Source organism: Macaca nemestrina, chromosome 11 (assembly GCF_043159975.1).
Source record: "Macaca nemestrina isolate mMacNem1 chromosome 11, mMacNem.hap1, whole genome shotgun sequence".
In the NCBI taxonomy this organism is placed as follows: Eukaryota; Metazoa; Chordata; class Mammalia; order Primates; family Cercopithecidae; genus Macaca; species Macaca nemestrina.
Window position 1 is genome coordinate 117770902 of NC_092135.1, and position 72089 is coordinate 117842990.

Consider the following 72089-nt stretch of genomic DNA (forward strand, 5'->3'; position numbering starts at 1 on the left):
ACACGGTGAAACCCCGTCTCTACTAAAAAATACAAAAAACTAGCCGGGCGAGGTGGTGGGCGCCTGTAGTCCCGGCTACTCGGGAGGCTGAGGCAGGAGAATGGCGTAAAAACCCGGGAGGCGGAGCTTGCAGTGAGCTGAGATCCGGCCACTGCACTCCACCCTGGGCGACATAGCGAGACTCCGTCTCAAAAAAAAAAAAAAAAAAAAAAAAAAAGAAAAGAATACCTAACCTCTCGGGAATGCAGCCCAGCAGGTCTCAGCCTCATTTCACCCAGCCACTGTTCAAGATGGAGTAGCTCTGGTTCGAGTGCCTCCGATGTGTACCAATCTATTGTGCTCATTGAAGCTTGCCTTTTTATACACTTCCTGGCTCAGATAAATACTTTTTTTTTGGAGGCAGCAAATGTAGCAGAAAGAACAGGCAATTTTGAAGCAAGAAGAGTGATACAGTTAGGCTTTGTGTCCCCACCCAAATCTCATCTTGAATTGTAATCCCCGTCACCCTCACACGTCAAGAGAGAGACCAGGTGGAGGTAATTGAACCATGGAGTGGTTTTCCCCATGCTGTTCTCGTGACAGTGAGTGAGTTCTCACGAGATCTGGTGGTTTCATCAGGGGCTCTTCCTCCTTCATTTGGCACTTCTCCTTCTTGCCACCTTGTGAAGAAGGTGTCTTGCTTCCCCTTCGCCTTCTGCGATGATTGTAAATTTCCAGAGGCCTCCCCAGCCATGCTGCACGGTGAGTCAATTAAACCTCTTTCCTTTGTAAATTACTCATTCTCTGGAAGTTCTTTATAGCAGTATGAAAAGGACTAATACAAAGAGTTTTCTGTTTTAAGTCCCGGCACCGTCACGTCACTCACTATTGTGAGCTCGGGCAAGTTGCTTAAGCTCTCAGTGTCTGTTTCTTCATCTGTACAGTGGGTATGATATTAATACCTATCTCATAGGTCTTTTTTTTTTGGTCTTAAATGAAATGTTTCATGGGAAAAGTATGATGTATGCTGAGAAGCAGCACAAAGACATTTCATGTGTGCAGATCTCATGTATGTGGATCATGCAGAAGCCAGCTTTAGTCCTGACTGCAGAAAAGGGATGTTCACATGAATGTTGGGAACTGGCCTGTGCACCCAGATTCCCAGATCCAGGAAAGCCCTTCATTTCCAGTGCTTTCCATCCTTGCTCCAGAGGCAGATGTTAGAAGCGGACTGAGATGTTTTGTGGATTAATTGCCCCCAAACATTCAGGGTTTTATGTTTCAGAATGTCTGAACAGGTTGGAATTTGAATCTCCCTTCTGCCACTCCTTGTCTTATTTTGGAAATGAACTTAAAGTCACATTTTTGAGATTCTGACTATGTGACTCGCTGAGCTATTTGGAGTGCTGGTTTGAGGCTGTTTCTAAGCCTGGACTCTTGACCCGGCTTTGCCTGCAGCTCTGGACTCTCCCTCAGGCTCCAGGGCTCCCTGTGTCCTTGCGGTGCTCTGGCCTCTTGGTTTTGTTGTCCCTTGGTCTCTTGGCTTCTGAGTTAGATTGGGCATCTCTGAGATTCCTTGGCTACTGAGTCTGTACATCCCGTGACTCCCGTCCTCCCTCTCCTTCCACAAGCTGGTCAGTGACCATGCAGCCTTCTAGGTGATCCGTACCTTCTGGAACTTTCTGCTGGGAAGACCTTGGTAGGCCTAATCCCTTCTTTAACATCAAATACAGCTGCCCTCATTCTTTTAATAGAAGCAGGTGAACTCTGACTGGATTTTTTTGTGCTCCAGTGAGGCTTGCTGTGTTTACTGGTGTATAGGATACATTCCCCACTTTTCCCAAATGATGTATTATATATGCAAAATAAAATTTTATACTTTATATATGAATAATGTATATGTTACAACATGAGATATATTGCATATTGTATAATACTATACACATAACATATCCATCAAATATATGGCATTATACAATGTCTAATTGCTTATTATATACACGAGTTTTCCTGTCAGTCTTAAACACGTTGCTATTAGGGACAGCTGGAAGGCTGAGACAGAGGTAAAATAATGGGGCATGCTGCCCCCTAGTGGCAGAGGATGGCAACATACATTTCTGCAAAGGCGAGCGCTTTTCATCCTCTTACCAAAAAACAAAACAAAAACGAAAACCAGAGACCACACAGATGAATATAGAATTTGAATAATTCCACTATGTTATGAATTTAAGTGTTTTTTCACTGCAACTCATATTCATAAATACCAAGATATTTCTTTTTAGCTTAATGATTTTATTCTTGTTTTTAGGGATAATAGACTTTTTTTTTTTTTTTAAACCCCACATATATATTTTTAGCCGAGTCACAATGCAGTGTACTATATTTATAGGAATAAAATAAAATATTTCCCTTATAGCTTAGTTTTTATTTTTTCCAAAAAACTTTCTGAAAAATTGAGACGTATCTGATATCCCTGGGCATTTCACATGCTGGCAAACATGGCATTTTACTGGCTCTGGTGCACAAAAAGCCCTTGAGCACTCACCAAATGCTTCTGTGAAGTCAAAGGTTCCGAGCAGGCTGACTCCAGGTTGCTAGGGAGCCTCTCTAGGAGGCCAGCAGGCTTCTGGACGACCCCGACGGGGATCTGCTGTGGTATGTGGCCCTCTTTGCTGGTGCAGCAGCTTCCTCCGGTTGCTTTACTGGCATTCCTTTGAGCATCTCCACCCTGGGGCCCAGGCGGGGGACCCTAGCCATAGGTTTACACGGTCCCCTGATACCAGGCATGGGAACGGTAGCACTTGCTGATTGCGTGGGGCCCTGGCCACCGTGGAAATATTTAACACACAACACCTTAGAGTGGAGGTGGGCAGATTTTTTCTCTGAAAAGGACCAGAAAGTAAATATTTGATTAAATTAATTAATCAATTTATTTAGAGACAGAGTCTGGTTTTGTTGCCCAGGCTTGAGTGCAGTGGTGCAATCTCGGCTCACTGTAACCTCTACCTCCCAAGCAATCCTTCTGCCTCAACCTCCCAAGTAGTTGGGACTACAGGCGTGCACCAGCACTCCTGGCCAATCTTTGTATTTTTAACAGAGACAGGGTTTCTCTATGTTGGCCAGGCTGGTCTCGAACTCCTGACCTCAGGTGATCCGCCCACCTCAACCTCCCAAAGTGCTGGGATTAGAGGCGTGACTCACCGTGCCCTGCCTAGAAAGTAAATATTTTAGACTTGTGGCTCAATATAGTCTCTGTCGCAGCTCCTCAGTTCTGCTGTCATGGTGTGAAAGCGAAACGGTGTGACTGTGTTCCAAAAAATTTTCATGAACATGAATATAATTTTAATGTGTCATGAAATAGTACTCTCCTTTTGAGTTTTTTCAACCACTTTAAAATGAAAAATCATTCTTAACTTGCTGACAGTATAAAAACAGACAACAGGCTGGAAGTGGCCTGAGGGCCGTAGTTTGCTGACCCTTGTCTGAGTATCCTGTCATTTCTTTGTAGCTATGGCAGTCTTTTCCAACAATCACAAACAACCGAATTCACGACTCTATTCTATCCAGTTTCCTGGATAAGACACAGTTCATAACTGGTTAAAGTGTCTGGTCAATTCCAAACAGGCACATATTTATTTAGATATTTAGAACTGCTCTGTGGAGCCCAGCCCTTTATTTCCTCCAAAGAATTTGTTGATCCACTGAAAATTTTCTTTCAAAAGCAACCTCATGGATGTGTTTTGTGAAAGTCTCATTTAGAACCTTTGGGGCCTCATTTAGTCACCCACGAATCCTCATCTTTTCATGTACACATCTCTGTCCATTTTCTCCTTTCTTCTTCCTAATTAGCTGCCTGCATAATTAAACCTTTCCTCATTGAGAGATTCTGAGCCCTCACCGGTGCGCTAATCACCCTGTGGCCCTCCTGTGGCCTCGTCTATTTCCTTTTGAGATGGAGTGCCCAGCACTGAACGGCAGTCAAGGTCGGGCCGCCCGCATTTGTATTACACACTAGTTTGCCATTACCGCGGTGTTCGCTCCTTAATACAGACTAATAGCTCATTCTCCTTCCTGACCTCCAGTGAGCATTGTGTGGCCATATTCAGTGCTGGCTTTGTGATAATTTCAAGATTTTTTTCTTTAGGAAGTTATAACTAATTCAGGGCCCATCAACGATCATAAATAGTTTACATTGCTCTTTCGAGTATGAACTGCCTCCCATGGGCCATTTAATTTACTGAATATCCCCTGGCTGTGCTTGTTCTGTGACCAGCCCCTGTCCCTGCCCTTATTAACTCTGTTTCTGTATCTCACTTTGGTCCAGTCGGGAGAGGTGGCACCTATATTTGGGAATGAGCTTGTGCTTGGCTATTGACCTACCTAGCAATGCATTAAAGATGGATTTGATCTGATTTAAAGTTTTATAAGCCCAAGGGGGTTGCCTCTGGAGGATTTTTAGAGGCCAGATTGATCCTGGAATTGTGCTTAGAGGTGGTTTGCATTTGCTCAGAGAAAATCTAGGAATTTTACTTTACCTGAAACTTTCCTGGTTTTGGGGTTTTACTGGGTTTTAATAATTTGCCACCTCTGGAAAACTGCAGAGACAAGGTTTCGCCTAGTTGGCCAGACTAAGTTTTTTAGCTGTCTCCAATTGATAACTGTTTAAGAGGTTTAAATACACAAATTAAGTTGGTAAAATTTGAATGTGTGAATCTGGGTGAAGGATATATGGTGGTTTGGTTACATTATTTTTGCAGCTTTTCTGTTGGTTTGAAGTTCTTTGAAAATGAAAAGGTCCATTAATTAAGAAGGTGGGTCAACATTCGGTCACAGCAGCACCTGCCGTTTGCACACTGCTGGCCCGCCTTCCCCCATGGGCCCTTTGGTGTGTACTTGGATTTACATCAGCCCTGTCCCAGCGAATGCTCCTGCTCTTTTGGTCCCTGTCCCCACTTGCCTGCCCCATCTCAGTCAAGAAGTAATCAAACATGGGCTAAGCATCAGTATGACAGGGGAGTGGGGAGTAAGCAGACGTTGTCCTTATCCTCAGGACGCTACAGTCTAACAGGGAAGACAGAAACTAAGCAGAGAAGCACAAAAGACTGTAAAGGAGAAGTACAGGTTGTGGAAGGGTCTAACCCACTCGGGGCTCAGGGAACCCTTCTTGGGAGAAGTGGTATATTAGTCTGTTCTCACATTGCTAATAAAGACAAACCCGAGACTGGCTAATTTTTTTTTTTTGAGATGGAGTTTTGCTCTTGTTGCCCAGGCTGGAGTACTGGAGTACAATCACGTGATCTCAGCTCATGGCAACCTCCGCCTCCTGGGTTCAAGCGATTCTCCTGCCTCAGCCTCCCGAGTAGCTGGGATTACAGGCATGTGCCACCACGCCTGGCTAATTTTGTGTTTTTAGTAGAGACAGGGTTTCTCCAGGTTGGTCAGGCTGGTCTCGAACTCCCGCCCTCAGGTGATCTGCCCTCCTTGGCCTCCCAAAGTGCTGGGATTACAGGCGTGAGCCTGTGAGACTCACACCTGGTGAGACTGGCTAATTAATAAAGAAAAATAGGTTTAATGAACTCACAGTTCCACGTGACTGGAGAGCCCTCACAATCGTGGTGGAAGGCAAATGAGGAGCAAAGTCACATCTTACATGGCAGCAGGCAAGAGAGAGAGTATGTGCGGGGGAACTCCCCTTTATAAAACTATCAGATCTCATGAGACTTATTCACTATCATGAGAACAACACAAGAAAGACCCGCCCCCATGATTCAAATACCTCCAACCGGGTCCCTTTCATGACACATGGGCATTATGGGAGCTACAATTTGAGATTTGAATGAGGACACAGCCAAATCATATCAAGTGGTGTTTGAGCCCGGAGCTATCAGATGGTGGGGATTAGCTTGGCAAAGAGAGGGTGCAGGTGTGCTGTAGGTCGGGAGACTAGCATGTGTGTGGGACTCTGGGGGCGTGTCAGAGGTGTTGAGAGAAACCCAGCCTGGCTGGAACAGAGAGTGCAGGGGCCTGGACAGATGAGTTAGGAGAGGCAAGCAGGGTCTTGCAGACGGCTTTGATAGCTTATTTTTCTTTATTCTGAGAGCTAGGGGAAGGAGTGGGCAGTAATGTTATAATAAGATTTGCATTTTTGAAAACAAGCCCTCTTGCTGCAATGTAGAAAATGAATTGGAAAAAGCGGCAGTGGTGACAGCAAGAGAAGCAAGGAGTCCATCGCAGCATCCAGCAAGCAGTGATGCTCTCTTGGTCCTGATGGTGGCTGGGCCAATAGAGAAAATTGGGTAGATTTCAGAGTTGTGTAGGAGGTGGACTCACAGACTTGGTAATTAATTGGACTATGTCATTCTGATATTTTTTAATTGAAAAATTTCTCCATTTTTCCTTTTGCTTTATAGATATGGTTGGAAAATACTTTTCCCCAAAAGCATTTGCAAATATACCCATTTACATGGCACTGTCTTGCTTGTGTAGGCCCAAGATGAATATGTCTCATGCAAAGATGATGGCTTATCTCATTCAATAAGATTGTGCTAATTAGAAATTAGGACCTATCCATCTCGCATGTTCTGGGAATTTAAGCTGTAGGAGATGGAAATTAATGCGGTTTTTAAGCAATCTATTGAATTTATTAAATTGCAATGAAATGATAGAGTTTGTATTGGAAGATGTGAATTTCGACAGGAAAGAGGCCCTGCATGATACAATCACAATACTGACAATAAATGCCGTTGTACTTTTCCATGACAAGGATGATTTACAATTATAGTAGTACATGGTTCTCTTTGATTTATGGCATCCTGTTAGCCATGGAATTACTTAGCAAAATCAGTTTGGCTTGATATAAGATTTTTTTCTTGTCTAGAAAAAAGTTTAGCCTGAGGAAAAGATGACATTAATTTAGGAATAGTGGAGTTATCATTGAGTTATCAAAATAAATCTGAGGACATAAATCAATTCTACTGCATGCAGAATGCTAAATCGATAAGTCCAGAAAGACTTTATTGATTCTACGGCCATCACTCAAGCCTTCTTCATTAGATTCCTCAAGCATATGTTTAATTGAAATGATAAAGTAGATAACTTTGGGTAAATCCACACATCCTGACTTTGATATGGGGTTGTTCAAGGTAATGAAAATGATTTGGCTGAGCTGGCTCTCTCCTTTAGAGTCAGGAGGGTACACATGGGAAAACTTCACATCTTCTTTCTGTCTCCTGTAACTTCCACTCCAGGCAGACGCTAGCTTAACAGTCTTAGGTCACTTCTTTTAATTCAGTTTAAAAACTGTAAGAACAAACTGATCATACTATTAAGAGAACGTTTAAAAAATTAATACCACCCTGAACCCATTGGCAAGTACTGTGCTGAACTGTATTATCTCTTTCTATGTCTTGTCTCTCTCACTTAAATGATTGTGAGCAGTTGAGGGCAAGAGGCTTTTAGCTCAGTATCCCTTAAATCTTGTTTCAATGCGTAAGTATCTTTATATAGCTGCAGTCAGAACTGTATCCGTTAGCTGTTGCTGCAAAACAAACAACCCTCAAATTTAGTGGCTTATAACAAGAACCATTTTATTTGTTCATGATTCTTGGAGTCAACTAGGTGGTTCTTCTGTTCTGGTCAGCTAAGCTGATACTGGATAGTTTAGGATGACCTCACTCACATGTGTGGCAGCTGATGTGGTGACAACTGGGGTGATGACCACCTGCTTCCCATTATCCAACGGGCTGGTCACATGACAGCAAAAGCATTCCCATCAGCAAGAAGGGAAGTAATTCTCAAGAACTCGTGCAAGTACTTATCAAGTCTTTGCTTGTGTCACATTTGCTAATATTCCACTGGCCAAAGCCAGTTACATGCCAAGTCCATATGTGAGGATTGGATAAATGGATTTTGCCACTTGATGAGAGAAGCTGCAAGAATACTGTGGCCATTTTTCCTGATATACTACAGAATTGAAAATAAATTTGTATTTTTCTGCTTTTAAAAACAACTATAGGTGCTTCCTCTTTTTATATTTTTTAAAGCTAATATATTATATATTTACTATTTGCTAGAGGCTTTAAATGTAATCTGCAGATGACTCTAAAATGCAAGTAAAATGATTATTCCCATGTTACCATTAAGGAAGCTAACTGAAGGTCACACAGCTAGTAAGTGGGGAAGCAGAGATTTTAACCCTGATCTCTCTGGCTCTGCTTACTCTTAGCAGACTTTTCATCATGATTCTTCTTTCCCTCTTGTTGGGTGTTCAAATGTCCATCATTCTTTGAAGTTGTAGGAAATATCAGGAGGATTTCTCCAAGTTGTGTGTGCAACTAGCCCTCTACTTCAACGCTTTTCTGACCCAAGGGTGATTGGACCTTACAGGAGAACCATGTCAACCTTCAAGTGCACCAAATAAGATACCTCTGACTTTAGGTGATTTTGATGTTTGAATTTCCCCTAAGCAATAGGGGCAAAGGAGTGGTAGCAAGATTTCACCAAACCCTAAATTAAGGGTCTGGGTACCAACCCATGTGACTGCTCACTGTCTCCTCCCTCTTCTTACCAGGCATACTATTGCATTCAAACATGGTCCAGCAATCTTTCTTTTCCTGCCTCCTCTTCCTAGATCAGGTATCTTCCAGATGATTATCATGAAATTATTCAGGTATCCTTCAGCCTTCCCCTGGCCAGTCATCTTCCTGTGATTTATCAGCTGACGGTTGGTTCATGGCGGAGCCAAGCTTATCAGACTTCAGGCACAGGATGTGCTTTGGAGAAGGCTAGGTTTGGTAAACCTACTTGTCAAATGGGTGATATTCAGAACAAAACAAAATAGGTATAATTAGTTGGACTAGAAAGATCATACATGAAGATTAACAATGACATCTAGGAGGAGCCTTCAAAGCTTGGCCAGGAGCTTGGCCAGGAGCTCAGATGGGCTTCTCCACATCCTAACCACCACTTCAAGAACTTAGGCTCATAATTAGGCAACTTCCCTAAAATCTAAAATCCAGGTGTATGAATGCCTCAAATGCTCAGCCTCTCAAAAATTCCCAGCCCACACAGGTGTGTTTTGGGCATTTTCCTGTGGTGTCCTGGAGTGGCTCATACCAGCTCATGAGAGCTGATTGTCAAATTTTCAGGAAATTTGCAAGCCAATTGTTAAACACAGCCATTCTTAAAAATTAAATTGTGTAAACTTACAATAAAGTAAATTACATGAAAAAGGCAATAAATTCTCAAAACTCATTACTTCCTATTTATTCTACTACCTTTTTACTATTCTCTATGATCATGAGGTTATTTCTACCCATTTTATCAGTATGGTGGAAACAGTATATCACGGTGTGCTATTGCACATTTCTTCCCAATTCTGCAGTCCATGACATCAAAATGGTAGCTTGGAATCAACCTTGGTAGGAACATTTACACGTTGGAAATCTGCAAATGGTACAAATCAGGGCTTGATTGATTGTCTCATTGATTACCTAGACTTAAGAAAGTGATGGAGAAGATGTGAATAATGCATATTAAACGTAAAATTGTGTCATGTCCATAACTGTTACATTGTGAATAGTAAAAAAAGCTTTGGAAATTCTCCTGGTATTTGAAATTATCATCTGATTCAGCAAGCAATCACTCATGTCATTGAAGAGCAAGTGAAAATACTGATATACATCTTTATTATCTCACTTTCTTTTCTCTTATTAATGTAAAGGAAAATATCAACCAACATTCATGTTGTAACCACACTCATTTATCTATTCCAACCATCGATTGAGTACAGATACAAGAATTTTGCAAAAATTAACAAAGCCTTGTGTGAGAATCTATTGGCTCTATGGAGTTTATAATAAAGAGTATAATTTGTTATTATCTGTAAATTGGCTGCTATAGATCCTTTATATTGGTAAGATTTATATCAAACATCTACATGCTGTATGTCTATGTATGCATTCATTTTTTCCCAGAGAGCAATTGTTAAATATTTACCAATGCTCTTTCTGAAGATGTTGAAGTGTGAGGATGTGGTAGGTCCTCCTATGTGAAGTTCTGGATTTCCCTGGGTCTTCTTGTGGGAAATGTGATCAAGTGTGCAGACCACACAGAAGTGAAAAATCTGTATGTCATCTCTGTGAACGAGACCAAGGGACAGTGGAACTTTCTGCTGGTGTGGGTAACATGGTGATGGCCATGGTCAGTAAGGCAAGCCAGAGCTCAGAAGGAAGGTGCAGCCAGCAGTGGTCATGTGACAACAGAAGTCATGCCAGAGAAAAGATGGCTTGTTTCTTTATTTTGAAGATAACGCCAGGGTTGTAGTAAACAATAAAGGTGCGATGAAAGGTTCTGCCATCACAGGGGCAGTTGCAAAGGAGTATGCAGCCATGTGGCCCAGGCTGACGTCCACTGCTGGCAGCACTGCATGAATCTTTAGCGTATTTATAAAATGTTAAAAAAAATCCATTAAACTCTGCCCCCGCCTCCCAAAACACCCACCAAAAACCATTTACCACCATGCTATTGGCATATTCCCACTGCTGTCTTACTGGTCACATAGAAGTTGGTGGACTTTCCTTCTCGATCTGTGTCCTTGATAATACCATTTTTCCTTTTATCCTTGGCTCCCCTCAGTCACAGAGTGCCCTATAAATGAGCACATTCAGGCAGCTGGGGATGTCCAAAGAGGGGGGAAAAAAACCTCCCTGCAAACTGAGGCTTTCATGGGAAGAACTGAAACCTGAGCAGGTAGAGGACAGCGTTAGCAGTTCCTGGGTCTCATTTTAGGTCTCCTGTGAGTGAACGTCTTGTTCATCACTAAGGGTATTTGAGAATTTTTGCATTTACATTTACCAAAGTAACAGGGGCGACAAACATTTATCTGCTTTATCATTTACAAAGCACATCTACATTTCTTAGCTTATTTCGTACTTCTAAAGATGACTCTGTTTCTAGCAATTCACCCGCAGCTGGAGAGGGGGCTAGTTACCATAGACTCTGGCTCGCTCTCCACAGTGTAGCGGCCTCTCAGACATGGTATTAAAGGAGTTTACTTGCCCCTTCCTATCCTCTTTATTATACCCAATCTGCAGTGAATTCAGGGCAGGAAACAAAACCCCAGAAAGGGGTTGTTATTAACGGTTCCAGTAGAGAGTAATCCCACTTGCCAAAAGTAAGTAGGATGTGGTTACCTTCGAATTTGTTTCTCTCCCCAGGGGTCATGGGTGTGGAAGGAGAGCCCTCGTACATTGAGGGCAGAAACCAGTTGCTTCAAGCGTTATAGAGCAAGTTGCTTAGCATTTCCTAAATACTGTACCTGCCGTAGCTTTCTTCATACGGTAAATTAAAAAGCACATTGATATTCAAGAAAGGAAAATACCACCCGACCTGGTTATTTTGTTTGGTTGTTGTGATCCCCATCATAGCATGTAAAGTTTGCCTTGGAAAACTCTTCATAGAGTAAGGTATGAATTAAGACAAAAGTCCGTGGTAATAGTTCAAGCCTGTTAACAACAACTAGGAGAGGTCTTTACCATACCCAGGGCTTTGGGAGTTTGCCTATTATCCAGTTAACATGACTGATTTTTCAGAGCTATGTGGGATGCCCTCAGACCCACAAGTGGTCATTTGCGACTAAAAGAACTGATTTGATGGCCTCGAATGATCAAACTAAACCAGATGGTTATCAAATCTTAACTCTATGCTGCACGAGCTTGGATTGTCTACAGTGGCATCCTCAGTGCACTTTAGAATGAAAAAAATTCAATTTCAAAAGTAAACACAGAGAACAAAAGTAGTTCAGAGGACAGCTTACACAGATAACAAAGCCAGCAACTACAACTGAAGGTTGCCGCACTGAAGCAGTATTTTACATAGCCAAGGATTGCCAAATATGTTTTTTCGCCAATATCTGCTTTTTTTTTTCTCCCTAGTTATTGATTACCTTTGCGAAGGAGAGAATATTGACATGTGCAGAAGAGCGTAACACGTTGAAATAGTTTTAGATAGAGTATCTGCGACAGGTCTTCGTGTTTAGATTTAAGTGGGAACCACTGTGGGTTCTGAAATAGCTTCTATAACCAGTTTCATCACAGACCTAATCATCCAAGACATTATTCCCTGTAATTTGACTGAAAAGCAGCGAGACAGCAAAAGCTTCAATTCTTGAAAAGGATTTAGCGGCCAGCCATCTTATGGTTATTAAAGATGTTCTTGTGCCGTCTCCTCCCCTCTCTTTTTACTCCAGCCATGACTAAATAAATCCAGAGGCTTGAATCAAACATGGAAAAGGGGAGCGACAAGCAAAGGACCAGAACAGATTCCTGGGGAAACAGTTTGGTTAAAAAAACATTAAACAAGGCTTTACTGTCCTACAGAAGTTCTAATCTCAAATGATTGAGAACCTCAAAAATGAAATATTAATTTTTTTTTTCTTCAGAAGACAAGGAAGGACACTCTCAGGCCAGACTATAGTGGAAAGAACCTAGCATTAATTAAATGAAGACGTGGCTCTGGGAGCTTCATCTCCACTGTGTGACCTTGAATGAGACTCTTAACCTCTCTGAGTCTTGATCCCTGATTTGAGGCTATGTTTGCCTTCAGCCCCTTTCACTCCCCCGATTCTAAAGCTTTCCCTTTTTAAGGTTAAGATTCTTTGAATACTTTGCTCTCACATCATGTTGTCTTAATTCTTATGCTATGGATTTTTAGCAAACATTATGGTATTTAGAAACTATATAGGCGATATTTGGGCAGGTCAGACATTTTTGGAATGTATAAACCAAAATGTAAGGACAGTACCACCCTTCAGGTAAGCCTACATCAAAACTAGCCTTCATTTCAATTATGTACATTATGGCATTAATTTTTTTATACTTAAATCTGACTTCTTTTTAAAAATTATTTTATATTCGGCTGGGTGTGGTGACTCATGCCTGTAATCCCAGCACTTTGGGAGGCTGAGGTGGGGAGATCACGAAGTCAGGAGATCGAGACAATCCTGGCTAACACGGTGACACCCCATCTCTACTAAAAGTACAAAAAAATATTAGCCAGGCGTGGTGGTGGGCCCCTGTAGTCCCAGCTACTCAGGAGGCTGAGGCAGGAGAATGGCGTGAACATGGAAGGTGGAGCTTGCAGTGAGTCAAAATCACGCCCCTGCACTCCAGCCTGGGCGAGAGCAAGACTCTGTCTCAAAAAAAAAAACAAAACAAAAAACAAACAAACAAATCATTTTATATTCAAGAGGTAGATGTGCAGGTTTCTTACATGGGTATATTGTGTGATGCTGAGGTTTGAGCTTCTGTTGATTCTGTCACCCAAATAGTGAACATGGTATCCAGTAGTTTTCAACCCTTGTCTCCCTCTATCCCTCCCTACCCCTTTTTGGAGTCCCCAGTGTCTATTGTTCCCATCTTTACATCCATGTGTACCTAACATTTAGCTCCCACTTTTAAGTAAGAACATGTGGTATTTGGTTTTTGGTTCCTGCATTCATTCATTTTGGATAATGGCCTCAAGCTGCAGCCATGTTGCTGCAAAGGACAGGATTTTGTTCTTTTTTATGGCTGTGTAGTATTCCATGGTGTCTGTGTATCACATTTTCTTTATCCAGGCCATGTCGATGGGCACCTACATTGATTCCATGTCTTTTATGGCAATAAATTTTTAAAAAGCAGAAACAAAGCTAGGTGTATACATGTTACCCAAGTGTCTGCCTTCTCCTTTTGAGGGTCATCTTCCTCTAGGATATTGTTCTTCTGCTGTGCCTGTGTTGACCTGTGTCCCTGCCTTTGTCTTCATTGTTGTTCTCTCCTCACCTTCATGCCGTCTCCTGGGACCGCCTTCCCTTCTTACTTTCCTGCTTCACTCTCTGTTAGAAACCACCAGTCCTCATTCTTCCAATACAGTAATGACAAGGCCCAGGCAGAGCAGGTCTGCACTAAAAGCCTGGAGATATTAGAGGGTGCTTATGGTGCAGGACAGGGGACAAATGCAATTCAAACATTACCGTTAGAAATGTATCAGCCAACCCCACTGTAGCGGGCTTGTGGTAATGCAGGAAATAGAATAACTAAATGGAACACTGAACAGTTTCTCTTTCTCTCTCTCTCTCTTAGGTCTGGAACAGGATCTTTAGGACAGAGAGGGAAAGAGCATTTCAGGACAAGCAAAGGGAAAGGTGGGAGCTGTAGAGAGTGAGTTGCCACTTCACAGTTTGCTTGCAGCTGGCTCTGCTAGCAACAATCCCCCACCTAGATGGATGTCTTTAAACACTCCTTTGGCTCCCAGCCTCTGGGTAAGCCGACTACACTGCAACGCAAAGTCTGCTTGCCGAGACTGGCCGAGTTCCGCATTATTCTCTGTTAGCTCTCTCACAGGTCTGTCTTTGTGAATGCTCTTTGGGGGTGTTTAACTTCCCTAGTGACAGGTATGGAGTCTTAACAGTTTTTAGGTCCCTTGATTTTCTTGGTGGGATAAAGAGACTTCTGTCAACTCCTCCGATCCAACTTGTCTGCAGATCGTGTTGAAACTCCTTTTTGTCACATCCTCCAGATCACAACGAAAAGGCAGATTAACGTGATTACTGAGGTCCATCAACTCACGATTCCTGGTTAAATGATACCCACCATGAACCACAGGGCAGAGCTCTGCAGAGTTAGCTGGCTGCCTCATTACAATGACTTCATTTAATAAACTCGCCGTCAGCAGCTTAATCCTCAGTCATGTAGAAGTATGAGAATCCTTGTTAGCCACGATTAGGCAACATTGAGGGTTAACAAAATTTTCTCATGCCCCAGCATTCATTTTCATTAAAAGTCTAAATGAATTTTTAAAAAAATTTCACCAAGAGCACCTGATTGGCAGCGACTTTACGTGTTTCCACCATGAAGTCCTGTTGCAAGTAAGGCATTTTAATCGCTTGATTTCACATTTGGGTTTTTGCTGGGAAGTGTTTCCTATATGGTTTCTAATCCTTCAGGCTCCTCTTCTGCCTTACCTGTACTTGGGTCCTGTCAATCAAGCTGGCTAGGTGTTCTTCACAACTGTCATTCTATTAGGGGTGTGAAAAATTTCCCAGAGAGGGCAGTGTAAGGAAGGGTTTTCTTTCTGTCTTTCCTTCTGTTAGAGTCTGAGATGGAGCCATGCTGAGTTCTTGGTAGTGTCCAGGGTGCTGTTCAGACTGGTAGATTCTGATCTGACTTTGAGCTCCTATCCCCAACCTGCCTCTTCCTGGAAGCGCCACCTTAGTGCTGCTCTCCCACCCCCCACCCCAGTGCTGGGAGTTCCTTAAGCTCTCCACGAATGTTTCAGAAATGAAAGAATAAGGGGCTAGAGGGTCCCAGTTCCAAATGCACAACTGTTGTCTCTCTTTTCTGGACAGCTGTGTTTATCTGGGTCCTTGGAGAAGCAGAGGTCAAGACAGGATTAGACACGCAAGGATTTTATTAGAGGAAACTCCTATGTGAGGGAAAATGGGGAGAGAGCTGGGAAAAGGTCTGGGAGATATCAGGGTATGATGCAAGAGTGACCACCCCACCCCAATGCAGGAGGGAGTGGGGAGGGAAGGCTGGGTGGTAGCATCTTAGACTGCTTTGCAAATAAAGCAAGGTTAAGCAAGGCTGCTGGGGAGTCTCAGAGCCAAAGTCATCCACCAGCCTCAGACTGACCTGCCTTGGCATCTGGGCTTTGCGCAGTCATTGACCTCAGTGCGAAGGTAACATAGTTCTCAGAGTGCAGGCTCTGGGGCCCTTGGGAATGATTCACATAGATTTGGAGGCATGTGAGGTGAGGTGTCTTCCCATGGCTGCCGCATAGTAAGTGGTGAGAGCTGAGCCAGATGCACTGCAAAAAGCAGCACAGCAAAAGGGATATGATTATAGTTAAAATGAAGAACAAAACAATGCAAGGAGCACGTTCACCCTGACCCCTCACCCTAACCCTACCAGTGAGGAAGCACGAAGGAGTATCTGTGTGGACTGGGCCTGTGAGCTTCACTTCAACAAGGAACTCCCAGCAGTTGGAACTCCCAGTTCCAACTCTTGTCTCTGGAGGTTTGCTGTCCTTTTGGGGGACTGTTTCCTGATGTCCTTACTCACTAGCTCTGAACTCAGTTCTCTGATTATTGCTCTGACCAAGGGAAGACATAGATCTTTCCTTAGAGCACAGCTGAGACCGGGCTGGTGTGTGGTTCTGACGTTTCCGTAGGCTTGTTGGGGAAACAGCAAAGGGGTCTTCAGGAGCATTAGTTGGAGGCGTTGTTTTCTTCCCAAAGGCCCTTGCCTTCCCAGGGACCAAAGAAAGGTATAAATAACCACAGCTGAACAGAGTTGGTTTTAAACAAAATAATCATTCTAAGTAGTTTAGCTGGTGCCGGGGGAGGAGAGGGAGATAGGAGTTAATAGGGTTCTGGCCAGTCCTAGGTGGGGCTGTCCAGACAGTATCTCCTAGGAGGGGTGTCCTGGGCAGAAGGGACAAGGATGAGGGCCTGATGGTGTGTCTGGAAGTGACAGATGGAGAAAATGATGCAGGTGCTCCCTTTTACTCATCATCCGAACCCAATGACTGCAGTGTCTTCCTAACCCATCCCTCTGCTTCCTTCTCCCCTCCACACTGCCCTCCCCCAGGCAATCCATTCTGCCTGCTACAGTTATTTTTCTTGTACACAAATCTTATCATAATGCTGTTTTTGCTAAAAACTCTTCAAAGGCCTCCCAGGCCTTCTGGACTCCTAGCATAGCATTCAAGGCCCTCCTCAGTCTTCCCCCAATGCCGCAGCCCTCTCCCCACTACTTGACTCTCACCAGCAGAACTCCTGGTTCCAACTCTTTTCTCTGGAAGTTTGTCATCCTCCTGGGGGACTGTTTACTGCTGTCCTCACTCACTAGCTCTAACTCTGTTCTCTGATTACAGCTCTGGCCAAGGGAAGACATAGATCTTTCCGTAGAGCACAGCTGAGACCAGGCTGGTGTGTGGTTCTGATGTTTCTGCAGGCTTGTTGGGGGAACGGCAAAGGGAGCTCCCCACAGACAGCTAGTGAGTATGGGCAGCCAGCTGTGGCTGCAATGGGAACAGCTCTGTCCCTGGGGCCTCTCTTGGCAGCCCCCAGCTTGTGGCCCTCATCAAAGACAATTTTTCCATCTCATTGCCCAGGGGCACCCTGAGAATCTCTATATACTTAGAGTCCAGTCTAGGAGAACTATGTCCAGAAAGAGGAAGTCCCCGCCTCTTATCTCAAGCCCGCCCACCATGTTTTAATGTCCTGATCTAGGACAACTGGCTTTGGGAAGAATCTGCCCTTTAGGTAGGCCACACACACTGTCACTCACAGTATTGTAGCCTCGCACTGTGGCTAATAATCCAATAACCTCCTGCATGGACATTTGCAGGATACCTTTTGTCTACAGCATCATCATCTCCTTTTGTGTCCCTCGTGTGCTCATGCTTCAGCCTGAGCCTGTTTAAATGCTCATTGCTGGGTTTTGCTCCTAGCAATTCTGATTCAGTGAGTCTGAGGGGTCTATGGCTGATTCTAATGCAGCTTCCACCTCCAATGCAGCTTCTCTAAGCTTGTGTGTCCAACTCTGTGCTTGTATTAATATTTAGAAGAATGGAATGGGCTCAACAGTGCACTGAGCTCAGCTTCCAAAGAGAAATGTAGATGCCAAGGTCAGGTGCAAAGGACAATTGCAGATAGGAAAGTGAGACTGCGGAGTGACATCCACATTCAGGGAACTTGGGCAGATCTTGTTACCCACTTATAGCTACCACTAGGGTATCATTTTTCCCATTTGAAATCTAAGTCTGTCAAATACATTTTTAGTGGAGAGAAAAAGGAGATGGAGTAATTTGGGGAATCAAAAGTCAAATCTAGTTTTTTGGGTTTTGCACCAAATTTGATATTCCCTGCACTGGAAAGAACCCCTCTTCTTGGATTAGATTGAATTTATTTGGTGCAAACACACATTCTGTAAATACCAGTATGTTTTTACTTTTTAATACCCTGCATGAAAGAGCAACGATGATCAGAAACAGCAGCTATTAACCTTGTAATCTCTTTAATGCAATTAATTAATTAGTAAATTGCTACCAATTTGAACTGAGACATGCATCCACAGTCAGTGTAAATATAAAGCTGCTGAAATAAAAAAATTACTGTTTTCACATTGGCATTTAACAATGAAGTTTTTAATAAAAGGCCAATTGCTTTATGTAGAACATTCACTTAATTGTATTTGCTCTAGTGGGATTTTATCTGAATTATCTGGCATGTGAAGGAAATGAACTAAGTTCTAACTGAAGAAAAACGAATCATAGGGAGATTTACTACAATAATTTTCAAGGACTGCATGGAGAGGACTCATCAATTTTATTCTGTATTCACTATAGAGGGAATTAAAAAACTGAAAATAAATGTACACTGTAAATGTAGCAGTGTGCTCTATTGGAGATTAAACCTGTATTTTCCCTGTTCTAGCAAGAAAGGTTTGGAAAGATATCTTCTTTCCCCTGGTTTTACTTTTTTTTTTTTGAGACAGGGTCTCACTCCTGTCACCCAGGCTGGAGGGCAGTGGCAATCTAAGCTCACAGCAGCCTTGACCTCCCAGACTCAAGTGACCCTCCCACCTCTGCCTCCTGAGTAGCTGCAACTACAGGCACATGCTGCCAGCCTGGCTAATTTTTAAATTTTTTGTAGTTATAGGGTCTCACTGTGTTGCCCAGGCTGGTCTTGAACTCCTGGGTTCAAGCGACTCTCCTGCCTCAGCCTCCCAATGTGCTGAGATTACAGGTATGAGTCACCATGCCTGATGATATCTTGTTTCTTAGGGAGAATAAATCTTTGAATGACTGAAAGTACCCTGTCTCCTGCTCCTATATGGAGGTCTGGGACTCCTGGAGACATGGAGAAAGATGACGGGTAGTTTTATTTTTCAGAAAAAGAGGTGTGAGCAGACATTTTGGGACCAGGGTCTGGGAGGAGAGACTAATAATTCTCCAGAGGATGCTTGGAGCAGAGATGGTGCCTGGGGCCCTGGGGCCATGAGGCAGTGAAAGCTGAGCCCACCTGGATCCTGCATTCTAGGGCTGGCTTGCAGTCCACAAAGTGGGGGAGGAAGGGAGCACAGAGAAATAGCTGTGATGACTGGCATCCTGCCAGCACCTGAGGCAAGAGTGGGGCGGAGGACCCACCTAGCCTGGCCTGGTGTGTCCCTGTGTCCCTCATTCTTGGCTTGTCCCTCCTACCCACTGAGGCTCTGCTCCAGGGTTCTCTTGGGGGCTGTGCAGGCAATGACACCCACTAACTCAGTCAGGGAGAGGGGCTCCAGTGCCCATACTTTGGAGGGAGTCTGAAGCATGCAAGTGCGCCCTGGGGAAATGTGGGGGAGTCAGAAGGGGCTGGACATCTCAGTAACATAGGGCTTAGTTGTGAGGCAGAGGTTTCTGATAATGAGGTGTGTTAGTCACTGGGATGAAGACCAAGTGGGCTTTCTTTAGGGACCTGTGAAATAGGCAAGTCTCATCCATTTGGGGGTGGATTTTGGATTTTGTGTGGTCTTGCCTGGTAGGGAATGGGGGATAGGGGATGGAGGAGGAAAGGCACTCAAGGATAACAAAACACGTTTACTTCTCACACTGGGGCTATCTGCTTACTCAGTTGCTGAAATCCGGATGGGTCCCATCATTGTTCCTGCTTCTCCTGCTTTGTTAGAACTTCCCCAGGGTACATTAAAACAAATACAGAAATCAGGTGCATTATCTTTTATGCTTGGTTTCATAAAAATTAATTGCAGAAAAAATATATGCTGTGACATATGCTTTCTATCCCACCAAGAGAAGAATCACTGTAGCACTTTCTCTTGTGAATAGAACTCAATAGTTCTCCTTTGTGTTGTAAAATGGTATTATAGTCATGCCAGATAGTGGCATTGCATGTAATTACAAGCCTGTTGAGTTCTGCGTTTAAGCCCAGTTTGAGGGAATGTGGCGCTCAGTGTTTTTAATCACACAGGGTTAAACTTGGCTTTCAAGTTTTGTATAAAGCTAGCGCTAGCTGGTAAGTGTGCATTCCGACTACCAGTGTGAAGAAAAATTAATTCAATTCAAGCAACTCTGCCTATATGCACTGGTGCTGTTGGATCCGTTTTGTGGAAAGGGACAGTGTCCTTCCTGCTACAGAGCTCATGCTTGATTGGTCTGTATTAGTGTCATCCTGGCTATCAGAATATTTTGAATATTGCTTCTGACTTACATCTGCACTCTTTTCTTCACATGTAGGTTGGATTACCAAGCTGTAACCCAAGATGACCTGTCCAACCATGAAAATAAACACCACTGACATGTCTAAACTTTATGGGCAACTGGTGAAATGCAGTGGATTTACAAGGAGCTGCCCCCCAGGCTTCATCAAATGAGGCAACTGAGTGCTGTTGAAATCACTGTTTTATTTACAGTCCATTAAACTTCCAGTGGGCAGATTACCAAACCAGGGTTGATCATACCTGGGACCATAGGTCAGTAACATCCCTTACTTGTAACCATTTCTTCCTGGAGTCCAGACTAGTGGACACGTTCATCTCGTCCAACCACGTTCTGGCCTCCATGACTCTGATGGTTCAGCTTATTAGTCAGCTCTCGTGGAGTTGTACATGTGCTTTCCTGCAAGATCAAGAAAGTTGATCCCCAGGTCACATTGAGTCCTTAGTCCTGAATGTTGTATCCTACACTGAATTTCTCAGATGCATCACTCTGTCTGCAAGGGCTGAGAATGGGGAGGAAGATGGGAAAAGGTAAAAAGCTTTGGGAGTTATGTAACAGTTTTGAAGTTGGAGATTGTATTTCTCTCGTTCACTTTTCCTGGGCCATTGTAAATACTTCTTGCATAAGCACAGCCAGTCATATGTGGTAGGCCAGTCCTGACCTACTATTCCAAATGTATAATTATGACTTATAATAAGTAGGATGATAATTGCCATGTAGTGATGGAGCAGCCATGTGCTGAGCACAGGGCTAGATGGTTTCACATACATTGTCTCACTTATATTTTATTTATTTATTTTTGAGACAGGGTCTTGCTCTGTGGCCCATGCTGGAGTGTGGCGACATCATTATAGCTCACTGCAGCCTCAAACTCCTGGGCTCAAGTGATCTTCCTGCCTTAGCTTCCTGTGCACTAGGACTACAAGCATGTGCCAGCATGCTTGACTAATTTTTTTTTTTTTAAAATTTTTGTAGAGATGGGGTTTTGCTATGGTGTGCAGGCTGATCTTGAACTCGTGGCCTCAAGCAATCTTCCCATCTCAGCCTTCTCAAGTGCTGGCATTATAGACGTAAGCCACTGCGTCCAGCCTCGTTTAGTTTTTAGAACAATAATCCTGCAAATAGACATTTCTCATCTTTTATAGATAAATAACCTGAGGCTCTGAGAGACTTATAACTTGCTCATTTACTTAGCCCAGCTCGGTCTAGCACCAACGCCCAGTCTATCCTTCCCATGTGGCCTCACAAGGAAACCCAGTGTCCCACCTGTCCCATGCATTTTCTGAAATCAGGTCTGAGTAAGTATTTCACGTGCTCCAACTTCATATGGAAATTTCATATATCTTTAAAATTCCCTTGCTCGCTCCTCTAGTCAAGGTTATCTTGGGCACAGAGAGTTCTTTAAATATTCCAGCCACCTGTCACCCAAGGAATGTTCTGAACCCTGACAGTCTCCGAAGTGTTCCTGCCCTTGCATGAAAATGACTCTATCTGGTTTATAATTAGAAGTGAAATGATTTTAAATGGCTTCCACATGGCTTAGTTTTCCAAGCAGTTCCAGTTACATAGAACTTCATATAAACAGATAATGAGAGGCTAGAGTTGGAGAGCACAGTTCCTGTTTCCAAATTGGCTTGAAGTGGGGACATCTGCTCTGCATGAAACCTGGGTCAGGCTGCCCCTCTCATCTGTGACCTCCTGTGGTGAGGAGGGACTTGCTCTGGATTATATAAAGACTTCACAAGAGTACTGGAAGCGGGGACAGAATCAACTTGAGCAAAAAACCTAATTGGTTTGAATCTTTCCTTGACCATCAGTAATTATTTTGAGATTAATAGCCTATCTTATAATAAAATAACTGTTTCCTTTCCAAAGATAGGATTTCTTGCCTTGGTTGCAAGTCCAAACAATGTCACTTAACTGGCTTTCACAAAGATGACCTGATATTAGTCTAATGACTTTTCTTACAACGAATTATGCAGACTGGAAGATATTTACTCAATAAATTTACTTCCAGCCTTCCCCTCCATATTCTCAACACACACATAGCCTTTTATTACTACTACTATTATTATTTATTATTATTTTTTGAGATGGAGTCTCGCTCTGTCTCCCAAGCTGGAGTGCAGTGGCGCGACCTTGGCTCACTGCAAGCTCTGCCTCCCGGGTTCACGCTATTCTCCTGCCTCAGCCTCCCAAGTAGCTGGGACTGGGTGCCCGCCACCATGCCCGGCTAATTTTTTGTATTTTTAGTAGAAATGGGGTTTCACCGTGTTAGCCAGGATGATCTCGATCTCCTGACCTCACGATCTGCCTGCCTCGGCCTCCCAAAGTGCTGGGATTACAGGCATAAGCCACCATGCCTGGCCTATTATTATTATTTTTAATTCCAAAACTGAATGGAGAATGTGGGAGTTGAAAAATTGTGCAAGTTGTAGGGCCTGGGTCTGAGGTTTCCCTTGAAACTGTCACTGGTCTTCTAGAAGACCAGCTATCCCAGATATATTAATAGTAGAATCGAAGGGCCCTGAGATACCTGACTTCAGAAATTCTTGAGTTCCCAAAGCCAGCATAGAGCTGGAGGATCTCCCGCATGTAGCTCGGAGGGCCAGTATGTGCTCATGAGAGAGGCAGAGGGAGACTGTTTTCCAGAATATCAATCTAGGGTCCTGGAAAACCCTGCTCAACAGTGTTTCTTCCTTTCCTCGGCAAATCCAAGTGGATCCCTTCTTTGTATGATGGTTTTGGGCTCTGTCTTTTCCATAGATTATTTCTGCCAAGTCTGGTCTTCATTGATGCAGTTAATTAATAAATCTCATCTATTTTAATTTAATGCTTGAATGAGTGGCTACTCATGCGAGGTATTGGTCTAGGTATGCTTGGTAGGGCTGCAAAGATGAACCAAATTTAGATTCTTCCCCAAGGAGTTTACAGACTACCAGGAGAGAAGTCAAGTATAGCTGGGGGTGGGAAGGGATGCACATAAACACACCGTTACTATAGGGTGTGTTAAGATAGAAAGAGACAAAATGTAATGAAAGAAGATGGGAGGAAATGGCCCCAATGACTCCTCATAAGGGGCAGAGAACCCCTGAAAAGGCAGTTTCTAGTTTGAAGGTTCTCTGAGATATGTAATGTCTACTTGAGCCAGGATAAATCTGCTTTGGGCTTTTATTTCTATTTCTTTCCTAGCTTCTGGAAAGAGGGCTTTCATGGAGGATGTTGACAGCAGGTTTAAAATGGGGGGCGTGGTTTGGGGGTTTGGTGAACCCCACCCATAGATGTGAAGCCAGAAGGAGGAACCCCAGTGCTGGTATGGTGTCCTGCTCAAGAAGATGCCAGAGCCTCTGAGCAGGGATCATGGTCTGAGGAGGCTTGTGACTCTCTTGTTTAACTTACAGCTTTAAAGGAAATAACATCTTTGTAGCAAAAGTCCACCGGGATTTGCATTTGTATTTCTAAAAAAAGAGGAAGACTACACAAAAACCTGTAGTCAAATATTGATTGCAGCTTCATTTGTAATAGCCAAAGACTGGGAATAAGCGAGATGTTTCTCAGTGGGCGAATGGTTAAATAAACTATGGTACGTCTATATCACTGAATACGGCTCAGCCATAAACAGGAATGAGTTACTGGTGCATGGAACAACTTGGATGAATCTCAAGAGAAATGTGCTGAGTGAAAAAGTCAATCCAAAGGATTACATATTGTATGATTTCATTTATATAAACAATAACACATGGTAGAGATGGAAAGCAGATTAGGGATGGATGGGGTTAGCAATGGGAGTGTGAGGTGGGAATGAGGTGGATGTATGCAGGTAGTTATGAAAGGGTAACAGGAGAACGAAGCCTTGGAATGGTTCTGTATCTTGACTGTAGTAGTGGATATACTAATCTACACATGTAATAAAACTGTAGAAGCCCAAATGCACACACACATGCACACGTGTGAGCACACATAAAAATGAGGAAATCCAGGCTGGGCACGGTGGCTCATGTCTGTAATTCCAGCACTTTGGGAGCCTGAGGCGGGTGGATCACGAGGTCAGGTGTTTGAGACCAGCTGACCAACATGGTGAAACTCGTCTCTACTAAAAATACAAAGAAAATTAGCCAGGCATGGTGGTGCGTGCCTGTAATCTCAGCTACTCAGGGGGCTGAGGCAGAAGAATCGCTTGAACCTGGGAGGTGGAGCTTGCAGTGAGCTGAGATTGCACCAGTCTGGGCGACAGAGCAAGACTCTGTCTCAAAAAAAACCCAAAAAAACCCCCCAAAAAAACAAAACAACAACAACAACAAAAAAAAACTGACTAAAATTGGTGGATTGTATCAATGTCATTTTTCTGGCTTTGATATTGTACTATGGTTTTGAATATGGTGTGATTAGCAAAACTGGGTAAAGGGTACAGGAGATGTCTTTGTATTATTTCTTACAAGTGCATGTGAATCTATAATGATCTCAAAACAAAAAGTTTAAAAAGAAGAAAAAGGCCGGGCGCGGTGGCTCAAGCCTGTAATCCCAGCACTTTGGGAGGCCGAGACGGGCGGATCACGAGGTCAGGAGATCGAGACCATCCTGGCTAACACGGTGAAACCCCGTCTCTACTAAAAAATACAAAAAACTAGCCGGGCGAGGTGGCTGGCGCCTGTAGTCCCAGCTACTCGGGAGGCTGAGGCAGGAGAATAGCGTAAACCCGGGAGGCGGAGCTTGCAGTGAGCTGAGATCCGGCCATTGCACTCCAGTCTGGGCGACAGAGCGAGACTCCGTCTCAAAAAAAAAAAAAAAAAAAAAAAAGAAAAAATAAAATAAAAAGAAGAAAAAGAGGCTTGTGAGCTTCCTTAATCCTGTGACTTGCTTCACATTTATCATGTTTGTTACCTTCCCTGACACAAGCAGGAGGTGAGCGCTGGGGAGGTTCTGAGGATAGAGAATTACTCCTGGCTTCTCCTGGCTTAGGGGTAGACTGGCTCCATTGAGGAGGCTGAATGGCATCTGAACCCTGAAAGACTGTCCAGAATTGGGCACATAAAGTCTAAAGGGAGAGTGTATAGGTAAAGACAGAGGGCAGGACAGAATGGGATGAGAACGTGAAATGAGACATAATTGGGTTTGGTTGGGAAAAGAGGGAAGGAGTGGGGGTAGGAGTGGAAAAGAAGGTGGGGGGCAAATCATGGTAGTTGAGAAGACTGGGCAATGGGGAGGTCATTGAAGACTCCGTGATGGTGCTGAGCTGTGCTTCAGGGAAATCAGTCTGGCAGCAGTGTAGGGAGAGAGGTCAGATGGGGATATAGAGGGAGAGAAATTAGGAACCCATTCCTGTAATCTGGGAAATGGAGAGGTCAAGATTAATTTCCTCTGCCTGTACTAGGAACATTTACAAGTTAAGTTTATTTCTCTCTCATATAAAAGAAGTTATGGTAAGCAGTCCAGAATTGATGTGTACACACCACAAAGTTATCAGGGATCTAGTCCTTTTCTAGCTCTCTGCTGTGCCATCCCTAGAGTGCTGCTGTCGTTCTCAAGGTCATTGCAGCAGCAAAGTTGAGGAACTGGGTAGAAAAGCATGTTTTTATAGAACAGCTTCCCAGAAGTCCCACATAACATGCTTGCCTACTTCCCATTGGCTAGAACTTAGTCACATGGCCACATCTAATTGGAGGGGAGTCTGGGAAATGTAGTCTTTTAGCTGAGTCGCCATGTGCCCGGCTAAAATGGAGAGTTCATTAAGGAGAAAAGGGAGAAGGGATGCTGGGGAAGGCAAATGGTAGGTTATGCCTCGGAGTCTGAGTTCAAGTAGTGGTGAAGAGAATGGAGAGGAGAGGGAGAATATGTGAGATATGCAGGCACATAATGACTGGGCTTGACAAGTGATTAGAAATGGGTTGGGAATAAGAGAAGTTTGGAGCCTGAGTAAAGTGAAGTGGTGGAAACCATAGTTAACGTGTGCCAGGCACTGATCTAAGTGTTTTTGCATGTATTTCACATTGATTCCTCATGACAGCACTATGAGGTAGGTCCTGCTATTATTATCTCAATTTTGCAGATGAAGGAAATGGGACATTGAGGTAATTTGCTTGCCCAAGCATCACAATTAGTAGCAGAACCAGAATTTGAACCTGGGCAGCTGGTTCCAGAGCCGGTACCCTTAACCACTGCTGTAGACTGAATCTTTCTGTCCCCTCAAAATTCGAATGTTGAAACTTAATCTCCAGTGTGATGGTATTTGGAAGTGGGGAGGTCTTTGGGGGATGATTAGATCATGAAGATGGAGTCCTCATGAATGAAATTAGTGCCCTTATAAAAAAGACCCCAGAGAGCTCCCTACCCCTTCTGCCACATGAGGACTCAATGAGAAGACAGCCTTCCGTGAGCCAGCAGGAGGAGGGCCTGATATGGTTTGGATCTTTGTCCCTGCCCATATATCATGTTGAAATGTAATCCCCAGTGTTGGAGGTGAGGCCTGGTAAGAGGTGATTGGCTCATGGGGGTGATTTCTCACAGTTTAACACCATTGGCCTTGATGCTGTTGTCATGATAGTGAGTTCTTGTGAGATCTGGTTGTTTAAAAGTGTGTGGCACCCCTCTCCTCTCTCTTTTCCTCCTGTCCCAGCCATTTGAAGTGCTGGCTCCTCCTTGGCCTTCTGGCATGATTGTAAGCTTCCTGAGGCCTCCCTAGAAGATAAGCACATGACAGCATCATGCTTCCTGTACACCCTGAAGAACTGTGAGCCAATTAAAATTCTTCTTTATAAACTACTCGGTCTCAGGTATTTATTTATAGTAATGCAAGAACAATCTAATACAAGGCCTTATCAGACACTGAATCTGCTCATGCCTTGATCTTGGACTTCTCAGCCTCCAGAACTGTGAGAAATAAAGGCTTGAGCCACCCGTCTATGACATTTTAGTTATAGCAATCAAAATGGATTAAGACAACCACTATGCCTGTGGTGGCACTGTGAATAGAGAGAGAGGGAACACAGAAATATCTAGATCTGTGTGCTGATACCACTTATTCTCTCCACATTATTCTCATTTTTCCTTGATTATATTTAACTTCTGTAGTGCTCTGTTGAAGGTGGTATAGAAAACTTGTTGAGTTGACTTTCCCACGTGGGCTTGGAAGAGCACACACAGATCTGACAACCTGTCCTTTGTTTTGGTCACTGACAATTTCAAGCCTTGGCCTGGGGTAGGCACTAAGCATTGATAATGCCTTGTGGCATTATCACCTTCCCTCCCTCACACCTTACGTTCCCCCCAGTAGCCTCCGGCCCTCTTTTTGGTACCCCTAGTGGGCCTGAAAGGCACCACTAGGTTCGAACTAGGGACCCCAGGGTCCCCAGGGCCCATCGCAGCAGCTGATGGGAAGGCACTTTCTTCTGGGGGTGGTTCTGGGGGCTGCATTCCAGATGTCCCAGTTGGTCAGGAAGTAGATTGCCCAGAGCCTATGTTACCAGGTCCAAATGGGACAAGAGAGGAAGGAAAAGCCAAGAGGCAAGCTAGTGGGACCCAGAGCCTTGGGAAGCTGATGCCTGGGAAAGCCTAGGTGAGAAGCTAGGCTTAATATGGTTTCTAGGGTGCAGTGGGCAGCTCTGCTTTCCAAGGGCTGGGGACATAGCTCTAGAAAGGACAGAAGGGATTTGTTTTGTAGCCAAATGTAACTTGGAAACAATAATCTGTCTGCCATAGCTGTTTTGCAAAAACCATGATAGAGGCCAAATCCATGCCAGGGCTGAAGACCAAGAATGGAGTAATGTCTGCAGAGAGAAGGGTAATTAGCAAATTCCTTAATTAGAGTTGGGTTCCTGTTTTTCCAGTCAATTCTAATCATTTGCTAGATTTTAACACAGCTGCTTTGGCCTGCAGGGCACAGCCATAGAGTTCAGAAAACCAGGATCCAATGATCTTGGATAAAGTAAGACTTGGTTTCCTCTTCTGTAAAATGACTATCACAAAATTTATTTCTTGAAGCTGTAAGAATCTAAAAAGTAACATGTAAAATGTTTTCAATCTCTCAAAGTTAGTTATTTATTACATTAGTGATAATGATGCCTTATTAGCCACTGATGTCTGTTAGTGAATGCTTCTGTGCTTAAATTTCATGCTTCATTGAATCCTACTGATCTCCTTTTCTCACCAAGGTGCCATTCTGCACTGACACCTGTAATCAAAGCTTGAAGATTTACTTAGGCACCAAAAGATTAATCTTGACAAAATTCATGAAGTTTCTGCTCACTAGACATTAGCCATCATCCCTGGTATGTGACATCCTTCTCTTTTCCTGATTTCTAAACGTATATTTAAATATAGGTTAAGAAAGTATTGTTTCAGAGCCAGTAAGTTAACGGAAAAAAAAAATGGGCTTTCTTTGAAGAAGAATCTCACACTGTATTGAACCTCGATGTTTTGATATACAGTGCCTCTATTCTAGTTGTTACTAAATACTTTCATTTTCCAATCCACTTCTTTTTCTTTTTCTTCAACCAAGATTTAATTGCTGGAGACCAAGCTCATCTGTAATTATTCCATAATAAAAATATAGACAGGAATAAGATGTAGTCCTGTCCTCAATAAGTTCATAGTCTGGGAGAGAAGACAAACTTGAAAATAAATAATTGCAATACATGAGACAAATGCCATCGAATAAATATATACAGGGTACAGAGGTGGCATCTCAGGAAGAAGGAACAAAAACGCCTTGGCATTTCAGCTGGGAGGAGAAGATACATGTTGGTATCATCACTGTCTAAGTGTGTAACCTCAGAATTCACCAATCACTTGGCAAAACTGGATTCTTTCTTGCATATAATGTTAATCTTTTGAATTCCAGAGATTGAGAAGTAATTTGGGTTTTTATTAGTTCTAGTCTCTTTCTTCTTTCATCTCATTGTACTTCTTAATTCCTAATTTATATATTTATAATGTAAAATGCATTTGGTCATCTATCCTGACCTCAATCTCTCCAACAATCTTTCTATGTCTGGTTTTTATTTTTCCATCATAAATCTTTAATGTGCATAGCTGTGTTCCTTTCCTTGAAATCCAAACTTGCCCCATCATATTTGCAAAAATTTGAAAGCTTGACAATACACTCATTGGCAAGGCTATAGGGAAACAGGTATTCTTATCCATTGTTGGTAGGAATGAAAAATGACATAATTTTTATGGAGGGGAATTTGGTAATAGCTAATAAAACTATACATGCATTTATCCTTTGACCCAGCAATTAAACTGATAGTAATTTATTCTGAAAATATACTTCTAATAATACAAAAAAATGCATAAAGTTATTAATTATAGTTGGAAACCACCTTAATGTCCAAGCACAGGAAACTGACTAAATTATGGGTACTCACACACAATGGAGTACTATACAGCTGTAAACAAGAATGAGTGGCTGGGTAGGTGGCTCACACCTGTAATCCTAGCACATTGGGAGGCTGAAGTGGGTGGATTGCTTGAGCCCAGGGATTGAAGACCAGCCTGGGCAATGTGGTGAAACCTTGTCTTTACAAAAAAAAAAAGAAAAATTAGTTGGAAGTGGTGGCACATCACTGTAGTCACAGCTGCTTGGGAGGCAGAAGTGGGAAGACTGCTTGAGCCTGGGAGGTGAAGGTTGCCGTGAGCCGAGATCATGCCACTGCACTCCAGCTTGGGCGATAGAGTGAGACATTGTCTCAACAACAACAACAACAACAACAACAACAACAACAGAGAATGAAGAAGCTATCTATCAACTGATGTGGAATTATTTCTAAGAGATATTGTTAAAAGAAAAAAGCAAAGTGCAAAATAATATATATGGTATGCTATCTTTTATGTAAGAGAGAAGGAAAAATAAGAAAACATATACTTGTTTATCTCTAAAAAAAAAACCAAAGGATAAATCAGGAAGCATTAAAGTTGGTGAAGGGAATAGGACAGAAGAAATATGGAAGGAGGAATACTTCTCTGAATAGATCTTTTTGCGTAGTTTTGACCTTCAGAAGCATGTTAATGTTTTATATATTCTAAAGTAAAATTAATAAGGATGGAAAAGGGCAAAAATCCCTAAAACTGAATGCAGGCTGAAACAAATTAGCCAATTGTTTTCCAAATGAATACCATAACCACCTCAAAGAGAAAAAAAGAAAGGACTAATCCTAGTAACTTATGAACATAGTATTTGACTATGTACCCTCAGACTTAGGTGAAGGAATATGTAGAATTGTACATACATACATACTACTACTACTACTACATCTCCTCCTCCTCCTCCTCCTTCTTTCTTCTTTCTTTCTTCCTTCCTCCTTCCTCCCTCCTCCTTCCTCTATCCTCCCTCCTCCTCCTCCTTTTCCTCCTCCTCCTCCTCCTTTTTTTTTTTTTTTGAAATGGTGTCTTGCTGTCTTTCCCAGGCTAGAGTGCAGTGGCGAGATCTCGGCTCACTGCAACCTCCGCCTCCTGGATTCAACCGATTTTCATGCCTCAGCCTCCTGAGTAGCTGGCACTACAAGCACATGGCACCACACCTGGCTAATTTTTTGTATTTTTGGTAGAGATGGGGTTTCACCATGTTGGCCAGGCTGGTCTCAAACTCTTGACCTCAGGTGACCCACCAACCTCGGGCTCTCAAAGTGCTGGGATTACAGGTGTGAGCCACTGCACCCTGCTGAGAAAAAGCAATTCTGAAACAACTTTATATCTGTGGAAGTTGTCAGAATCAAAAAGAAGTCACTTGTGTTAAAATCCTGACAAGTGGAGCCAGGGAAGGATATGAAGGGAGAGTTCTTGTGAATGTATGCCTGATAATAAGAACTATTGCAAAACACTGCAAAAACCACAACCTTGCACAAAGGTCACTGTAACTTTACACAGAAAATACTTCTGCAAGGATGTCTGTCCAGCAACTGCCCATCCAACTTCAGACTGACACCACCCTTGTTATTGATCCTTGTAGCCAAGGATAATTGACTCAAAGCAACTTATGTAATTTCCCTCATTTTTCCTTTAAAAACTTTCATTTGTCTCAACCTCCCTGAATACGCACATAGTTTACTATGGCGTGTGCATTCCCATTGCAATGCGACTCCTTAATAAATATCATTTTCTTTCAGAGAATCTCCCACTCTGTTATTTAGGTTTGACATATGTATTACAGGAGTGAGCAAATGAGTAAATGTGTTGCTATTGGGAAGCAGGGTTCTCATTAAGGAAAAAGTGACAATATATGGAATGGGGAGAAGGCAAGAAAGAGCCCTGTAGAGATGGATTGAAATTTGGGATATCACTGTGTATTATATTTCTAAAATGCATACGTATGTGTGTATATAAATTTGCATGAATATATACACCTGTGTGTATTACCTAGTTTTGTCTGCTGAAAGGGCCAAGAAGCCATAACACCTCAGTGGCAATGGACACACCTTGTGCCCAGATCTTGGTCTCTAATTCCATTCCCCACCAAAAGGACTCAGGGCTCTTGGGAGAACCAACTGATTCCAGGTTAGGGCAGGCTGTACCAGGTGAGCCTGGAACTTTCTTAATTTCTAGTATAACAGAATGTTCTGCTATGCTGATACTAGAACTTAAAAATGAGCTCAAAAAGAGATGGGACCATGTCACAAGGACACAGGAGCCAGCCTGAAAGAACTTCCGCTGGCTAAATCTGCGACAATTTAAGTAATTAAGTATTAATGAATTATAAACTATTAAAAATCAGAATTTATGAGTCCCTATTGATAATAAATGGGTAAAATGTTTATTTGTATGGGGAAAAGCAAGGGCTCTTGCTTACAGTGAAATGCTGAATGCCAACTTATAAATTGGGAGGAAGGGCTGGAGCTGGTAAGTTAGCATTTTAGAACCATTATGGCAAAGATCAGCAAGAATCATCAAGAGAGAATCACCAATGGATGCAAAAACTAGGGAGGAATTTAGATAAGAAGCAGGATATTTGTTTGGTCTAAAAATATTTCCCTACAGACTGAGTATTATTTCCAAGGGAAACAAAAATAGCAATTATACTGTAGAGAAATTTGACAGCTTGACTAGGTTTTCAAAATCTGCAGTGAGGGCAGATGGATGTTGTGTGCCTCCTGATGCGATGCCCTGGGAAGGACACAATGGCACCTCTGTCATATTCCAGCCAAGAATGTATAACCCGAGTCATGAGGAAATATTAGACAAACTCTAAATGAGAAACATTCTGTTAAAAATGGGGCAGGGCTCTAGACTTGGAAAATATCATCATGAAGGGCTAAGAAAGGGTCTGGAAGTGCTTCAGATCAATGAAAGATGGAGACAGCTAAACTCAATCCCTGACCCTAGACTGGATTCCATTCTGGAGGGGAAAATGCTGTAAAGACATTATTGGGTCAATTGACAAAAATGGGACAGTAGATTAGATAAAGGTACTGTTTCATTGTTAAATTTACTGAAGTTGAGGATGATACTCTGGGTATATAAGAGAATGTATACATGTACACATACACAGTGATTCTTCTTTTTTTTTTTTTTTTTTGGAGACGGAGTCTTGCTCTGTCGCCCAGGCTGGAGTGCAGTGGTGTGATCTCGCCTCACTGCAAGCTCTGCCTCCTGGGTTCAACCAGTTTGCCTGCCTCAGCCTCCTGAGTAGCTGGGACTACAGGTGTGTGCCACCACGCCCAGCTAATTTTTATATTTTTTTAGTAGAGACGGGGTTTCACCATGTTGGCCAGGATGGTCTCAATCTCTTGACCTCATGATTTCGTGATCTGTCCCCCTTGGCCTCCCAAAGTGCTGGGATTACAGGCGTGAGCCTCCGCGCCCGGCCAACACATACAGTGATTCTTGAACAGTGTAGGGGTTATGGACACTGACTCCTCCCATGGTCAAAAATCCTCATATAATTTTTAACTCCCTTGAAACTTAACTACTAATTGCCTACTGTTGACCAGAAGCCCCATTGATAACATAAGCAGTTAATGAACATATATTTTGTATGTTATCTGTATCATATACTGTATTGTTATGAAGTAAGCTAGAGAAAAGAAAATGTTATGAAGAACATAATAAAAAAGAGAAAATATATTTGCAGCACTGTACTGTATTTATTGATACTGTAAGTTTGCCTCATCTGTTTACAAGATGAATCGTCCATCTGAAATGATGGCAACCACAGCTGCAGACATCAATCTTGGTAAATATCAAGCAATTTAACTTTTTCTTGTAATGTCATGACTTTTCTCTGCTTCTTGGGAGTACTTCCAGCATCACTTGTGGCACTCGGTATGGGTTCCATGTGTTATTCAAAGTTTACAGTATTGCACTAAACATGATGAAAAATATACGAGAACCGCGAGAGGTCACATTTTACCGTGATGAAGGATATAGTGGAGAGACGACTGCTTACGTGAAGATGATTAGTGTTGCACAGCATCTACTCACATCATTTGTGCTCACTGCAATAACAATAGGTGGTAGCTATGAAATTATTACAATAGTGCAGTATGTACTGCAGTGAACTTTATGCAGTGGCGATTTCAAACTACGTCTTTATGTGTGTTTACATTTCTCTCGACTGTGAATGATACCACATATGGTCTGGAAGTATTTGTGTGTATATGCTTTGATAAATATTATCTAATAATAATAGATTTGTGTATATTTTACAGTTGTAAATGACAAAATAGACTAGTATCTACATATATTTTCATAACATACCTAATTTTTTCTTAATTTTTATAGCTATGTGGTTAAAATAGCTTCATCTAGGGTATTTTAGGCTATGCAGTTTATCTGCAAGTTTTTTCAAATTGTTGTAAATCTCCAAAAAAAATTTCCAATGTTTTTATTGAAAAAAATCTGGGTATTTGTGGACCAGTGCAGTTCAAACCTGTATTATTCAAGGATCAACTATACACATAGAAAAAGAGAGAGAGAGCGAGGAAGAACAAATAATAAAACAAATGGGTTAACTGTTAATAATGGGTGGATCTTGGTAAAAGAAATACAGGCATTCTTTTTTTTTTTTTTTTTTTTTTTTGAGACGGAGTCTTGCTCTGTCACCAGGCTGGAGTGCAGTGGCACCATCTTGGCTCACTGAAATCTCTGCCTCCTGGGTTCAAGCAATTCTCCTGCCTCAGTCTCCTGAGTAGGTGGGACTACAGGCGTGTACCACCATGCCTGGCTAATTTTTTTTTTTTTTTTGGATTTTAGTAGAGACGGGGTTTCACTATGTTGGCCAGGATGGTCTCAAACTCCTGACCTCAGGTGATCTGCCTGCCTCTGCCTCCCAAAGTGCTGGGATTACAGGCGAGAGCCACTGTGCTCAGCCTAGAAATACAGGCATTCTTTTACTATTTTTATTCTTACAGTTTTTCTCTTAAGTTTAAAATTATATTGAAATAAAAAATATTCAGTCCTGCATGTTCTGCTTTGGTTCAGGAACATTTGTCTCCCTACTATGCCGTATGTTGGTTTTGGTTCTGGGGATCCTGTTGATGTCTGACCATGTCTTAGAATAGAAAACGCCAGGAATTAAAAAAATCTTTTATTTTGGGTAGTGAAACGCTTTCTTTGCAAATGAAATCTTATGTGGGGCATCAAGCTGCAGAGGAGATGACAGAAGCCGCTCTGAGGGAAGCATGTGTGTGCTTGTTGGGTGTTGTATCAGTCCTGTCCACTGTGCCTCCCTCTCCTCTGCCTGCTGCGCAGCTCTGAGGCACCTCCAGGGAATGTTTGACAACCACTGCTCGAAATTAAACTGGCCACGGTCCAACTGACCTTAGCAGCCCCTGAATGAGAATGAGTGTTCTTGATTGGGTGAAAACCTCAGAATGACTTCAGAGCAGTTGACTTGTGCTTTGTGAACATGGCCTCATGTGTGCTTTCAGTGATAAATGTCCAGTTTTTTTTCCTGCCTCTCCATGAGGTTACTCTGCCCTTGGCCCGTGGTTCACACTTGACAACTATTCAGCCACAAGGCTCTGCAGGTCGAGCCCAGCGTGTGATGGTTTCAGAGTTGAGTCCTTTCTGAAGAAGTGTGTATAGATCAGACTTATGTAAATAGAATCACATTTTCCCATAGCTGCTTCATGGTCATTTGGGATTCATTTTCAAATGGCCATGGTGCCTTGCTGCAGGTAGAATTTATATTTATCTATCTTCCTCCTTTCCTTTTTTGTCAGGTAGTTAAGAGTCTTTAACATGTTTGGTGGAGGGAAGCTTGGCATTTAAAGCCCTTTTGAAAGTGACTTAGCCCCTCAAGTTAACTGCTCTGAAAGTTGGAACCTCCAAAGGTTTTATCTACTTTATAGCTCAAACCCGAGTCAACCTAAAAGGTAAGAGTATTATTTATTCAAGAAGCCTTGGAAGATTGTACATAACAAATTCATTTTGTCGAAGAGGATGCAGCCATCTTCTTAATGATTTACCTCAAGTCTCCGTAAAGCTTTTGGCAGGGCCCAAGACCACAAGACCCTTAATGGCCACCCACCCCATTGTTCTTTGCATGGGAAGATGAGACTCCCACATCATGAACTGCTACAAGGTTGAGGACAGAGAGGATCCCTGGGTTTCATCTCTTGTGACAATTCCTGTTAATGGTAGTAACTTCCTGGAGTCCTATGTTGAAAAGGTTTCTGGGGTAGCATCTGGGCTTGGTGAGAATGAGGGTTATGATCGATTTGTGATGTCTACTTGGGTGTGGAGTGGGAACATTATCCAGATGTTTGCAGCATACATGATGTTCCTGGCCTAAAAATAACTCTCAGGGGCTCTGTTTGTTTGGAAAGACCATGCCCCTTCATTGGTCATGAGCACTGGTCTATTTTATGTGCTTTCTTACTAAACAAGGAACCCTGGCTGTGTTGCCCTATATTAGATATGGAAGGAACCAGAGAACACTTGCTGAGGCTTTGGGTGATTTTCCTGCACACATATTTCCAACCCATTGCAACAAAGGAGCCCTTAGTACAGAGTATGGCAAAATGAAGTGCACCCCTCACCCCCAGCCTGTACCAAACAAGGTATGTTTGGGTTCAGCTGGTTGGCATGTCCATATTGAAATTTTAGAATCTTAGCCTTTCTTTTTAAAATTTCAGAACCTTGAAATTTCTTGTGGTTGCACAAACTCTGCAATGTTTCCTTGTAATTTAAGTGCCAAGAAAATTTGACCCTGGCAGACCCAACCTCTCTCAACACCTACCTCAATACTGAGGCCTAAGAAGCGGAATAGAATTTAGAGAAAATTCCTCTGTCAAACTATGCCTGATACTCACAGATGGATGGCGAATTTTCCTCCCTTGAATCCCTTTTAACCTCTTAGGTTAACTATGTAGTGCTTTTGGCTTTGTTTTCATTAGGTTCCCCTTCATCCACCTCCTGCCCTATAGATGATGAAAATCTTCTAACATTTAATCAGCAAAAAAGTTTGAAGGACAATTATTGTGTTTTACTTTTCTTTGTCTTCTCAGCACTCCTGGCAGTGTTGCAAAGACCCCTTCAAAGACCCTTCTAAGACCCTAGTATGTGTTTGCAAAGTGACTTATTTCAAAGACACTTGCTTTTGAAATTATTTTCAGGGTAAGAATAAAAAGGCTGATGGAGCCATGTTAACCTAGGCAATTTGTGATGGAATTGTGCCTTCCATCTCTCTGCCTTTTCCCCCTTCTCCAGGAGTTCAGATTTCAGTTGCTTTTGGAAATCCTTAAAGACCAACTTTCTGAAGCTGAGTAGCTGGAGATGTTCTTACTGGGAGGCAGCGTATTAAAGGCAGCACTCAGAAGGATTCAATGCATGTCGTATTCACAAACAGCCGCGACTAAGGAAGACTGTGTGACTGTTGTCGTATTTCCCAGTAACACTTGCTTGCCTTAGCCAGTGTGGCCCTCCCTTCTCTGAAGCAGAACACAGGTCCTTATCTATGCAGTCCTTTCAGGTCAGACCTTGTTTACATGGACACTTGCCTGCATATGTTCTAACTTTGGGGCCAGATAAATAAACAGGAGGCTGAAGGCAAAAATACCTCCATTGAAAGAAGTCATGGCTAGAAGTGGGGCCCCAGAGAGGGGCAGAAATAGGTACAAGAAACTAAGAAAGAGCAGCTTAAGCCATACTATTTAGAGTGCCAAAGGAGGGCCCACATTTCTATTTTGAAACTTGTATAAAATGGCTCTATCTTACCTCTCCTCCTCTTGTATCCTCCCTCCTTCATGGAAGAATCTGTGAAGATCTTGTAATTAAAAAGTTGAAACTAGAAAAAAAGAAAAACAAAAAACAAAATGAAAATGACACCTCTAGATGTGCTTTGTTTTTTGATTCAAATAAACTGAAAACACATTAAAATCAGAGTTTCAGATAATTTTTATGTGACTCTCCTTCAATATAGTGCCCCCGTTTCATTCTATCCAAGTGGATGGTCTTGACATGACCATGGTTTGAGATACTTTGAAAAGTCAAAGATAATAAGTTTTTGTTTATGGAAGATACTAAAAAAACCCGAGGTATTTTGTAATTTCTTGGTAACTTACTGATAATGACCAACTGGACCCTGAATTCCAACAGATAATCTAAAACTCACGTATCTAAATATACACATCAACACTCCCGCCTGTCTCCCCAAACTCACCTCCAGTTTGCCCCTGCCTCACCAGGCTCCAGGCCCCTTTCTGCTTCAAAGTTGCCTCCAGGTGCTGTTCCCTGTCCTGGAAGGATATTCTCCTTCCTTTCCTACTGCAGGCAGGTGGCCTTCCCTAATCACCCTGATCACTGAGAGTAATCAATAATAAGAACTTCTTATTCTTTATTTTAGCCTCCTTTTTCTTTCCTTCAAAACTTTCATCAAAATTCATACATATTTTATTTGTTTGTTTACTGGTTTTTGGATTCCCTAAAATTAACCTCTTTGAACACTGGGACTGTGTCTCTGCTTTACCATAGGGTTTCCAGTCGCAAAGGACTGGTTGAATGAATGAATAAACTTGTGAGTCATGTGAAAATGGAGCTGGCAAGAAGGAAACACACTAAGCCATTTGCTGGTAGAGTCACTCCCTGGCATCGAGAGGGTTTTTATCAGCAACCTTGCTGCCCCTGCCAAAGGCCAGGCGGGGACATCAGGAGGCATCAGTGTGGAAAATGCAGTAAGAAAAGCGGAGCTCCTTTCGATGCCTGATCATTGGAAGATGTAATGTGCTCTCCGTAGTTCAGTGGTATTTATTACCGGAAAGGGATCCCAATCCAGACCCCAAAAGAAGGTTCTTGGATCTCTCACAAGAGAGAAGTCGAGGCAAGTCCACAGAGTAAAGTGAAAGCAAGTTTATTGAGAAAGTGAAGGAGTAAGAATGGCTACTCCACAGGCAGAGCATTGCTAAGGGCTGCTGGTTGGCTATTTTTATGGTTATTTCTCCATCATATGCTAACTAAGGGGTGGATTATTCATGAGTTTTCCAGGAAAGGGGCGAGGATTTCCTGGAACTCAGGATTCCTCTTCCTTTTAGTCCATATAGAGTAACTTCTTGACATTGGCGTGGCATTTGTAAACTGTCATGGCGCTGGTGGGACTGTCTTTTGGCATGCTAATGTATTATAATTAGTGTAAAATGAGCAGTGAGGACTACCAGAGATCACTTTTGTCACCATCTTGATTTTGGCAGGTTTTGGCAAGTTTCTTGACTGCATCCTGTTTTATCAGTGGGGTCTTTGTGATCTGTGTCTTGTGCTGACCTCCCATCTTATTCTGTGACTAAGAATGCCTAACTTCCTGGCAATGCAGCCCAATAGGTCTCAGCCTTATTTTACTCAGCCCCAATTCAAGATGAAATTGCTGTGGTTCAAATGCCTCTGACAGTGGCGAGGTCACAGGAGTCAGCCTCAGCCTAGGCGTGAGTTTGAGACTGTGTCATTTTTTTGGCAAAAAGAGAGGGTGTGGGTCATAGTTATAAAGAAAGACCACTTGGAGTTTTTCCTGGAAAAAATGTGGCCTTTTAATAGCAGACATTCAGTAAACCCTGAAGGCATCTTCTCAGCCAGGGTGGTGGTGGAGTCGGGAGGCACAGGGATGGGGACAAGGGACTCAGTGTCAAGGGAAAACTGACGCGTAAATAATCATAGCACAGAGTGACAAGTGCTACTGCAGAGGGAAGGGCAGGTGCTCTGGGGAAGGCTGGAGGGGCCAGGGTGTGTGTGGAAAGGAGGTCACGTAAGACTTTCCAGAATGAACAACCTCAGCTTGCTTCCCCTTGCTCGTTCCTTAAAAGAGGATTTGGTGACCTCTGCTGGGGGATGAGACCTCCAGCCTGAACTAGAAGGGGGTGCAAAGAGAGTGAAGATTTGCATAGAACCAAGACTTTCTGAAGTAAAATACTGGCTTTAACAGAGAACCTTGAGGGAGATTCAATAAAAGGTGGAGGGACATGAGTCAACAGCAGCTAGAAAATACAAGAGCTAGGGAGTGGAGAAAGCTGGAGGGACTTAGAGTGGGGAAATGAGAAGTAAAAGCAATACCCCTGGATGGTAAATAGAAAGGGAAGCCCACCTAAGTGGGTTCTGTTGGCTTCTGGGATTTGGAGTGGGTGCTTCCACTTCTAAAAATGTATTCTACGAAACCAATCAGATGTATGTGCAAAGATGTCTATTCCTTTATTGATGGTAAACACTAGAATAGCTAAACACGGGGTTCAGTTAAATAATTTATGGTCTACTTAGAATATGGTGATACCATTAAAAATAATGATCTTGTTTTATTTATATTGAGATGAAAAGACATTTGAGAAATGTTGATAAGTAAAAAAAAAAAAACACCAAAAACACAAACAAAAAAACAAGTTACAAAGCAACATTAAAAACATATAAAGGCCTAGAAGTAAATACAAAATGCTCACAGCAGGGGGATTAAGAACAATTAGTTTTCACTTTACACTTCTACGTAGTCCCACCCCCTACCATGAGTAGGCATTAAATTTACAACCAGAAAATCAGTAAAGTTATTTCTGTTTTGAAAGGAAAAGTCCACAGGGTTTTTAAAAGAGATGATTAGGGCCAGAATCCTAATTGAGTAACTGTTAGGAAATGCTGTTACTCATTCCACATCCTCCACAGAGATCCTCCCAGTAGGTAGGGGGCTTAGGAGGCTTGTAGCTTTGACTCTGGGTGGAGAGATAAACACTTTCTTGGGTTTACTCCTTAATACTGGGAGTCGGGCTCCCCCTTGTATACTCTAGAATATGCTCCGGAGCAGGAAGCCCCTTCCCCTGCTGCCTGAGCTAGCGGCTCTCCATGCTGGCTGCACGTCAGACTTTGTAGGAGAACTGAAAGCAATACCCACCTCTCAGACAAATGTGATTGTACTCCCTGGGGACGAGACCCAGGGAGTGGACCCAGGTGATGCTATTCTGCAGCCAAGTTTGAGTCCCTCCTGATGTGAAGATAATGAATGAAAAATCAACAGACGGAATCATAAATCTGGACCAGCATTTTTAAGGCGTGTCAGACCTGAGCATAGATCTTTGAAAAAAAATTAATTCCTTAGTCAAATACTTCAGTCCCTCCCTCTAGGAAAGTCTCAAAGTACATGAGAAAATAAAGACTCTGGGAAGTCATGCGGCAAAGAAATTTATTTCATTTGTTTCAGATGGATTTCCCAGTGGTTTCTGATCGTGGAAAGTGTTGTCTGGGGTAACCCTTTATCTTGAGTTAGCAGTGTCTGGCCAGTGCCTGGAGTCTTTCTTGCATGCCATAATTTGGCCACCCTGTGGGGACACTTCTCCACAAGGACCCTAGGACATTGGTAAGATCAAAACAGATCCCTGGACAGACAGCAAAGTGAAGAGGAGAAGCTCCAAATCTGGAACTGGGGGTAAGCCTATTGCTTGGTAGAGCACCTTGACCTGGGGCAATGTGGAGGGGACGCCCTGGCTACAGAATCTGGGGTACACAGAAGGAAAATGAGGTCCAAAGAGGTAATTAAGCACCTTGTTCCACATTAGGAAGCTGGGCAGGGGCCCAGCAGAAACTAGAACCTAGACTTTCTGCTTCTCAGTCAGGCCCCTTTCCCTCCCTCACCAAGACAAAGTTGTGATTTCAGGCATTTTATGATCTTGGAATAAAGGAACACTGCTATGATTAATGGGAAGTTCTTGCCTTCTTATCCCATTTTGTGTTCCCGTCTCCATCTGCCAAGAAGACACCCAAAGCTCTAAGTATCATTCGGTTGTAAGGAATGTTTAGAATTGAAGAGCTGCTTTGACACAATTAAAAGCTTCCAGAAGGCTGTTACAGCGCCAATTATTTACTTCGTGATAGTGAGCTATTTAAATTTCATTATGGAGTAGAAAATAGGGAGATAAGAACAAAATATGGTCAGGCTGACTGACCTCAAAACTTCTGCTCCTTTTGTTCATAAAAGATAGCAGAAGCAGAACATTCTGATTCAAGGATCATTTTGCTAAACTGTGCATTCTCTTAAACGGAATTGTTTCTTAATCTCTTTGTGGGCTGCTAATGGGCCGCTTATCAGGGTGTTCCAAGGCAAAGTGAATCTGGAAGAAATAGGGCTACTGACTTTGGGATAAGTCTCCCTGGGTTGCAGGTGGTTGGACAATGACTCAGTGACTTCCTACTTTAAGCTAAATGAGATTCACTATTGTAAAGTCATAGACATGCATCCCAAAGCAAACAGAGGAATGAACATGCTCTCCATTTTCCTGACTGTTTTCTAGACATCACTTTAATTGTTGAAACTTTCCTTTTTCTCCTCCGGTTCCCATTCCAGGTTGTTTTCTGTAGTTATTTTAACCATAACATTTCCAATGACACAACTTCTCATTTTGTTCTTTGCATAGGGAGCAGGAAGGGGCACTATGGTATGGCAGGGTGGAGGATGTGGTTTGGGGGATTGTCAAAAGAAGCACTTACCCGATGTGTGTATATGTATCTATTTAAGTGAGGTATAATTTACATACAGTAAAACTCACCCTTCTTAGAGTATACTTTTATGAGTTTTGACACATAAATTCAGCTGTATGACTACCAGCGAAATCAAGATATAGAACAGGTCTGTCACTCTAAAGTGTTCTCTCCTGCTTCTTTGTTGTCAATTCCTCTCTTCTACCTCCAGCCCCTGGCAACCTAGCGGCTCAGTTTCTTATCTCCATGGTTCTGCCTTTTCCAGGAAGTCATATATACAAGGAATCACACAATGTGTAGTCTTTTGGGTCTGGATTTACTCACTCAGCATAACGCATTTGAGGTTCATCCATGTGGTGGTATGTTTGTTGCTTTGTTGTTGTTGTATGTTTGTTGTCATTTGTTGCTTTGTGTTGCCGAGCAGGGTTCTGTTGTGTACTACAGTATATTTTGCTCTTCACCAGTTGAAGGACACTGGGATTTTTTCCAGTCTTGGCAAGTATAAATAAAGCTACTTTAAACATTCATATACAGGTTTTTGTGCGGCTATATGTTTTCATTTCTTTTTTTTTTTTTTGAGACGGAGTCTCGCTTTGTCGCCCAGGCTGGAGTGCAGTGGCCTGATCTCAGCTCACTGAAAGCTCTGCCTCCTGGGTTCATCCCATTTTCCTGCCTCAGCCTCCCGAGTAGCTGGGACTACAGGTGCCTGCTGCCACACCCAGGTAATTTTTTGTATTTTTTAGTAGAAATGGGGTTTCACCATGTTAGCCAGGATGGTCTGAATCTCCTGACCTCGTGATCCGCCCACCTTGGCCTCCCAAAGTGCTGAGATTACAGGTGTAAGCGCCCCACCATGTTTTTATTTCTTTTGAGTAAATATCTAGGAGTGGTATTGTTTATATATAATAAACATCTATAGTGGTCATGTGGTAAGTTTATGTATAACTTTATAAGAACGTCATGTTTAATTTCACAAGAAATTTGTATATGTTTGTCTTCCTAAATAATATATGAATTTGATTTTGTTTTTAATTTTTTACAAGGGTATCATGCTGAAGTAATCTTTTAGTAATTAACATTTTTTTCACTTAGGATCATAATGTTAAGATTTATCCATATTGTTACACAGTTTGTTTGTTCCTGTCTCCTCTTGACGAGCATTTGGTTGTTTCCAGGATTTTGTTATTGTTTTGTTTTACTACTGACAGTCTTAAATATGTCTCTTGTTGTATTAGTTATCTATGTCTGCATAACAATATAACCCCATTGTTATTATTATTTTTTAATTAAAAAAATTTTTTTAGCAGAGACATGGTTTTGCCATGTTGGCCAGGCTGGTCTTGAACTCCCAACCTCAAGTGATCCACCCACCTCGGCCTCCCAAAGTGTTGGAATTACAGGTGTGAGCTACTATGCTCAGCCAATATAACCCAAAACTCTGTTACTTAAATAATACACATTTGTTATCTCACAGTTTCTGTGAGTCAGGAGTCTGGGCAGGGCTTAGCTGGGTCCCCTGCTTCAAGTCCTCAGAAGTCTGCAGTTAAGGTGTTGTCCAGGGTAAGGTGTTGTCCAGGGCTGTGGTCTAATCTCAAGGCTTGATTGGGGAAGATTCACTTTCAAGTGCATGTGGTTGTTGGCAGGATTCAGGTTTTTGCAGATTGCCAGGCCAGGGCCTCATTTTCTTGCTGGCTCTTGGCAGAGGGCATCCTCAGTTTCTTGTCATGTGGGCCTCCTCAGAGTGATCACCTGCTTCATTAAAGCTGGCAAAGAAGAGGGTCTGCAGGCATGACAAACCTTATATTCTTAGGTAAAGTAATCACAGACATATCATCCATCACCATGACCATATTCTATTGGTTAGAAGCAATTCACCAGTCCTGCCCACAGTCAAAGGAAGGAGATTGCACGTATAAATACCAGAAGGAAGGGATAGTTGGTGACCATTTTAGATTCTATCTGTCTCAGTTGCTACACATGCATATGATTTTCTCTGTGCTTATACCTGGGAGCAAATTGCTGTGTCTAAGGGTCTTCTTTTCTTAATAATGCTCTTTACTTAAAGGCTATGTTTTGTGGAATTAATATAGCTAGGTCAGTTTTCTTTTGATTAATATTTATGTATTACGTCTTTTTCCATTCTTTTGCTTTCTGTCTTTGCATATCTGTATGTTTGAGGTATGCTTTTTTGTAAATAGCATGTGTCAAAATTTTACAAATGAATCCAATCTGTCACACCTAATGTCTTAAGTGGTGAGCTCAATCCATCTACCTTTGTTGTAATAAATGACATACATGGACCAATTTTTATAATTCTAACTTGTTATTTCAGCTGTGCTACTTTTTCAATGCTTTCTTCTATTTTTCTTACTTTTATTTTTAATAATATATTTTTATCTCCCTAATTCTTCTTAATAAAGTAAAAATCTAGGATTCCTTGCTCCCTCCCCTGCCCTGTTATGTTGATATAACCTAGGCTTTTAATTCTGCATTGTTACAGATATATTTTCTCCTTTTCATTGGTCTTAGCTTGCTTTTTGCTTTTTAAGCAATAAGTATTTAGGTGTTTGATCACCCTTGTTCCACAAATCTCTTGCTGAGTCTCCTGGATTTTTCTCTCTCATGCATAGTACTTTAGCCAAAACAGTTTACAGTGCACATCTTTCTGCAGCAAATCTTCTATGCCTGAGAATATTTTTATTTGACCTTAATATTTGAATGACAGTTTGGTTGACTATAAAATAATAGGTTCTAAATTCTATTTCCTTCAATTCTGTCAAAACATTACTCCATTATTTTTGCATCCAATATCGTTGATGCCAATCTGATTCTCGTTCTTTTGTATGTGGTCTCCTCTTTTTATGACAGCTTTTAGAACTTTTTCTGTTTTATAAAAATCTTAAGTTTTATTATAGTGTACCTGGGTATGAGTTTTTCTTTTTTTTCTCTCTCGTGTGTGTGTGTGTTTGTGCATATTCTGCTTTCTCTTTCTCTCTCTATAGATGTGGCAGAATAATTGATCTTTGTTATATCCTCAAATCTTTTTCCCCTCCATTTTTTTCTTTTTTTAAATGGAACTCCTATTGTTTGGATGTTAGTACCTCTGCATCTGTTTTCCTTATCTCTTAGCTTTTCTTTTTATTGATATATTGTCTATTTCCTTGTCCTTTTCTTCTACCTTCTGATGTATTTTTTGTCAATCTGATATCCCAAATCACTAATTTGTTCTTCAGTAGTATCAATTCTGCTCTTTATTTGTATTTTTATATTTTTATTACTAGTATTTCTGCTTGATTCTTTTATGTATTTTTTTGCTTCTTATTAATTTTCCTTCTATCTTTTAACATATTTACTAGGATGATTAAAAATACTTGATCCATCTGTCCTAATATTTCTGCTTCTGTTGGAATTTGTCATCCAGGAGGCCCTCTTCCTTTTGAGATGTCTGTGCTCCTCAAATGTCCTGTTATTTTGTTTTGTGTGCTCATTTTTTCTCTAGGGCACTGACTGCACAGGCAGTACATGTTGAGAAAGGCAGGTCCAGGCCTGTTAGCTCCAGTGAACTCAGAGGATAGGGCTAGGTGAGCCCCAGGGTGGAAAGCTCTGAAAATTATTTTCTGTTGCTCCTTATCCCACAAAATAAGCCTTTAGGTAAGGCCTTCATGTTTTGTCCCTCAGAGAGAAGCAGGTTTGCAGGAGATAGTCAGAATTCAGTGGTTTTGAATCTTGGCTGCACATTCAAATGACCTAGGAAGCCTCTACAAATCTGGATGCCCACGTTGTGCCCCAGAGCAATTTCAATGGAATCTCTGGAGGTGGAATCCAAGCAGCGGGACTTTCAAACTCCCTGCGTGATTTCTGTGTGCAGCCAAGTTTGAGGCCCACCATCAGGATCAGATTGTAATTTTCCAGCCCTGGGAGTTTGAAGGGGAAGAGACATAGAAATAACTTCCAGAGGTCAGTTTCTTCTGAGGATATCTGAGCTTGGCAGGTGAGGTGTAGGCACTGTTTGCCCCAAGGTGATATGGGGTTGGTGAGAGGAAGCAGGAGTAGAATTCCACCAGTTTTTCTATTTTCTCTTCCCACAACCCTGCTGGGCTGCTTCCTGCCTTGGGACGAAGCCACCACTTTGCAACCTCATTTGAAAAAACATTCCCAGTCAACTTAAGAGCTTCTCACAATGTTCTCTTCTTTACTTTTCTGGCTCCTGTGGGATTAATGGGGGTGAGAGGTGGGGTGGACATCCAGTGGCCTCACTAGTTCAGCATCTTTGCCTGAGCTGGAGCTACTCAGGGTATGATCAAGGGACCCAAAGCATCAGCATCTCTTACGAGCTTGTTAGAGATGCAGAATCCCAGGCCCCACCCTGGGCCTACAGAGGCAAAATCTACATTGAACAAGATTGCCAAGAGATTCCCGAGCTCATGAAAGTTTGATAAGCACTTCTTTACATAGCATAGATGCTGAACAAATACATTTAAATTGAATCAAGAACCTTTTTGACTACTACCTCAGAGTTTGCTCGGTCATGTTGTTCCTATAAAATGTTGATTTTAGTTCTTTGATTTGAGCTATTTCTGCTGTAGGCCAGAATTCAACAATGCTGGATTTTCCTACTATGCAGATGGATTTTAAGAACAGGATTCTTTAAGAAAAACAATGCTCCCGTAGCACCATCTACCTCTCGGTGGTAGCACTCATCGCTATTGCAATTTTATATTTATAATTGTGGATGGTTGATTGATGTCTGGCATGATATTATAAGCTCCAGAAGGACCAGAAAGAAATCTGCCTTTATTAGAGTTGTCTCCCTAATGCCCAGAGCAGTGTGTGGCATATAGCAGGTGCTTAATATATATTAATCAAATGAGAGAAATGACTTAGGCCTTTGCAGTGACTTCCGTAACTGATGGTTGTCTATCAAATGCTAATATGAATGATTACACCTGTAAAGTCGAAGAAATACATATGGTTTCAGGAATATGTTTCTTCCATCTTTACTGTTTCTTGTCATTAATATTAGATACAATTACTTGAATTTTTAGGGTCTTATGTTAATTTTTTAAAAACTTGATGCCTACTGGCATTTAAATAAATATGAACATTTAGAATTGATTAATTTCTTAATTCATTGTCTACTTTTTAAATAAAACAAAAGAAAGCAAAAACATTGCCTTCAAGGAATGGAACATCTCCTTGATATTCTGAGGAAAGAATGAAGACATTTATGATATTAGACGAAAAAGCAAAGGAATAAAGAGGTCATGGCAAGTGCTGGGAATGAGTCCTGTTTGACCTGTTTTCACTCCTATTCTTTTCTCCTCCCTGCCCACCCCAGTTTAGGCCCAGGCAGGAGCCCAACCAATAAACGTTAAATCTACTCTTTTCCCTTTCTCTGTCCTCTCTGCCCAATTTCCAAAAAGCTGTTGACCGTGAAATAGTCTGTTGTCTCATCAGGCTGAGGGAAGTGGGAAGGAAGTGTGCACTGGTTTAAGCAAAGCATCTGACAAAGATACACATCTTTTATTATGTATGGCTTATAAACAGTCATTTAAAGAAACACTCTATTTAAGTTGATTTGTTAAATTTTATTGGTAAAGATAGAGCATGGGTTCCATTACAGTGGATACTGATGTCTTTTATAGTCATGGCTCCCAAAAGACATATGGTTTCCCAAAAGTGTAATCCAGCTTCTATAACTCTGAATGAGATTCCAAGTCTGCTTTCCTGTGTGTCCCCTCTTCACTCCCTCCCTCGACGAGCCTAATTATACACACATAAGAATTACATATGCACTGGCATCACACAATTAAAAAACTAGATTTAAAAAGATCTCCCCCAGCTTTTCTATGGAAAACTTGAAGTTAGGTATTTTGCTTTAAACTTGGCAAAGCTAGAGACCAAAGTGATGTCTATAATCAGGGAAAGTCCGACTAATAACTGACTGCTGTTGGAGGATCAGTAGCACAACATGTTTTTTGCTTGTCAAAAGGCGATGAAAGATATGCAAAGGAGTGAAGTCAAGCAATGTAATGAGAACGACACGGAAGTGATTTTGTTCTGAGCATTGCTGAGTTTTAAAGCAATGTAATGTATTTCCCGTTTTTCATAAAATGTTCAATTGTAAAATGTAAAGATTGTTTGAAAGTGTTTTTAATATTTTAATTCCTAAAATATGGATTTATTCAACAAATACATGTAGACCTTGATGAGACATTTGGGGGCTGGACTTTCATTTATTCTAAGTAGTTTTCATGTTTAAAAAGCAGTTGCAAATCTTCATTTCATTAGTGAAATATCAAAAAAGAAAAAGGAAAATAAAGGAAATTATTCAGTTCCAAATGAAAGCATTTCTTCATTTTTTTCTAGAGAATGATTATTAAACATTATAAAAACCTAGTCGAATCTCATTTCTACACATCATTAAAGAGATCCTGTACCAGACAAACAATGACCTTTTGTTGGTGAGATTGTAAAAATTGTTAGTGGGGAAAAATGATCATTCGTTCGTGGAGGATATTGTTACATTTCTACCTCCACCCACTCTATTCACTTTTTTCTTCACAGAGTTGGGGAAAATCATGAGATACAAACTCATTTCCCCAGCAGAGGTCACCCTTTCTCCTTTATCGTTCCCGATAAATGGCTTCTTAGTTGTCGTTCCTTAGTCCAAGGAAATGCAGGAGTTTTCAGCTTGAAGCACAGCCAGAGGGCTGGTGGAAACATATGCATCATTCGCACCCTCTGTGTCTTCTTACGTATGCACTGTTTAAACGTATTACCCTACCTGGACTCTTAAATGGATAACTCACATACATATAATAAGAACCACTAGGTTATGTATTGATAATCCTTTTTGTTAATCCACTTCATCAAGCATTAGTTTAATGCTTGCCAGTGCTGGCTCAAATTCTACCCAATTGTCTGCCCCATGGGCCAAAAAATAGGTTTCATAACACCCTGGAAGTGACTGGCATAAGCCTTTAGAGAGAACCCCCTGGTGAATTTCTGCAGGGGAGAAAGACAAAAATGTATGGAACATTGGCCAAGCGGAGAGCTCAGGGCTGGGTACTGAAGGGTAAGCTAGGGAGGCATAAGCCCCAGTCTTGGCTTCTGCGTTTGGTTTGGTTTTGGAAACAAAAATGTATGTTTGTATTTTATTTGAGACTCACACTGGACCACAGAATGAAGTTCTAAATGAATTATACGTGAGCGTGCAAAGTATAGGTCAGTCAAGAGGTGTCATCTACAGAAGGTCAGGGGCACATGGGTGATGGAATTGCTCCGGTCCTATTGCTATCTGCTGGGGAAAAACATTCAGCACGTGTCTGGCCAAATCCAAACATGGATTTGGGGAACTCCTTTTCTCTTCCTCACTTTATAGAGGAAACCATAGGAATTTTCTTGGGGTCCCTGGGGAAGTGGGGCTCATTGGTTTTACAATGGTTAGTGAAGATCTGTTCTAAATCAAATTTCCTTGCTTCCATTTGTTTTCTTTCTTCTGTAAACTAAAGTTCTTGTGGACATGTTGGAAGTTTAAGACTGTGGTGGATTTGGGGGATTCTCTGTGGCTGCTGCTCTTCCCTTGGACTCCAGATGGCACAATCACAGTGTGCGGGGGATAAGGTAGCACATCCCAAAGAACAGAAATGTGCTTCTCCCTTCCAGGAAGTGGGATGGCTGGGTGACCATGACATTGGACCTCATGTAGTGCTCGTGAAGAGACGCATCCTGGAAAGGAGGATCTGCCTGCGTTCCTGATATCACCCCTGGGGTTTTTCCTCCGCTCTCTGGTCTTCTGCCTTTCCCTGCTGGTTCTGTGCTGGGTCACCTGCCACCTGCCCAGCTAGCATGCCTTGCAGAAGTTGGCTGCAGACAGCTGGTGGTGACCTGCCAGAGACTCTGGTTAAACAGGAATTTTGCAAGCTGCTTGTTAAACCATTGGTAGCTTGAAATCAACCTTGGTGGGAGTATTTATAACCCGGAAATTGGCAAACACTACAAATCAAGTCCTGCCTCCAGCAGCTTACCAGTACTCCACAGCTTACCTGCTCCACTTAGTACCAATGCAAACACCCACATCACCTCATTTTAATAGCAACAAACTTGCGAATTTTGATGCAAATATTTACTAGGAAAAAAAGAAAAAGTAGCCTCACTTCTTCTCCTTCAAAAGCTTTGAAACAGAAGTCCTTTATCAAGTACAGATTTCTACTGTTAATGTTAACCAGAGGTTTGTTCAAAACAGGCAAGTTGTCCCAACTTTTAGAGGCAGTTCAATTCTTTTCCCTAAGCCCATGCTTAGCTGAGATATTTGCCTCCAAATTTCCTTTTAAAATTCCCTCATTTTCCCCATCTGGCACCTCCAGCTTCCTGAAGGCAGCTGTCCCCTGACACTGTCCCCAGCATAACGCATCAGACTCTTCATTGGTTCTTCATTGATTCACACCTGTAATCCCAGCACTTTGGGAGGCCTAGGCAGTCCAATCACTTGAGCCCAGGAGTTTGAGACCAATTTGGCCAACATGACAAAACCCCATCTCTACTAAAAATACAAAAATTACTTGGGTGTAGTGGTGTATGCTTGTAATCCCAGCTACTGGGCAGGCTGAGACACGAGAATCACTTGAACACAGGAAGTGGGTATTGCAGTAAGCTGAGATTGCACCACTGCACTCCAGCCTGGGCAAAAGAGTGAGACTGTCTCAAAAACAAACAAACAACAACAAAAACAAAAACAAAAAACCCATCCAGGTATACAGGTTCACACTGCCTGCCCCTCTTGGGTTTGTTTGTGAGGGAAAATGGCTATTTCCCATTTCTCTACAGCATCATCCTCTTACTTCTTGACAGGTCAAATCTGGATCCCTTGACTGAGCATGGAGGTGCATGCCTGTAGTCCCAGCTATTCGGGAGGCTGAGACAAGAGAATCACTTGAACCTGGGAGGCAGAGGTTGTAGTGAGCCGAGATCACGCCACTGTACTCCAGGCTGAGTGGCAGAGCGAGACTCCAAGAAGAAAAAAAAAAAAAAAAGGGACGGCTGAGTAGGTCTGGAGGTGGCATGTTAGAAAAAAACACGTGGATTCTAGAACCAATGGGCCAGAGTATTGTGAGGAGATTGCTGAACTCCTGAAGGGGATGCTGCCGTATTTTCTGCTGGTAAACCCAGTGCCTTACCTTAATGACTTTATTTAACCTTAATTACCTTCCTAAAGGCCCAGTATCCAAATACAGCTACTCTGGAGATTACAGCTTCAACTTATGAACGATGGCGGGGGGGGCGGGGTACATATTTCACCCCTTCACAAATGGGACAGATTCTGTTTAAAAAATATTTACAAAAAAAGGAATCTCCCAATCTCCTCTAATTCTCTCTTTCAGTTCAATAACTCTGTCTTTAGGAAAGTCTTCCATGTGGTCTAAATTCTGCTCCATGCGGGGTGACTCCAGTTTTCCTTCTGGCTTCAGTGCGAAGGGCAGAGAGCTAATTCCAATTCTGCATATCTGTGGTTTCCTTCTGTGTATCTACACGTATCCCTCTAAGTCTCCCCACTCAAAATTAATTTTTATTCATTCAAGTTTATAAACAAGTGCAGTAATTTAAGGAGAGTTGCATGTAGCCAAATCAAATAAAATGTGATGGGGCTTTACAACTCTAAAAAGTGAGAACTTTTATTCCTAAATACACCCATGAAGCAACGGGTATGAAAATCACCATTACGTTATCCCTTATCCTTTTCTTCTTTTCCAAGCAATCCCTCTTCCAATTCCTATTTCTTTCCCTAGTTGTGGGAGGGCATAAATCAGGTTGGAAGTCAGATAGCATGACAATTTGTTTTCTCCCTCTTCTTATCTAGTTTTTTTTTTTGTTTTTTATTTTGTTTGCTTCCCCCCCCCCCCCCCATAAATTTAGGTTTCGTGTCTTTCTCTTAGTGGCGGAGTTCTTGTGTTTGCCAGAGATCTTTGCTCTGGACTCAGGCTACTGGGGAGTAGTGAAGGGAGCTGGTACATGTTAGTGAAAGGGTGGCATTGGAAAAAGAAGTCCAAGGCTGAGTACATGTGACTCTTCTGTGTATATTTGCATTTAACAGGAAACTTCTGGAAGTAAGATTCCTGAATGTAAAGAATTGGAGTGCCTGTGATGAGGATTTTAGGCAGGTCTTTGACGGAGATAGTTTGAGGGTATGTGGGGACTCCCTTTCAATCACAGCATCTAGACAAGCATCTGCCTCTTTGCCATCCATCTCAGAGTGGCCCGGAGAGCTGGGGGCCAGGGAGGAGGCAGGGCTGGGACTCAGCCATGGAGAAAGTGTTGGGTATGTGACTGTGTTCATGACACACACACATCCCCTCATCTCCATGTGGTTATATCTGGACTGGGGGTTACCCTGCCCACATGAAGCCTAAGGTGCGCAGGCTTGAAAGGAACTGGGCCTGGGCCATGTCAGGAGTGGAGGTGGCAGTTGGCAACCCTGGGCAGTAGCCACCCTTCCCCCAGTGGAGTCCTGAATCTCAGGACTTCAGAGGTGGGAGGCATCTCTGAAGGTTACACTTAGAAGTCTAGCAAATGCAAGCCTTTTATTTCGCAGACGAAGTCACTGAGATCCCGGGGGGCTCCACCCTCTTTCTGGGCTTGTCAGAGGCATTTAAGAAATACACATTGACTTGACATGACCCATGTGAAACAGGCATAATGAAACTCCCTGCATGGCAGCTGGATTAGGCTGCCGGCAGCTGGGAATGATTCTCCCTCTGTGGGTCTAAGCCTAAAGGGTGGGCGCAGCAGAGGGGCACTTGGGTAGCTTTTTAAGGCTTGGGATGGGACTAGGTGAGCAGAGATTGAAAGGCTCCTTTCACAAATAAACTTGAGTTTAACAGAATGTCAGGGCTGGAAAGGACCTTACAAATCATTAAGATCAACCTACCCTGAGGTTACAGATGAATACACTGAGGCTCAGAGATGGCGGGTGATCTGGCTGGTGAGTTGTTGGTTGACCTGGGCCTTGAACCCAGCAAGCAGCTTCCAGATTTATGATCTCCCTGCGGTGCCATGGTGCGTCTCTTGGCAGCAACTTGCAAACCTGAGATTGACTGTATTGTTTGGATTCAGGGAGCATGTGAAGCATAAAGAAAAGGAGGAGCAGGGAGGGATGCAAGCTGGGTGTGATGAGACACAGCCTGGTTTTCCTTTATGCTGCCATTTTGTGACTTAAAGTGGAGCGAGAATTATTGTCCCACCAGTGAGACAGAACCATATAAATTAAAACTGCAATGAACTGTCTGCTGAAGGTGTGAACAAGGCAGATAAATCCCTGGGAGCTTAGGAAACATCTGCTCCTTACCTCGAAGGCAGAAACTTCACTGTAAAGCAGAAAAATCCAGGACTAGAATCTTTCACTTTCTCTGATGGGGTATGTGAAGACTGGGCCCCACCTTCAGATACACTCCACATGGAGGGCGACTGTGAACCATCAGCTAAGGCTTCTTCCTTTCTCCTTGATGACTCTTGAATTCTCCTACGTCTTCCCTGCCTATTTCAGTTCTTCAGTGCCCTTGTGCCATTATGCATGCATGGAGGGTAGTCTTGAGCTAGTCAAGGTACTTCCTGCTGAGCTCCAGTGATGGGGAGTTAAATCAGTGGGAAGAATGACAAGAAGGCTACCAGGAGGAATCAGGAGTTGCGGCAGGTCACCAAGGTTGGGTCAGAATCCCTGGTGGGTAGGAGGGGGTTTAGGGGACTGGCAATTGGGAAGAGGCAGAGAGCAACCAAGAATTGAGGTCAAGAGTCCAGGCCATCAAATTGGATTGTTAATCTGATATCAGGAATCTTGGACTCAGAGGAATATGAAGAAGCACCATGATTTATGTTTAACATGTGAAACAGACTTCTGTTTAGAGAAAATGGCCTTAAACACAAAGTTGGCAAATAGGTGGCATCTTGCTTGTGATCCCAAGTGAGTGGTGGTGGCTTCCTGAAGCGTGGGTTCCAGTGTGGAGGATCAGAATTTTTGGCTGGATTAAAGGGTGCTGTGATCAGTTGATGATGTCTGCTTGGACAGGCCAAGGCAGAGTCCATATTCTAATATTCCTTATTCCACCTAACCCTGGTTTGTAGCTTATAGCTGTGTGCCCTGTCCAGCCTTAATCCTTCAGTGTTCTGAACAGGTACTGTGCTTCCCTGCCTGTTCACATCATGGAGCTGCCTTAGAGATGAGCAACCTCCTTTAATTTACTCTCTGGGGTGGAGTCTAAGACTTATTTTCTTTATACACTACTATGTTCAGTAGGAAGAGTATTGCATGTATGAAATCCTTTAAATAGGAAACAATAGGTAGTTTCAAAACCTAGAGGCTGTGTTGAACATGGACTATTGTTTTTGTTCCTGTTGCCATAAGGTCCCATCTCTCATGCTGTGTCAGAGGAGAGTGAGCATCATTAGGGAGGAAGCAAGGTGGTCTATGCCAGGCTCCTTGCTCCAGCCTGATGGACTCTTACTTTTCCAGACTGATAAAAAGCAAACATTTTTAAGTGAAATGAGCTTTCCTAGGCACAGCAGACCATCGTGAGTCCCTTCCCAGAAGGAGCTTTTTTTTTCTTTTTTTGATGGAGTCTTGCTCTGTTGCCCAGGCTGGAGTGCAATGTTGCGATCTTGGCTCACTACAACCTCCGCCTCCTGAGTTCAAGCAATTCTCCTGCCTCAGCCTCCCAAGCAGCTGGGACTACAGGTATGTGCCATCACGCCCAGCTAATTTTTCGATTTTTAGTAGAGACGGGGTTTCACCACATTGGCCAGGCTGGTCTCAAACTCCCGACCTCGCGATCTACCCGCCTTGGCCTCCCAAAGTGTTGGGATTACAGGCATGAGCCACTGCGCCTGGCCAAGGGGCTTCTACTCCAGGGAGTACACGTGGCATTTGGGTGAGGAAGGAAGGGTCACAATAATTGTTTAGCTCTTAAGTGATCCTTAAGTGGCTGGTGAGAAGGACCAGTGTAATGGAAAATTTAATACTTTTGGTCATAGACATGTGGACACAGTTGTGCTTAGTTACAGTGGGGGACAAGGGATGGAAAAATCCATATTTCTTCCCCTTAAAGATAAATGTGTTCCATTTTATCTGCACACACGAGATTGATCAGAGTTGCAACTTTGAGCTTTTTATTATTTCTCTAGGGGCAGGTGTGAAAATCTATTCATCCAGGAAACAGTATGTGTCGAGGTGAGCACCTGGGAGTTAGGAAGTCTGGATGGGACTTGGGAGTTCTCTAATTGCTTCACAGAATGATGTTGGGTAAATGACTTGATCTCTTTGAGCTTCAGCGTTTTTTTTTTTTTTTTAAATCTATAAGGTAGGGTAATAATGCCTATTTTACCATTATCATCTAATAGGATTAAGAAATATTGACATGTGTGAATGTGTTCTGTAAATTGTAAAGTACTATAAAAATGCCAGGGTGTATTACTATGACATTCACCATGAGTAATTGTTGGGTACATATGCATACTTATTGTATTAAATGTGAAAAATAGGGCCTTTTTGGAATGGGATGTTCACTTCATAGTCTATTCACCAATCTAGAATCCACAGTAGCCTTCTCTTCTCTCCATTTTTGATGATGGCAAGATCCCAATCTATCATTAGCAAAAACCTATGAGCTGTTTTAGCAAAGGTAGATAATTTTTTCCCTCACCCTCTGCAGGCTGGTTTCTCCATGGGGAGAAGGAGCTTGCATTTTAAATGAGTGAATGACCAAGTAAGGGGTGTAGTCTTGGACTGAAAACCCCAGCAGAGCTAACTGGCCCACAGAAGCCTTGATTACTTGGTTAGCTCATGTAAACCACTTGGGCCGATTGGCTCAAGGAATGGGCAGGTAATTCCAGACAAGAAGTGAGACAGGCTGTTTGGAGCTTGCTTTATCCTAGCACTCAACTCTGTTCCCTGCAGCTTTGCCAGGCCTCAATTTTTGTCACTAGCATACACTAGATTAGTAAGTTTCACTGCAACTTATTTTTAGCTCATTTGGGCAGAAGAAGGCATTGTCCCAATTGAGTTCAAGGCTCTGCAATTTGGAACAAGTGCACTTTGAGCTCAGAAGATCAAATGCTGTGCTGGCAACTTGTTTTAGTGTTTAATTCCTATAGTTAGTAGGAAAGAAGATTTCAAATGTCATTTGCTGTAATGATTAGCTCCAGTGAGGGATTCTATCTACGATTATTTGCTTCAAAGCTTTAATTGGCAATAGTCTCCTCTTTTCTACCGTGTTAATAATCTTGTTTAATAGAAATGCAGCTTTAATTTTCCTGAGCTAGGTTGCTATTATTCTGGCATGGAGAAGTGTTGGTTTAAGATTTTGCCACATCTGAGACATGGTAAAATTCCATTTTGGAAAGCTCTGAGCTTGGGGTTGCTCAAAAAGATGAGACTGGAAAGGATATTCTTGGCACAGCTGTGGGAAGCAGTTTGTTTAAATCAGAGCAAACCAAAGAGGTTGGCTCATGTGGAAACTTTATACCTGTTCCACATGTTTTAGACACTTCTGAAAAAACAAACAGCTCCATATTTGCAATTACAGGGTCAAAAAGTCGCATGTTGGCCCCAGTGCCAGTTTAGCTAACTGAGTCCTCAAGCAGTCGGTGCTGATGTTGTTAAGTAAGAGTACGTTGTGGCCACTTAACCAATCTCCACACCTGGAAAAAATAAAAATTAAAACAGGGAAGAAAGCAAAGTGAATTTGAAACTGGAGAGCAGGCTACAGTGACAATGTTCAGATTCTGAGCTCCTAAGCTGTCTCTACATTCCAGACTCAGAGGAATATTTGAAAGGCATGCATCTTTATGGGCAGAATCTCCTTAATCCATATCTCAGGGGCAAGATTAACACTGTGCAATACCCCACATGGACCTGGATTTCTGGAAATATGTTCTCATGAAAAGTGTCCCACTGACCGTGTCATCTTTTTCTTCCTCCTCTGTCTTAAGCCAGCTGGTTTATCTCCTGAAATTCAATACACTCCCCCTCTTTTTTCAGATACGTCAGTGTACAAAAGAGGCTCATGAAAAGCAACAGCTGCACTGATACCAGCAGGAGCTGCTGCAGCTACAGATTTTAGGCATGCACCTGCATGGGGTTGGGTGACTGGAGATTTTTCAGGGAAGGGAATATCACGAAACATCAGGACTCTAAAGCTAGAGGAATGGATGGCTCCGGGGGTGGCAAACTGGATACCCCACTGCTTACCTGGAGGTCACAGGATCACACCTGACTTGAATTAGTCAAAAGGATTCCAGGATGAGAGCTAGTTGGTGGTTTATGAATGAAATGATTAGCTGGCTATAACAGTTCCTAATAAACAGATTGTCCATATCAATGACATCTATTCATTGAGCTGCGAGCAAGTGGCATCTCTGTAGCCCTCATGGCAGAAGAGGGCCGGATTGATGAGACGTAAAAGCATCCTGTTAAGATTTTGCATAGAAGTGAGTGTGCTGGAAGCCTGATCCGATGTGTTTTAATAGATTCGCTCTGACTGCTGTGTTGAGGATAGACAGTAAGGGAGCAAGGTAACATAATCAAGGCAAAACAATGATGATGACTTAGAGTATGGGGGTATTGCTGAAGGTGGTGGGAAGTTGTTGGATTCTGGTTATATTTTGAAGACAGAGCCAAACAGAATGTTCTAGTGGATTGGAATCATGGTGTGAAAGAAAGGAGGAAAGAATGCATTTGCGGTTTGGTGCTTGAGCAGCAGGAAGGGCTGAGTTTCCAGCAACTGGGATGGGATGGGAAAGGCTTTACAGAAGAACAGACTTTGGGGTGGAGAGTATCAGGATGTCTACACAGGTTGGGAAAGATGAGAAGACATTGGATGTATGAGTCTGGAGTTGAGACAGAGGTTCTAGCTGGAGATAGAAATTTGAGAATCATCAGTGGACATATGGAATTTAAAACCAAAGAACTGGATGAGAATACCAGGGGAGTGGGGCATGCAGAGAAGATCCAAATGCTGAGCCATGGGCTCTCCAGAATGAGGAGGCTGGGGAGATCAGGAGGCTCTAATATGGACTCACAAGGAGTCCATAAATGAGAATGAGAAGGAATGGCCATAAGATAAGGAGAAAAGCTGGAAGAGTATGGCGGCCTGAAAACCATGCGATGCAAGTATTTCAAGGAGAAGGAAGAGAGCAACCATGTCCAGTGATACGTAGGATGAACACTGAGCATTGGGAGTTGGATGTAGCTGTGTGGATGTTTCTGGTGATTTTGCCAAGAGTAATTCTGGTGGAGTGATGGGGGTAATCACGTGACTGAAGGGAATATAAAAGAGAAATGAGAAAGCAGGATTTGGCAAAGTAGATTCGACAACTCTTGCAAGGAGTTTTATCATATGGGGGAGCAGACAAATGGAGTGGTAATTGGAGGGAAAGTAGAGGGAGAAAAGGTTTGTTTTTGTTGTAGGTGGGAGAAATAACATGCCAAGGGAAATAATCTGCTAGAGAAGGAAAATTTTGATAACGTAAGAGAGGAGGAAGGTTGCTGGGGCCATGTCCTTGAGTGGGAGCGGGTGGAATCTGGTGTATGGGTGAAGAGGCTGACCTTCTCCAGCAGCAAGGATGGTCTCTCCATAGGAAGGGGGGAAGGTAGAGTCGATGGGAACAGATGCTGGTGGGTGGCAGAAGTGGAGGTGGGAGACTGTGGCAGTTCTTTTCTAAGAACTTCTATTTTCTCAGTGATGTAGGAGCCAGGTGAGGTGCTGAGAGACAGGATGGGAGAAGAGGACCTGGAGGATGGGAAAGGATAGTTGTCTTGGAAGGTAGCAGGGCCAGGATGGAGTGTAATGACTGGCATATGGACCCAGTCAAGATAATGGAAGCAAATTACAGGAAGACCAGTGGGTGTGGTCGTATGACTTTCTTCAGCCATGTTCCATTGTGGGTACAGGTACAGAATGGGTGGAGACTTGGATTTCAGGGGTTGCTAATGTAGCTCTACAAAACAGGAGAGGAGCACCCTGAAGATTTCTTCATAGACACATTTTGTTTTCATTTTCTCAAGACAAAAATATTGGTTATGGACTTACTAAACTACTTAAACTTTATTAATGAGTTGTGACTCTCAGTTTGGAAATCACTAGTTTAAATGGTATAGTCATTTTTCTTTCCTTCTTAGCTTCTTAATGTAGAAAAGATCTCAGTGCAGATTTCCCTGAAAATCCATCAGGCGTTTGTTGAGTGCCCACAATGTGCCTAGCACTGTTTTCAGTGCTGTGAGGGGAGGCAGAAGAGGGCTAAGATACAGTCTCTGCCTTCAGGGTGATGAGTTGGTGGGGACCTGAGTTAGGCACAGACTGGAGAGTCCTGTCTCATGGCACCCGGGACAGACTTTACTACTCAGAGATGGCACCCCCTATGGTGTGCTATTACCCAAAATGATGCCAAGGGGCCAAACACCACAGATGTCCACCCTAATGTCAGTCTTAGAATACCTGTTCTGTACATGTGGCCAGATCACTTGACCAAAGACTGCTATTTCCTTTAAGCCAAGAGGTAAACTCTATTAATGCGTACTAAGATGGTATTAACCTTTTAGGGAACCTTGTCAAATTGTTGGCTTACACTGAATTTGTGGTCAAACTCTACCCTATGAGACATTAAAAAAAATTCTCTGATCTCATCAATTCTTTATTTATACAGTATTTTGTAGGTATCCTTGGGGGATTGGTTCCAGGAGCCCCCTTGGATGTCAAAATCCACAGGTGCTCAAGTCCTTTATATAAAATGGCCTAGTATTTGCATATAACCTACATACATCCTCTTGTATACTTTAAATCATCTCTAGATTACTTACAATACCTGATACAATGTAAATGCTATACAAATAATTGTTTTACTATATTGTTGTTTTGTATTTTTTTATTGTTGTATTGTCATTTTTAATTTTTTCCAAATATTTTCAATCCACAATTAGTTGAATCTGCTATTATGGGAACACATGGATACAGAAGGCCAACTGTATACCTGATTTTTTCTTTGAATATTTTAATAGAATGCCCTTTCCTTTCCTTCCCTTTCCTTTCCTTTCCTCTCCTCCTTTTTTTTTTTTTTTTTTTTTTTTTGACACAGGGTCTTGCTTTGTTGCCCAGGCTGGAGTGCAGTGGTGCAATCTCAGCTCACTGCAACCTCCGCTTCCAGGATTCAAGTGATTCTCATGCCTCAGCCTCCCGAGTAGCTGGGACTGCAGGTATGCACCACCACGTCTGGCTAATTTTTGTATTTTTAGTAGACATGCCATGTTGGCCAGGCAGGTCTTGAACTCCTGGCCTCAAGTGATCTGCCCACCTCAGTCTCCCAAAGTGTTGGGATTACAGGTGTGAGCCACCATGCCTGGCCTCAGCTAATTTAAAATTCTTTTTTTTTTGTAGAGATAGGGTCTTGCTGGGTTGCCCAGGGTGGTCTTGAATTCCTGGGCTCAAGCAAAACTCCTGCCTCAGCCTCCCAAAGTGCTGGAATTATAGGCATGAGCCACTGTGCCTGGCCAAAATGCCCTTTCTATTGGAGGGCGGGGACTGTGTGTTTTGGAGCTATAGATACATACTTACCATGTAAGGATAAAATCATGGTGCTGGTGCAGTAAAATTTTGGTTAATCTCAAAACATAAGACCCTGCAGAAAGCAGTATGCAAGAGTTTTTGATGCAAAGAGAAATATACTTAATTGCTTCATCTTTTGGTTACTGTTTTTGGTCTTTGATTCAAAGGGGGAATGAGTTAGGACAAAGGTGGGGTATTCAAACTCATCTTCTAATCATATTTTAACTCAGTATAAAGGAGTTCATGTTCTTCTCTGCAATATCCAGTGTTTACAGTCCCAGACATGGCATTTTCATTCTCTGTTTATGGTTGGATGCTTTGTGCTAACATATTTGCCACGGATGCAGTTGGGTTTGACTTTCCAGGCAACAGTTAAACCAGCAGGAGACCACTTGTGTGCAATTTGTTGGAATGAAATCTACATTTTGGGATTAGATTACTTAGTAGTGTCATTTTGCATTGAGTTGACTTTGTGGGTGGTCTCCAATAAACCCTGCACGTACAGCAAGTGTCAGCCCTGATTATCTCCAAGCAAGCTTGTAATGACTGCACAGCTTGGTATTTACAAGAAAAAAACAGCTTCCCTTACTTTTAATTCAGGGAATGCAGGGGCATGGATGAACCCCCACAGAAGGGTAGCAAAAGGCCCATTCAAGGGGTTGTTCTTGGAATGGTGCAACTTAATTTTCTGTCCTTTCTGGAGATTAGGACAATAGCCACAATGTCACTTGGAGCTCACCAATTAGGACATTTGTTTTGAACAATGCCTGAAGGAGTTGTTTGAGTTCAGCATACATAAGGACTAAAGGATTAGTTGAGGAGGACAGAGCTAACATTGTGGAGTGTACTATACGGTTAGCTTAAGCCTGAATATGAATAGTAAGTAACAAACAGCGTTCCAGGGCCACTGCCATGTCATTCTGGTGGTAACAATTCTCTAGAGCAGTGGCCCTCAGCCAGGGGTGATTTGGCTCTCCAGGGGATATTTGGCGATGTTTAGAGACATTTTTGGAGATCACAGCTAGGTGGCTTGCTACTGCATCTATGGGGAAAGACCAGGGATGCTTCCAACCATCCTGCAAAGCACAGACCTCTTCCCTTCACCTGCAACAAAGAATTATTATGCCCAAAACATCAGAAGTGCTGAGGTTGAGAGACCTTGCTCCAGGGTATTCGTGAACTCTTGGCCTTCCCAATCCTCTCCTTATTTTCTCTCAATATCCTCTGGTCCACTTAGATTCCTTCTAACATTCCTGCTTGTTTGAAACCCGCATGGTACTAGAGCTTAAATATTAGAGTCTTGTAGTAGAGAGAGCATCGTCTTTGGAGCCAGACAGATGTATGTTAAATCCCAGCCTACTGCTTTCAGGTTGGGTGATTTTGGGGAAAATTACTTAAACTCTCTGAGCTTCAATTAAAAAAAAAATTCTGGAACAATGGGAACTCCCATCCTTACCTGGCTGGGTGGTAGTAAGGATGAAATTGATGTAAATTTATCTGTGTTTGGTCTGCTAAGTGAATGATTCAAAACATTTTTTATCATTGTATGTTCCTTGCTTGCAAGTACCAAAGTTCAGTTTTCCCACATTTAAAGATTATCCCAGCGATTTCTTTTTATTGTAGAAAATTGAGAAAAAAGATAAGCAAGCAGGAGAAAAAAAAACTAAATCACCTGTTTTCTTACTCCTCAGAGATAATCACTGTGAACGCTTTCTGTATATATATTTCCAGACCTTTTCTCTCTCTGTGTGTGTGGGTGTTCCTGCTGTGGACAGTTTAGCGCTTGCTTTTTAGACTTAATGATGTATTAGGAACATCTCCCTATGTCAATAAATATAGATCTACATCATCTATACCATCGTTTTAAAAAGCTGCCTAATGTTTTATTGTATCGATGAACTATAATTTATTCAGTCAATCCCTTACATTCTTGGACATTTAGATCACCAGGGTAAGCCTTCAAAGCCCGGAGAATGTCTTGCCTAGGTTGTATGGAGTCTATTATTTGGAGTTCTAGAAAGTCAGCCCTTTATTTTAAAAAATTTATTATTGTTTTTAAATTAAGAAAAAATTTATGGGTACATGGTAGGTATACATATTTCTAGGGTACATGAGATATTTGAGTCAGGCGAACAGTGAGTAATAATCACATCAGGGTAATGGGTTATCCACCACCTCAAGCACTTATCATTTCTTTAGGTTATAAACATTCCAGCTATAATTTTTTAGTTATTTTAAAATATACAACAATGACTGTTGACTGTGGACACACTGTTGTGCTATCAAATACTAAATCTTACTCATTCTATCTAACTATATTTGTATCCCCGTTAACCATTCCCACTTCCCACTTTCCTGCTACCCTTCCCAGCCTCTAATAACCATCACTCTACCCTCTATCTCCATGAGTTCATTTTTAAAAATTTTTAGCTCCCACAAACCAGTGAGAACATGCAAAGTTTGTCTTTCTGTGCCTAAAGCCAGGCCTTTCTGGGCCCACTTGCTACTCCACAAACACACTCCACATAGTTAATTAAGAGGGACAGCTCTCTCCACAGAATACACGTTCTCTGCTCCCACTTTCTGGACAGCCTGCTCCTGCTGTATGGGGCAGACAGTACAGTTAGCACTCTTTTCTTTTTATCACACAACAAAATATAGTGGTTCTCAGCGTAGGCTCTGGGGTCAGGCTGCCTGGTTTCAAATCCCAGCTCTCTTGCTTGGGTGCATAACCTCACCTACTTGAGCCTCAGTTTCTACCTCTGTGAAATGGGAATGCCAATAGTGCCTGCATCATCGAGTTGTTCTGAGAATTACATGAGGAAGTGTATGTCAGGTACGTAATAGCAGGTCTGGTATATTTTAACTTGTCTAAGGCAGAAACAAACACCCGACAATCTGAGTGCTTCCTGGAAGCCTGTCTCCTGTTACTCAGAAGTCCACGTTGCTATGTGCAAAATCACTGTCTGACACTATCAAGTGCCCCAGCCCTGAAGCATCTGCAGCTGTGGTTTAAAGATCTCTACTTGCTGCCTTCCTGGGGCTTTTGTTTTTAATTTTCATGCATTGCTTTCTTATAGTTGCTGTAACAAAGAACCACAAACATAGGTGCTTAATACAGCACAAATTTATAATCTTCCAGTTCTATGGGTCAGAAGTCTGAAATCAATTTTCCTGGGCTTAAATAAAGATGTTGGCAGAGTTGTGTTGCTTCTTAAGGCTCTAGGGAGAAATCATTTTTTTTGCCTTTTCTGGCTTTTTAGAGGCTGGTTGTGGCCTCACATGACTCTAACTTCTGCTTCTATTGTCACATCTCCTTATTTGACTCTGACCCCTCTTGCCTCACTCTCATAAAGACACTGATATTACATTTGGCCAAGTAGATAATCCAGGATAGTCTCTCCATTTTAATGTCTATGGCCTTAATTACATCTTCAAAGTCCCTTTTGCCATGTACTTTTCCTGGGATTAGGCGGTGGACATCTTTGGGAGACTGTTCTTCAGCTTGCTACATGCCTTCTTCACACCACTTTCATGACTCACTCTTTTGAACTCAGACATTGCTGGTAGCTCAGGCTCTGGGTACACCTGGCAGGTATCCAGCACACTTGACAGGTATTTGAGAGCTGTGATCCTTTCTCGGGATCAAATTTAGCATTTGAGCAGCACCTCTGCTGCAGGTGGGAGTGGGAAGCTCAAGACAACATTGCCCTATAGAGCCATCAGATGCCTGGGAGTTGGGCTTATCCAGACCTCAGCTTCTGTTCTTGACTTCTGATAAGGTTTGGCTGTGTCCCCACCAAAATCTTATCTTGAAATGTAATTCCCATAATCCTCACATGTCATGGGAGGAACCTAGTGGAAGGTAATTAAATCATGGGGGCGGTTACCCCCATGCTGCTGTTCTTTCAATTGCAAGTGAGTTCTCACGAGATGATTGTTTTATACGGGGCTTTTCCTCCTCCTTTGCTCTGCACTTCTCCTTGCTGCTGCCATGTGAAGAAGGACATGTTGCTTCCCTTTCTTCTATGACTGTAAGTTTCCTGAGGTCTCTCCAGTCCTGCAGAACTGTGCATCAATTAAATCTCTTTCCTTTATAAATTACCCAATCTTGGGTATGTCTTTATTAACAGTGTGAGAACGGACTAATACAACCTCCATAGTGTTTGGTAGCCCAGGAGTCTGTCCAATTCATGCTCTGCTGGCTGCCAAGCACTTCCTCCTAGGGCCTGCCACACTTCTGATTCTTGGCCAGCCTCCCAATGGCCTGAAATAAGCCCTCCTCCTTTCCCCTCCTTCCATACTGCCTGGCTTCTGAGCACCCCACAGTCCCACTCTCCACAATGAATTCCTGGCTGAGTACCTCCGGGCTGCTTTCTTGGCCAAAATGTCATTAGGGGAGCCCTGCTCACTGTCACATGTTCATCTTGCTTCCCTGACCAGAAACACTCTCAACAGCCCTTCTTCCAGCCCGTACTCCTGTCCACCCAGCTTTGAATATTCTATGTGTTCAGTGTGCTCCCTGGAGTTGCTCCACCACCCGGCTAGTCCACAAGGTCTCTCTGCGCTCACCAGTCCTAAGAACCACAGCTCAGGCAGGGTACTGTGTCTGTTTATGCCATCGCTGGACCACTGGACATAGGTGCTCTGAGGGAAGGGGTACAAGTGCCTCATACACAAAGTGGGGCTGGCCTGCTGGTAAGATACCCTGGGCCTGTGGCTGGTGCATTTCTTCCATTGCCATCTCCTTGCTATAAACCCTCATAGACAACATTCTGGGATGTGACCTTGGGTAAATGGGCCCTATTCAGGGTCCTCCCTGCTAGTCCTTCTTCTCAGTTTTCTCAGTTCCCATCCACACCCAGCAAAAAGCTCTGATCTCTTCTTGTTTTCCTGCCACAATTAAGGATGATGGAGTCACCTTTTAGATTAGCGCCTGCAACAGAGTGTTTATGCTCCCCACCTTCAAATTCATATGTTAAAATCCTAACCCCAAGATGATGGTGTTAGAAGGTGAGGTATCTTGATAGGCTGTGCCCTCATGAATACAATTAATGCCCTATAAAAGAGACCCCAGAGAGATTCTTTGTCCCTTCTACCATATGAGGACACAGCATGATGGTGCCACCTATAAAACAGAAAGTGGGCCATCACCAGATACCAAATCTGCTGGCACTTTGACCTTGGACCTCCTAGCCTCCAGAACTGTGAGAAATGTTTGCTACTTATAAGCCACTCAGTTTATGGTGTTTGGTGTCTGAATGGACTAAGACAGAGCCCCAAACCATTAGTAACTGATATGGTTTGGCTGTGTCCCCACCCAAATCTCATCTTGAATTGTTGTTTCCATAATCTCCATGTGTCGTAGGAGGGACCAGGTGTAGATAACTGAATCATGGGGGTGGTTTCCCCCATCTTGTTCTCATGATAGTATGTGAGTTCTCACAAGAGCTGATGGTTTTATAAGGGGTTTTCCCCACTTTTGCTCTGTACTTCTTCTTGCTACTGCCATGTGAAGAAGGACATGTTTGCTTCCCCTCTGCCATGACTGTAAGTTTCCTGAGGTCTCCTCAGCCCTGTGGAATTGTGAGTCAATTAAACCTCTTTCCTTTATAAATTACCCAGTCTTGGGTATGTCCTTAAAGCAGTGTGAGAATGGACTAATACAGTAACATAAGTCTTGTCTTCCCCAAATAGGACATAGTTGGCCACTCGGATGCATGATGCATTATCTTTTAAGCAACAAAAACCAAATGGCATTTTGAGATAAAAAACAGCTTGACTATTCCTATCCTAATTTATAGATCCCACTTTCTCACCCTCAGGAAAATGAGGATGAATGACTATCCTCTCTCACTTCCACACATTCTTAAGGCTGTTCTTTATTTTAGTTTGTAAAAATTTGCTCAGCGTTATATAACCATTAGCCAAATATAAAGAGAGGAAAAATTCGCTCATGACACCAATATCATCCCCGACAAATTATACTATGTTGATTTTTTCCTATGTTCCCTTCCAGTTTTGTCCCCACGAACATACAATTTAAAGAGTTGTAATCATAGTGTAGCTATCATTTTGTGTTCTGCATTTTCCACTTAGCATTAATTATATCATAAGCATTTTTTCATGTTGCTGCAAAGTCATCGTAATTATCATTTTTAATGACTGTATAAGAATTCATCAAGAGGGGAGTAGATTTTTTAACCCTTGTTCTGCTGTGGGGCCTTTTGTGACTCCTTTGATCTGTTTCTCCTTTGGGGTTATCTGCTTTCCCTGGGTGAGGGAGAGGGGGAGCCCAAGCAGCCAACAGGATGGGGCTAGGGAGGAGAAGAAAAACCACAGAGGAAGGAGCAAGCAGAGGGCATGGAAGGAAACCTGCTGTACACACATTCACAGTTAAGCCTCCTAAAAGCAATAACTAGAAGGAAATCTGGCCTTTACCTGGTTAAGCCCCTTCACTGATCATTATTTTTGAGATGACAGTTCTTTGGAGGGATCTTCCACACCTGGTAGAAAGGTAACTGTTGGAAACTGTTTGCAAAAATAAGTTTATTATATCAGTTTTAAGTTTCCTAGCCATCAGAATCAACTCCCAGATGCTACTCTAAATTCCATAAACATAGGCACAATTTTTGTTAATCAAATATTGAGTGCTGATTAGAACTTATGTGATAACTTGAGAGGATTTAAATGGTGACAGTATTTGTCAAAGTTTTACGAACGCCAGGTCCACAAGATGCTCTACAAAACAAGTGCTGCTTTGAGAAACAATGTTTGGAAATAGTGATGCTTTCTGCTTGATCCCCCTTTTCGATATCCACAATGCCCCTTCATAGATTCAATGCTCTGAGAAGTTCTGCAGGAAGAAAAACTGCTTAACTTTGGTTGACTTTGTGTTTCCCAAGGCTGCAGGGCCCTTCCATCATAGGGTACCTCCACCAGTCAGAATCTGCTCAGGAAAATAGAAGCCTTTTAAGAATTCAGATTGAAGACAGAGATCTAGTTTAAAAAGTCGGTGTGATCTAGAGATTCACAATGACAGGAAGTAGCCAAAGGGTGGACATGGAGTTACAGAACCTGGAAATACACTTGTTTCTGCAATCCTGGGGGTAGTTCACGGGGTGCTGAGACCAAAAAGAGAGATGCAGAGCATGGTGGGACCCAGCAGATGGTGGGACAACTGGGGAGGTGCTAAGCACTAGTGCTAGGATGCAGAAAGAGGCTTGAGCAATGAGTTTGGATCTATGGGAGGCTCCTGGACCCCACAGCCCCCTGCTACTCCTGGAGGGGTGTTGCTGTCTGTGGTAGGCAGAATTTTTGCCCCCATGATCTCTGCCCTCTGGTATTATGCCCATGAATACATCATGCTACTTGGAGAAAAGGGCCTTGCAGATGTAATTAAGGTCACTAGTCGACTGGCCTTATGATCGGGAGAATATGCTGGCTGATCTGATGTGGGCACAACATAAGTAATCATATGAGCCCTTCAAAGTGAAAAAGGAAAGCAGAACAGGGAGTCAGAGAGGTTCATTGCATGACAGGATTCAATATGCCGTAGCTGGCTTCAAAGACAGAGGAAGGGGCCATGAACCAAAGAATGTGGGCAGCCTCTAGAAGCTGAGAAGAATCACCAGCTGACAGCAGCAAGGAAATTCAGGGACTTCAGTCCTATAGCCTCAGGAAGCTGAATTCTGCCCACAACCTACCAGAAGAGGTGGAAGTAGATTCTCCCCCAGAGCCTGCAGGCGGGAGCCCAGGCTGTCTAACACCTTGATTTTGGCTGTGTGAGACGCAAAGCTGAGTACCCAACTGAGCCCACTGGACTTCTACAGAACAGTGAGATAATAAATGCATGTTGTTTTAAGCCACTGAGTTTGTGGTAAATTGTTCCAGCACAATAGAAAATTAATCCATCCTACCATCTAATCACCCATCGTATTAGTCAGTTCTCATGCAACTATAAAGAACTTCCTGACACTTGGTAATTTATAAAGGAAAGAAGTTTAATTGACTCACAGTTCTGCATGGCTGAGGAGGCCTCAGGAAACTTACAATCATGGTGGAAGGGGAAGCAAACATGTCCTTCTTCACATGATGGCAGGAAGGAGAAGTGCCAAGCAAAGGGGGAAAAGCCCATTATAAAACCATCAGATCTCTTGAGAACTCACTCACTGTCATGAGAACAGCATGGAGGTAACTACCCACATGATTCAATTACCTCCCACTCGGTCCCTCCCATGATATATAGGGATTATGGGAACTGCAATTCAAGATGAGATTGAGTAGGGACATAGCCACACCATATCACTCACTATTCCCTACCCTCATAGAATCCAATTGGAAGCCTATTGGCAAGGGGGTCTGGGAAATGTAGTTTTTGGGGTCCCAGATACTCCATAATTCAGTACAGAAGGGTGGGAGTGAAGGCTAAAAGCACATGGGCGGGTCTCTGGGACAGCATCTGTTAGCATTTGGTGGGATGAATATTAGGAAAACTATTTTGGGGGATTCTGCCTTATGATATAGTAGAGTTGGGCTTTTTAAATGGGTACTTTGAGAACTTCCATAAAATGTATGAAGATGATACATTTATGCTGATTTTATGAGACTGTCAAAGGGGCGCAGTAAGGTGTGGGGGAGAGAATACCACAGACTGGAGGTCAGATCCCGGCTCTGCCGCTAACTCTTTGGGTGGCTTCGAGTCCCTCACCTGCCCAGGGCTTCTCGTTCTGCTTGTGTGGAGTGTAGGGAGCTGACTCAAGCACCTTCCAGGCAAGCTCCAAAGTTCTGCAGCTTGGAGAATAATTTTACTCTTTTGAATGATGTGTGTTCTATTTAAGTGATTGTAGTCATGGCTATGACTGATTTGATGCTGAATTCTTGATGAGAACAGAACTCCCAATCATGAGATTGTTGCTAAGGGAAAATATCAGTTGGCAGTCATCTGCTTGCCATTATGGGAAAAATGGGTAGTGTCAATAATGATTGTCTCTGGTCCCAAGTGACTTGAGGGGCCTCCAATGTGGGCTGGCATAAGATCAATTTTCCTTCATAGGCAACCGGTGTCCATGCTGTGTTACCTCTGTGCTGCTTGGTGTTGGGGAAATTAGAGCAAGGAATTGTATAATCCTAGGCTTCAAGGAGCTTCTCATCTCATTGAGGAGACAAGATGAACATCAGGAAATGACTGGATAATGATAGAAACGAATAGAGCCCCATTTTAAATTACATCACAGGTTTATGTTCACTTCCTGTTCCTGCCATCACTGGGCTTTTTACAAAGGAGGCCTTTCCTTTTATCTGTCTAGATCACAGAAAGAGGCACAAATTTCTGAGCAGCAGTGGTGCAGAGCTGGATTTTACTGGCCTTTGCATTCTTCCTTAGTTCTTACTGGGAACTTTTTGGTGAAGACGTGAACATCTTTCATGACAGTTTCCCATAGCATGTGAAACATAGCTTGCCACCCACCTTGAGCAGGTTGCTTTTTTTTCCCCCTGCATTTGAAAGTAAAACAAAGTACCCTGCCATTAATGGAAAGCTAGAATTATTTTCTATCTGCTTGTACTTCTGACAGGTTGGTTGATGCTGTCACTGGCTGCATGTACTTTTTCAAAGTGCATCTATTTAGCTCATTATTCCTGGGTGGATAAATTCCTAATGCTCCTCTTTGACATGTTCTTTGCTGGTGCCAACAAAGCAATGATGCCGTGCTCTCTATACAGCCTTATTCTGGGGGTGTTGCCCACAGTGTATAAGTAACAGCCCTGCCTTCCAAGAACTTGCACATCTGCACAGGTGGCTGAAACTTTCATTTTGCACCTGGATATCTAGGGGTCACAGAGGTACAGCCTCTGAGCTTCAGGCCTCTTTGATGTTAGAAGCGCTGTTATGTACTGCACATTCAATGTTTCTTTTTCTTTCCTGGGAGACTGTGTGGTTTTGGAAACTTTCAAAATAGGACATGGAACAGATTTTGTCTTATCTCTCAGAGGGCCACTGGTTCTCTATGATAGTATGGAATAATAGTATGGAATTGGAGGGTGCTATCTGGCATTGAGTTCTGATTCCAATATTTCTTCGGACAAGTTTGTTAACTTCCCTAGGACTCAGTTTTCCCATATGTGAAGCGGGAGGACAAACAACCTGATAGTGTTGTTATGAGGATTAAATTAAATTATACACCTTAAATAACGCAGCTTAACCCAGTGCCTGGTATATGATAAGTGCTTAATACATGTTATTTTTCAATAATAATGTCTTCATGATCATGATCATCATCACCAGGGCCATCATTGCCATTATCACTATGTCCATCAGCATCATCACCAAGATCACCATCGTCATCATTGCCACCATCATCTTTATTTCATGACCATCACCATTGCATCCTCAGCAGCACCCTGCCCTCCCAGATCCTCTGTCTAGGCAGCTGATATGTAGTCAGATTGTCAGATATCTGACAATGAGACAGATCCCATGCTCCTGCTTTGCCCTATCCTTGCCTGTAGCCACTGAACCTGTGAGGAGGAGTGTGAGCCCCTTGCTTCCTCCAGCCATGATGCATGGCCCCTTCTTTGCTGTCCCTCTTTTCATAGTTCTCTATTTGTCTGGGGTCCACACATTCTGCCTGGCATTGGCCAGCCCCTCTTGAGAGACTGGTCCAGTCGCTGGTCAGGCTGTGGCTGGAGGGTGGTCCTCTGAGCCTTGCCGCTGCTGCCTGTTGAACTCTGAGAACTGGCTGCTTCCTAGACTCATATAATTGTGGATTTAGGCCAGACCTGTGCTGATTTCACTCTTTGAGACACTGGTTTTAGGGAGTTTGAAGGATTCTGGGGCTGATCAAGAAAGGAAAAAGATATGACTGTGACGTGGTAGTGGCACATGCAAGCTTTATTTGGGTGACGCCCTGACTGGTTGGCATGCAGGGGAAGTCCCTTGCAGCATGAGACTGCCCAGAGGCTATGGTTTAGGGTCATTCCTCAGAAGGGTAAGAGGGCAAGGGAGCTTCTAGAGGAGTGGGGACTTGGAGAGGGGTCTTAGATGTCTACATGAAGTTGCTCAGCAGTCTGGAGGGGAAGATTTGGGTCAGAGAGCTCCAAAGGGTGGCAGTGACTGGGGGTCTTCATAGCCATGGGGTTTCTCTTATGTATGGCTAGCAGATGTTGGGTGCAGTTTTGCAGGGCATGCAAAGCAGTCAGGTTCTAAATGGCTGCTGATATGGTTATTTGGGTTACACTGAAAACAGTTGAATGTGTAAAAAATTGAGTTTCTCATCAGTAGGCTTTTGAGCTAACAAGTCTCAGTTTCTGTAAAGAAGTCAACAACCTAGGAGCCAATATACAGAGGCCCTCTTTGGCTTGTTTAGGTAACACTGGCTCACTGGCCTGCCCCCTGGT

At 42.7% G+C, this 72089-nt stretch overlaps 1 long non-coding RNA gene and 1 pseudogene across 2 annotated transcripts; both read left to right on the forward strand.

Annotated features, from left to right (window-relative positions):
• The first annotated feature begins 2558 nt into the window (after positions 1–2558).
• On the forward strand, positions 2559–20555 carry LOC139357005 (uncharacterized). 2 transcript variants are annotated; one of them, XR_011609611.1, is made up of 4 exons: positions 2581–2634; positions 14100–14161; positions 16894–17016; positions 20257–20555. It is a non-coding gene; the product is annotated as an uncharacterized lncRNA (long non-coding RNA). The 2 variants fall into 2 exon arrangements; XR_011609612.1 differs by lacking the exon at positions 14100–14161 and having other exon boundaries at positions 2559–2634.
• Positions 9917–10452, forward strand: LOC112426558 (large ribosomal subunit protein uL14 pseudogene; annotated as a pseudogene).
• Positions 20556–72089: the final 51534 nt, after the last annotated feature.